This window comes from Oncorhynchus gorbuscha, unplaced genomic scaffold, assembly GCF_021184085.1.
Source record: "Oncorhynchus gorbuscha isolate QuinsamMale2020 ecotype Even-year unplaced genomic scaffold, OgorEven_v1.0 Un_scaffold_2529, whole genome shotgun sequence".
In the NCBI taxonomy this organism is placed as follows: Eukaryota; Metazoa; Chordata; class Actinopteri; order Salmoniformes; family Salmonidae; genus Oncorhynchus; species Oncorhynchus gorbuscha.
Genome location: NW_025747017.1, coordinates 133 through 72,221, shown reverse-complemented (window position 1 = coordinate 72,221; position 72,089 = coordinate 133). Strand labels below are relative to the sequence as shown.

The 72,089-nt window shown below is 43.8% G+C and overlaps 1 protein-coding gene, 3 long non-coding RNA genes and 2 pseudogenes across 5 annotated transcripts; 3 read left to right on the top strand and 3 right to left on the bottom strand.

The window, feature by feature from the left end:
• The first annotated feature begins 8,243 nt into the window (after positions 1-8,243).
• On the top strand, positions 8,244-13,163 carry LOC124026047 (myosin heavy chain, embryonic smooth muscle isoform-like). Its single transcript, XM_046339224.1, has 6 exons — positions 8,244-8,268; positions 10,080-10,257; positions 10,442-10,445; positions 10,545-10,649; positions 11,179-11,351; positions 11,455-13,163. The coding sequence occupies exons 1-6, from the start codon at positions 8,244-8,246 to the stop codon at positions 11,609-11,611; spliced, it is 642 nt and encodes a 213-aa protein (XP_046195180.1). The 3' UTR covers positions 11,612-13,163.
• A 14,960-nt stretch (positions 13,164-28,123) lies between these two features.
• Positions 28,124-28,677, bottom strand: LOC124026048. The gene is made up of 3 exons (XR_006837251.1): positions 28,635-28,677; positions 28,411-28,549; positions 28,124-28,239 (listed from the first exon to the last, which is right to left on the bottom strand). It is a non-coding gene; the product is annotated as an uncharacterized LOC124026048 (long non-coding RNA).
• A 665-nt stretch (positions 28,678-29,342) lies between these two features.
• Positions 29,343-31,504, top strand: LOC124026046 (annotated as a pseudogene).
• Positions 31,505-48,685: 17,181 nt separating this feature from the next.
• Positions 48,686-49,780, bottom strand: LOC124026045. 2 transcript variants are annotated; one of them, XR_006837250.1, is made up of 3 exons: positions 49,738-49,780; positions 49,514-49,652; positions 48,686-49,342 (listed from the first exon to the last, which is right to left on the bottom strand). It is a non-coding gene; the product is annotated as an uncharacterized LOC124026045 (long non-coding RNA). The 2 variants fall into 2 exon arrangements; XR_006837249.1 differs by having other exon boundaries at positions 48,686-49,297.
• A 1,117-nt stretch (positions 49,781-50,897) lies between these two features.
• LOC124026049 lies at positions 50,898-51,357 on the bottom strand. Its single transcript, XR_006837252.1, has 3 exons — positions 51,329-51,357; positions 51,064-51,157; positions 50,898-50,967 (listed from the first exon to the last, which is right to left on the bottom strand). It is a non-coding gene; the product is annotated as an uncharacterized LOC124026049 (long non-coding RNA).
• A 5,397-nt stretch (positions 51,358-56,754) lies between these two features.
• Positions 56,755-60,911, top strand: LOC124026050 (annotated as a pseudogene).
• Positions 60,912-72,089: the final 11,178 nt, after the last annotated feature.

Sequence of the window (72,089 nt, the reverse complement as noted above, 5' to 3'; positions counted from 1 at the left end):
TCATCATCATCAACAACATCGTCATCATATATCTGAATCTCTCATATATCTGAATCTCTAAGTGTGCAGTATGCATCAGAGATGTTTCCATGGTAATCTGCTGGTTTCTGCTGAGAAGGGGAAAAGAGAATGAATTCATCTTCCTGAGTAATAAAGGTACAGAAAAAAAGAGTATAAATAAAAAGCTCAGCGAAAATCTCCCAGTGTGATTTATTCCTGCTCGCTCTGTGTCACCACCTCCATTTGTCATGTCCACATCAGGAAAACACAGAGATGAGAACGGAAGGAGAGTTGTATGGTATTGAAGCTTGCCTGGAGGGTTGTTAACAGTGTCCAAAGAATGGCCAGAAGTATACAGAATGGTGTCGTCTGCGTAGAGGTGGATCAGAGACTCACCAGCAGCAAGAGCGACATCATTGATGTATACAAAGAAGAGAATCGGTCCAAGAATTGATTCCTGTGGCACCCCCATAGAGACTGCCAGAGGTCCGGACAGCAGACCCTCCGATTTGACACACTGAACTCTATCAGAGAAGTAGTTGGTGAACCAGCCGAGACAATCATTTGAGAAACCAAGGCTGTCGAGTCTGTCGTTGAGGATGTGGTGATTGACAGAATCGAAAGCCTTGGCCAGATCAATGAATACGGCTGCACAGTAATGTTTCTTATCGATGGCGGATGAGATATCGTTTAGGACCTTGAAGGTGGCTGAGGTGCACCCATGACCACCTCTGAAACCAGATTGCATAGCAGAGAAGGTATGGTGAGATTCGAAATGGTCGCTAATCTGTTTGTTGACTTGGCTTTCGAAGACCTTAGAAAGGCAGGGTAGGATAGATATAGGTCTGTAGCAGTTTGGGTCAAGAGTGTCCCCCCCTTTGAAGAGGGGGATGACCGCAGCTGCTTTCCAATCTTTGGGAATCTCAGACGACACGAAAGAGAGGTTGAACAGGCTAGTAATAGGGGTGGCAACAATTTCGGCAGATAATTTTAGAAAGAAGGGGTCCAGATAGTCTAGCCCAGCTGATTTGTAGGGGTCCAGATTTTGCAGCTCTTTTAGAACATCAGCTAACTGGATTTGGGAGAAGGAGAAATGGGGAAGGCTTGGGTGAAATGCTGTGGGGGGTACAGTGCTGTTGACCGGGGTAGGAGTAGCCAGGTGGAAAGCATGGCCAGCCGTAAAATTTAAAAAGCCAGCCGTAGAATTTAAAAAGCATTTAAAAAAAAAAACAGGCATCCTCTACTGACGGGATGAGATCAATATCCTTCCAGGATACCTCGGCCAGGTCGATTAGAAAGGCCTGTATAAGAAAGGTCTATATAAGGTCCCAGTTCACAGTGCATGTCAGAACAAAAACCAAACCATGAGGTCGAAGGAATTGTCCTCCATCATTCCTAAACGGAAGAAGTTTGGAACCCCAAAGACTTCAAGAGCTGGCCACCTGGCCAAACTGAGCTATCGGGAACCTGATGGTCACTATGACAGAGCTCCAGAATTCCTCTGTGGAGATTAGAGAAAACTCCAGAAGGACAACCATCTCTGCAGCACTCCACCAACCAGGTCTTTATGGTAGAGTGGTCAGAAGGAAGCCACTTCTCAGTAAAAGGCACATGACAGCATGCTTGGAGTTTGCCAAAAGCCACCAAAAGACTCTCAGATCATGAGAATCAAGATTCTCTGGTCTGATGAAACCAAGATTGAACTCTTTGGCCTGAATGCCAAGCGCCATGTCTGGAGGAAACCTGGCACCATTTCTAAGGTGAAACATGGTGGTGGCAGCGTCATGCTGTTGTTTTTCAGCAGCAGGGACTGGTAGACTAGTCAGAATCGAGGGAAAGATGAACGGCACAAAGTACAGAGAGATGCTTGATGAAAACCAGCTCCAGAGCGTTCAGGATCTCAGACTGGGGCGAAGGTTCACCTTCCAACAGGACAATGACCCTTAACACACAGCCAAGACAACGCAGAGGTGGCTTGGGGACAAGTCTCTGAATGTCCTTGAGTGGCCCAGCCAGAGCTCGGACTTGAACCTGATTGAACATCTCTGGAGACCTGAAAATAGCTGTGCAGCGATGCTCCCCATCCAACCCGACAGAGCTTGAGAGGATCTGCAGAGAAGAATGAGAGAAACTCCCCAAATACAGATGTGCTAAGCTTATAGCGTCATACCCAAGAAAACTTGAGGCTGTAATCGCTGCCAAAGGTGCTTCGACAAAGTACTAGGTAAAGGGTCTGAATACTTATGTAAATGTGATAGTTTAGCTTTATGTTTTCTTGATAAAATTGCAAAAAAATCTAAAAACCTGTTTTTGCTGTCATTATGGGGTAGATTGATGAGAAGAAGAAAAAGAATTGAATCCATTTCAGAATAAGGCTGTAACTTAACTAAATGTGGAAAAAGTCAAGGGATCTGAATACTTTCTGAATGCACTGCAGGCACATTTATTCACTACCATGTATAGCAAAATAACATTAATTGCACTCGGTCGGTGAGATGTTTTATATTTCTATAATTGTAAACATACAGTAGATGGCCTAGAGTGGGTACATGCTTTGTGGTGTAGGCTGTTTTTTCTGGTGGTCAAGGGCAGCCTGGTGGTCTAGGGCAGCCTGGTGTTCTGGTGGTCTAGGGCAGCCTGGTGTTCTGGTGGTCTAGGGCAGCCTGGTGTCTAGGTGGTTTAGGGCAGCGTGATGGTGGTGTAGGGCTGCTTGATGGTGGTGTAGGGCAGCTTGATGGTGGTCTAGGGCAGCTTGATGGTGGTCTAGGGCAGCTTGATGGTGGTGTAGGGCAGCTTGATGGTGGTGTAGGGCTGCTTGATGGTGGTGTAGGGCAGCTTGATGGTGGTCTAGGGCTGCTTGATGGTGGTCTAGGGCAGCTTGATGGTGGTGTAGGGCAGCTTGATGGTGGTCTAGGGCAGCTTGATGGTGGTCTAGGGCAGCTTGATGGTGGTCTAGGGCAGCTTGATGGTGGTGTAGGGCAGCTTGATGGTGGTGTAGGGCAGCTTGATGGTGGTCGAGGGCAGCTTTATGGTGGTCTAAGGCAGTTGATGGTGGTCTAGGGCAGCTTGATGGTGGTCTAGGGCAGCTTGATGGTGGTGTAGGGCAGCTTGATGGTGGTGTAGGGCAGCTTGATGGTGGTGTAGGGCAGCTTGATGGTGGTGTAGGGCAGCTTGATGTTGGTGTAGGGCAGCTTGATGGTGGTGTAGGGCAGCTTGATGGTGGTGTAGGGCAGCTTGATGGTGGTGTAGGGCAGCTTGATGGTGGTCTAGGGCAGCTTGATGGTGGTCTAGGGCAGATTGATGGTGGTCTAGGGCAGCTTTATGGTGGTCTAAGGCAGTTGATGGTGGTGTAGGGCAGCCTAATTCGATTAATCTGATGTTTCTTGGTGTGTGATACGTGCTATTCCAGGTGGTCCCTGAGCAGCTGTGCCTCTCCCTTAGTTTAATGATGGGTTCTCCTGGTAGTGAGGGGCCTGGTCTCCTTCACCTGCTCCACTTCAATGAGAAATGACAGGGAGATCTTACATGTACATACAATGTCTGGAAAACAACACATACAGAGGGATTACAGGTTAAAGGGATAACTCTTAATGTGTGGTCAATTAATCATCTTTCTAGCTTTGGTAAACACTTTTCCTTTTCTTGATGACTCATTGTCATCATTGACTCCATTTGTGAGATTTTTCTCAAATTTGTGGCCTAGAGCCTTACCTGCAGACATAGAACAGGATGTAGGCAGTCTGTGCAATTGCCTTCAGCACAGTGGCCTCATCTGTCCTCAAGACATGTGCGTCATCCAGGCAGAGCCACCCACTGCCACGGCTGTCCAAAACATCACTGATGTAGTGGCCTAGGGAACAAGGGAAACAAAATAGAGTGTACATTAAGCTTTCATAATTGTGTGTGCGTGCCTGCATACCTGCGTGCCTGCATACCTGTATACATGTTGTCTCCCAGATGTGAGATCACACTTGACAATCTGTAGATATTGTCTGGCTGGTGTCTCTGTAAGGAAACACATTTAATAATAGGATAGTTATCTTGTCTACAGGATAGGGGTGCCTTCTATAACTGCCTGCTTATCTTGATCCGCCCACTATCTCAACTGGATCTTATTATCTGTTAATTATTTTTCTCTCTCTCTCTATTTCTCTCTCCCTCTCTCTCTCTCTCACCACAGCGGCTGCCTGCTGCTTTTTCTCACTGTCAGCTGGTTTCTCTAGCTGCTCAGAGGAATTTGAAGCTGCTGGGGGTATATCAAATATAGTGTAAATACAAACCACAAATTGAAGTGGAAACCTATCAACAAATAAACTCTTAACTTCAGCTTCCGACTTGCTTTCCTCAACAGTCCTGTTTCATGAGAGGGTGTTCTGCATGATGTCAGTAACACAATGTCCTACCTGGTCTTTCAAGGGTGCCTTTCGGGGAGTTTGCAGATGTGTTGTCCATGTTGTTTCTCCCCAGGGAGCTTGCCCTGTGTAAATTGATGGCATTGAAAAGAAATATCTAGTGTGTGAAAATCAAGGTGTGTGTTGGCAACTCAATGTGCAATGTCCCCAAACAGAGTGTAAACCAACCTGGCTCCATACTGGACATGGGCTGTCTTCCCACATACAGCTGGGAGGGTTATTTCTGCAGGGATGGACATGGGATCATCCACCTTCTCTGGCTCCCAGTTGCCTGCAGTAAATCGCTTGATATGAAGCATTAGGACCCTGCTCAGAGACAGACAGGCAGGCAGGCAGACAGACAGACAGACAGACAGACAGACAGACAGACAGACAGACAGACAGACAGACAGACAGACAGACAGACAGACAGACAGACAGACAGACAGACAGACAGACAGACAGACAGACAGACAGACAGACAGACAGACAGACAGACAGACAGACAGACAGACAGACAGACAGACAGACAGACAGACAGACAGACAGACAGACAGACAGACAGACAGACAGAGGAATCAGTCTTGTACTCAAATCAATAACCCAGTTTGGTGAGTTAGATCAGGACTGTCAATTGTAATCTGAGATGATGATGGGGGACTCACCGGGGCAGCGTGAGGAAGTGCCTAGTCACAGATGCCGTGCTTCCTGAGCACACCCTGCATGCACACTCTAACGCAGATGGCTAGGTGACAAAGGATAGCAATACAATTATGAACATTATGACATTAATGTTAGTGTTCCTTGACATACTAACTCTTGGCTTAAGCTAAGTGCTGACCTTAAAGTAGAGGTCCAGGCTGTGTGGCAGGTCATGGCTCAGGCTCAGTGACAGGTGATTATAATCCTCCTGACCATAAACTATAACTCCACAGCTTCAGAAGTACGGAGATAAATGCATCAGCTATCCAACACAAACCTTTTGATCCCTCTTCACACTATCTTAATGCTTTACCTCTGTATCCTGCATGTTATGCTGACATTAAACCTCCTCACAAATGTGATGACGACATCAAGGTACACCGTATACAAATGACAGCTGTTACCTGGTGCAGGTACGGGAAGTCTTCAGCTTGAATTCTAACTGCTTCACGGGGCAGGTGTATGGCTCTGGTGAGCCCTTTAATGCCATACCCTCCTCCTTCAGCTGAAAGAGGAGGAGCAACACACATTCATGGGCATCCTAAGAGAAGAATGGGAAAGAAGCAGAAAATACATCAACAACTACAACTGAAACAGAGCTGAGGAAAAACACTGTCACGTGTCCCAGGTTTATTGTTAAGTGAGTCTTTTAGCAAATAGTATCTTACCTGTTCATAGTCTTCCTCATAGTCCTCATTGACAACGGAAAGACAGCGCTTGACTGTTTGAAGGATTTTCTTATTTTCCTTGTTCTTATCATTAACAGTGCCTCCAGAAAGCCTGGCCTGATGTAACTTGGCAAAGCAGCTGTGGAGGGAGACAAAGAGCATGCATTCAGGTTTCACTCTCTCACCTTGGCCACAGATTAGCTCTGTGCTTCTACTTTAGCTTCTGATCAAATATGATTCAACTTATTCCTGACTGTGACAGGAAATCATCTCTGGTGTTAATCAGAAGCTGAGTTGGGTGTGGTTTTATCTTGAAGATCATATGAGACACTAAGAGTGTACGAAGGACAATATCCATCCAGAGAGAGAGAGAGAGAGAGAGAGAGAGAGAGAGAGAGAGAGAGAGAGAGAGAGAGAGAGAGAGAGAGAGAGAGAGAGAGAGAGAGAGAGAGAGATAGAGAGAGAGAGAGAGAGAGAGATAGATAGAGAGAGAGACAGAGAGAGATAGATACATACATACGCACGCACATACATACACATACATACATACATACATACATACATACATACATACATACATACATACATACATACATACATACATACATACATACATACATACATACATACATACATACATACATACATACATACATACATACATACATACATACATACATACATACATACATACATACATACATACATACATACATACATACATACATACATACATACATACATACATACATACATACATACATACCACAGGAGGTTGATGGCACCTTAATTGGGGAGGACGGGTTCGTGGTAATGGCTGGAGCCGAATCAGTGGAATGCTATCAAATACATCAAACATATGGTTTCCATGTGTTTGATGCCATTCCATTTGCTCCGTTTCAGACATCATTACGAGCCGTCCTACCCTCAGCAGCCTCCACTGACACATACATTGAGGCGGAACTTGTGTACTGTAACTATAAGCGTCTAGGTGGGTGGGTCAGTGTGTGTACATGTGGGACAGGAGGGTGAGAGCGAGGCTGTATACCATAGCAGTTTAGAGGAGGGGAGGAACTCCAGATGTTCTGCTGTCTCAGGATGTCTCTGCAAAATGCTGGCAGCCCCAGCAGGCACTGCAGAGCAGAGTTCATGAAGCAGGTGTTGCCAATATTAGGCAACCTGTGGGAAAGAAGCCATCAGTTACACACTAATATCTGAACTGTGGACCAAAGGTAAACTAATGAATGGATTTGTAAGGCATGAACACAAGATAACTCTGAGTACCACACTGAATTATTTAAAACAAAAAGCAGAGCTCAGAGATAAGAGTAGGTTTGTGTGTGTGTGTGTGTAGATGTGTGTGTGTTTTACCCGAGGAGCTTGGTGTTGTCTTCGCCCTCGCCTGTGCAGCTCTGCTCCCCCAGCTGGATGCTACTCTTGCTGAACAGGTTGGGGAGGCGAGCCATGGCTTCCGGAGACCTGACCAATGGCCTGGAGGAAGAGAGACAGGGTAGAGGCCTCAGTAGCAGTAGCTCAACACCAATCGTTCTGTTTAAACACTGTTTTAATGTACAGGCATACAGATATTCCTTACCATGTCATGGTGTGAGGGACCACTCTTATGTAGAGTTGAGTGAGATGAAGGTGGCTATTGTCTACAGTACTTACCTCTCCAAGGAGACAGAGGAAGCCTTCATGTTAATGGAGGCCTCTGCAGAGAGAGACCGAGAGACGGAGAGCAGTAAGAGAGAAGCTTTGTCAAAGATTAATTGAGACAAATAGCACCAAAAAATGGCACCCGTTTACAGACCTGCGATGCCAGCAAATAGGGGTACCATTCTCTTTGTCTGTGGAACAACTGCCCCCACCTCTTTGACCTCAGAGCTCATAAGATCTCTGTAAAGACACACAGACATATGCATTATGTTAGCTATATTATATTGGCTTTTTCATTTCAATTTAATGGTGTTGGTTAGCATGAAATTTGATATCAGGCTGCAGTACCTAGCAGTCTCACTGTCTTTGTTGGTCTCTCCATGGTGGTCCAGGGGGTTTGGAGAGGAGGACTGGGGGGCAGGGGAGGAGGAGGAAAACTGAGTTGAGACAGCCAGGGAAACAGAAGAAGCACTAAAAGGGGAGGAGTTCTTTGATCCTTCCACTGAAGAAGAAGAAGAAGAAGAGAGAGATGACATGTGGAGAGAGGAGAGGGAAGAGAGGCCGAAGAACTTGAAGAGAGTGGAAGGGGATCTGACAGGGGATCCAGGGGGTGAGGGGGGTGAGGGAGTGCCGATTGGTGTTCGGCCAGACAAGGGGTCGAGGTGCGTCAGAGATGTTGTAGACGGTTTTAAATGGAAAGAAGAGACAAAGGAAGAATCAAGTTGGTGGTGATCCTTTACGTTCTTCTTCTCCCGGTTTTTCCAAACTGACGCAGTTACCATGCTGGCATCCAATGACGTCAGTTTGGGTGGGATTGGGAACGGCGATGGACAGCGGCTCCCAATCCCGAGGTGAACTCTGCACTTCTTTTTCTGTTTGGAGAAACATTATATATGTTATATTTGAACTAGCAGCAAATGTCACACCCAAACCACATGATCTGACCATAAAATAAAGAACTCGTCACCCAATCATATTGAATTCTGTATCATAGGCTAACAAATAGCAAAAATACATGTTTATAAAAATAAAACCATTGTAACCATACAGTTATACCCTCTGTCCCAAATCCTGCTATTTGGCACAAATAAATAGACAATGAAACAACTAGTAATAGCTGAAAAGAATAGAATATACTCTAAATTGTAACAGAATTAGACAAATTCTAGCCCAGAATTGACACATACCTTTTTACAGCAACACAAACATCCCATTTCAGTGTATTTGTAGACTGTGCCTTATTTTACAGAACTTCAAAATATGTTGCCCATGTCACATTGTGATGTCATAAACCAAATTATGATGCTCCTGTCTAAGCGTTACCAGCATAAATAGTAAACAAATCACACACACCAAAATGTTGAAAAATAATTGACAAAATTAATTGATCGTGTATTCAGAGTTATTCCTATTTCATAAAATATACAAAATAACTAGATTCTTGCCAGTACACCTGTTTTTTATTGAGAAAACATTGGGTTATCTTTCTCCCACGCTCCCTGGGCCACTGACGTGTGATTGTATGGGATATGGGAAGAGACTAGGAGATTCAAAGTAACGTTACTGTCTATCAGAATCAAAACAACTTTTATTGGCCAAGTGGCCTACATTCAAACATTCACAGAATTTGACTCGATTAATTGGTGCTGCCATTAATAGACAAACGTAAAGACACATTTACAGCCTATACAAGATACAGTAAACATAAAACATATTTATTAGCTTCTATCTTCTTAAGATACTTTAGAGTAACATTTTATTATTGTCACGTTCTGACCTTCCTTTGTTTTGTCTTTTGTTTTAGTATGGTCAGGGCGTGAGTTGGGTGGGTTGTCTGTGTTAGTTTTTCTATGATTTTCTATTTCTGTATTTGGCCTGATATTGTTCTCAATCAGAGGCAGCTGTCAATCGTTGTCCCTGATTGAGAACCATATTTAGGTAGCCTGTTTTCCTTTGTGTTTTATGGGTGGTTATTTTCAGTCTTTGTGTGTCTGCATCAGACAGAACTGTTTCAGTTTTCACTTAGTTGTTTTGTATTTTGAAGTGTTCTTTCATCATTAAATAAGATGAACACTTACCACGCTGTGCTTTGGTCCTCTCCTCCTTCCACCTACGAGGAGAATCATTACAATTATTGTCACGCCTTGGTCATTGTATTTTGTGTTTTTGTTATATGTTTGGGTAGGCCAGGGTGTGACATGGGTTTATATGTTGTGTTTCGTATTGGGGTTTGTAGTAATTGGGATTGTGTATGATTAGGGGTGTGTCTAGTTAGGCTTGGCTGCCTGAGGCGGTTCTCAATTGGAGTCAGGTGATTCTCGTTGTCTCGGATTGGGAACCGTATTTAGGTAGCCTGAGTTCGCTTTGTATTTTGTGGGTGTTTGTTCCTGTCTCTGTGTTGTTGTCACCAGATAGGCTGTAATTAGTTTCACGTTCCGTTCTGTTGTTTTTTTATTTAGTATTCAGTTATTTCATGTACCGCGATTTATTTCATTAAAGTCATGAGTAACCTACACGCTGCATTTCGGTCCGACTCTCTTCTTTCAACATACGAACGCCGTTACAATTATGGAATGTAAAATGCCTATTCCACTTCAGTTGACGCTGATCTGATACAAATCGAACATAGCTTTGCAATGGTTGACCCTGGAGCTTGTGGCAGGGCGCAGCATGGCCCAGAAGAGTGAAAATGCGCGCCAGCAGCTGGAGAGGCAGAACAAGGACTTTCGGGCCAAGCTGGGCGAGCTGGAGGGCTCCGTGAAGAGCCGGTTCAAGGCCTCCATCACTGCCCTGGAGGCCAAGATACTGCAGCTGGAGGAGCAGCTGGAGCAGGAGGCGAAGTGAGAAACACAGCAACTCTCTTATAACAACTCCATACCTTATTAGACAAGGTGAAATAGGAGACCAAGACTCAGGAGGAGTTCATGAGGGCCTTAGAACAAGCTCATCCCGTTGGAAGAGAGGTTCTTGAATGTGATCTAAATGTTAATGTGATCAATGTAATGAGTCAAAAGCAATCTTAAGAGATGTACTTGAAGATCTATGACTGACAGCCTTTGTTACAGTGCGGTTCCTGTGGTGCTCTAACTGTCCTATGACCTCATTCCTCTGTCCTCCTATCTGGGAGCAAGCAGCGGCCAATAAGCTTGTGAGACGGACAGAGAAGAAGCTGAAGGAGGTGTGCATGCAGGTGGAGGACGAGCGCCGCAATTCCGACCAGTACAAGGAACAGGTGAGGAGCTTGTCACGGAAGTTTGGACATCTCAGATATTAAAGCTACAATATGTAACTTTTTGGGAGACTTAACCAAATTAACATAGACATTTGAGTTATAGATATTTAATTCTCATTGAAAACAAGTCTAAGAAGCGATAGATCTGTTCTAAGTGCTCCATTTCTATGCTTTCCGTTCTTAAGTTTAGTTTTTGCGTCTTTTACTTTCGGTTTTGTACAACAGCTGAAAATATATATATATTTTTGGTTATGGATTCTCTACACAATGACTGCTTGTTTTGGCACAAACAGAAATTAGGTGAATTCTGCATAGTCCATTTTTAAGATGTTCCACAGCTAAAGAAGGATTTCTATCCAATTCAGTACAACTTGCAAAGGTGGGACAGGATTGGATAGGTGTGAAGATTTAGGATGATTCAGTAGGTTCTTTCCAGTAACCACTGGACCATAGGACTGCTGAGTATTGTAAGTATTAGTATTGACTGTTCATCATTGTTGATGTCTGTTGTGACACCTGGCTGGGTCAGATGGAGAAGGCCAACTCTCGCATGAAGCAGCTGAAGAGGCAGCTTGAGGAGGCTGAGAAGGAGGTCACACGTGCCAACGCCTACCGCAGGAAGCTGCAGAGGGAGCTGGACGATGCCACTGAGAGCAGCGAGGGTCTCAGCCGTGAGGTCAACACACTCAAGAGCTGCCTCAGGTATTTAGAGCCCCCCACACACGCACACAAACAGTTGTGTATATTGGCCAAATTGATGATCCTCGTTTCTAATACCTCTCCTGGCCCCCTCTGTCCCCTGCAGGCGTGGAGGCCCCATCAGTTTCTCCTCCAGCCGCTCGGGCAGGCGTCAGCTGCAGGTGGAGGGAACATCGCTCGACCTCCTATCCGACGATGAGGTGGAAAACAAGACCACGGACGCCAATGCCAACGAGACGCCAGCAGCTCCCCAACCAGAGTAGACGCGCTCCCTCCAGCCCACACGCAGCATGGCCTCCGCCCCACAAACCTTACCCCTGTCCTCCTAACCCCAAACACCAGCAGTGGACCCCACTACTCTGCCTTACCCCTCTATGACAAGCTGCAGGGCCAAGCAAATCCATCATCTCCTCCTTATGAATATACCGCACATCAAGCCTTGGATTCGTTTTTTAACATCAATTGCAGATAAAAGTGCATTTAAATTGCATAGGCATCTGAGTGTGCATCGGCACTCGAAAACAAATAGCAGGAGTTTACCGTAATGATTTTAAGCTACTTCCCAGGAAAAGCCATTAGAATCAAACAGCCCTCTAGCTAGAATTAACCACTGTCATTTCAGCTGGTTTACTGGCACACAGGTGGACGACTGCACACAAGTCGGTAAAAACACGTTTCTTTCATGATTGTACAGTATTGGACCAGGATATGTAAAACAAAGCACAGCATAAGAGAGGGAATTATTTTTAAATGGTAGCCTAAATGATGATCCCACCAAAATGTTTTCATCAAAACCACCACTGTCATAGAGATACTGCAATCCACTTAGTTTAGTATAAAAATAACTGTAGCAGGTTTGTAGGAAATTAGATTGTACCACGCCATGTTGCCTCAGCATTCCCCCTATATATATGACCAGCAAAAGACCCTGTTAACTTAACCAATATAACCTTGTCCAATAACCCACCATTTTATATTTGACATATCAATCTACTTTAAGTGGTGTACGATAATGTGTGGAATTAGGTTTGTCAGACTTGGAGCAAAGGCCTTTTTTTTAGACAGACAGCCCAAATGTGTGCTTGTCATACTATAATATTGCAATGTATAATTCTGGCTATCCAGTTATGTTTTCTGTACCATGTACAAAATACTTAAGTCAAAAAGGTCTCTTTGACATCTCGTGTCACCTTAATTTCAATGCATTACAAATGGCTGAATAATATTAGCATGATTTACAGAAGGGTAAATCAGATCACACCCTGACCAACCAAAACATAGAAACATACAAAGCAAACTATGGTCAGGGTGTGACAGGTTCAGGGAAGAGCAATCGATCAATTTGAATATGCACACTTGTTGATGTCTTGATTATTAAATGTTAAACATAAATGACCATTTTGTAAATGACTAATTACATATTTGAGGCATTTATTATTTTAAATCGTAAAAAGTTTGGGGAAAAAAGGTTTATCTGTTTCTCTTGAAAGACACTTCTCAATAAAGACATGAGGAGAAAACAAGTGTATAGTGTTTGAACCAGTTTCATAGCTTTAGTGTCATATTATACCATAAGCACCTCTCCCATCGTGTTGGTGTGAACCAGTGTTATAACAGAATGATTTATGGAGCCTTCTGTCTGCCAGGCAGAAAGTAGGATTTCATTGGGTTCAAAGCTTTAACATCCTGAAGGTTGTTATTATTAGTGGACTGGCTGTTGACGACCAGGTATTCATCATCTCCTTTTATTTCTTGTATTTCTAGACTTTTTTTGTTGTTGTAAAAGACCAATAAACATATCCATTATAAAAAGTATTTATTTTCTTCTATATTTCTTGTGCAACACATTGATGTCCTCTTAGTCTTTCCCACAGTAGTTGTGGGTCAAGACTGTCTCCAAACTGATATGTGATGTATGGTCTATGTTACATTGCCATTCATTGTTCCCTTACTTCATTGTATTTGTGGTTACATTAAAACCCTGAGGGAGTGTGTAGATAGACTGTGCACAGACACACAATATTGTTCTAATATTAACTTTTTCCTCTTTTTACCCAACATGAATGAATGATAGAGATGGCCTCTTATACTGTGCATTCAGAACATATTCACACCCCTTGACCTTTTCCACATTTTGTTACGTTACAGCCTTATTCAAAATGGATATAAAAAATCATCAATCTACACACAATACCCCATAATGACAAAGTGAAAACAGGTTTTTACTCATTGTAGCAAATTTATACAAAATAAAACAACAGAAATACTTGTACATGATTGTACATGGTTTGGAACGGCACACACCTGTCTATTTATTTGATTTATTTTTGATTTCACCTTCATTTAACCAGGTAGGCAAGTTGAGAACAAGTTCTCATTTACAATTGCGACCTGGCCAAGATAAAGCAAAGCAGTTCGACACATACAACAACACAGAGTTACACATGGAGTAAAACAAACATACAGTCAATAATACTGTCACGCCTTGGTCATTGTATTTTGTGTTTTTGTTATATGTTTGGGTAGGCCAGGGTGTGACATGGGTTTATATGTTGTGTTTCGTATTGGGGTTTGTAGTAATTGGGATTGTGTATGATTAGGGGTGTGTCTAGTTAGGCTTGGCTGCCTGGGGCGATACTCAATCAGAGTCAGGTGCTTGTCGTTGTCTCTGATTGAGAACCGTATTTAGACAGCCTGACTTTTGCGTTGTATTTTGTGGGTGTTTGTTCCTGTGTTAGTGTTGTCGTCACCAGATAGGCTGTAATAGGTTTCTCGTTTCGTTTGTTGTTTTCATATACAGTTATTTCATGTACTGCGATTATTTTCATTAAAGTCATGAGTAACCTACACGCTGCATTTCGGTCTGACTCTCTTCATACAACAGACGAACGTCGTTAAAATACAGTCTAAACAAGACTATATACGATGTGATCAAATGAGGTGAGTTAAGGGACGTAAAGGAAAAAAAGGCCATTGTGCCAAAGTAAATACAATATAGCAAGTAAAACACTGGAATGGTAGATTTGCAGTGGAAGAATGTGAAAAGTAGAAATTAAATAATGGGGTGCAAAGGAGCAAAATAAATAAATAACATAAATACAGTAGGGAAAGAGGTAGTTGTTTGGGCTAAATTATAGGTGGGCTATGTACAGGTGCAGTAATCTGTGAGCTGCTCTGACAGTTGGTGCTTAAAGCTAGTGAGGGAGATAAGTGTTTCCAGTTTCAGAGATTTTTGTAGTTCGTTCCAGTCATCGGCAGCAGAGAACTGGAAGGAGAGGCGGCCAAAGAAAGAATTGGTTTTGGGGGTGACCCTAGAGATATACCTGCTGGAGCGCGTGCTACAGGTGGGTGATGCTATGGTGACCAGCGAGCTGAGAGAAGGGGGGACTTTACCTAGCAGGGTCTTGTAGATGACATGGAGCCAGTGGGTTTGGCGACGAGTATGAAGAGAGGGCCAGCCAACGAGAGGGTACAGGTCGCAATGGTGGGTCGTATATGGGGCTTTGGTGACAAAACGGATTGCACTGTGATAGACTGCGTCCAATTTGTTGAGTAGGGTATTGGAGGCTAATTTGTAAATGACATCGCCGAAGTCGAGGATGGTAGGATGATCAGTTTTACAAGGGTATGTTTGGCAGCATGAGTGAAGAATGCTTTGTTGCGAAATAGGAAGCTAATTCTAGATTTAACATTGGATTGGAGATGTTTGATGTGGGTCTGGAGGGAGAGTTTACAGTCCAACCAGACACCTAGGTATTTGTAGTTGTCCACGTATTCTAAGTCAGAACCGTCCAGAGTAGTGATGTTGGACAGGCTGGCAGGTGCAGGCAGCGATCGGTTGAAGAGCATGCATTTAGTTTTACTTGTATACTTCTAACTCTCCCCACCTCCCTTCCCCAGCCACCCTCACCCTCCTCCCCTCTAGGAGAGCATCCAAACTGAACACAATGGGTCATCCAGTCATCCTCCATGCACCAGCTCCAGGCTGCAGCCAGCAGTCATTCAAAAAGTGTCATCCAGGGAGATCACATGACCCTTGAACGAGATGGCCGTGTGAACTAAGAGCTCCGCACAAGTAGATTCCAATTCCTAATCTTACCTCCACTTCAAGTTTAAACTCCTTTAGCTTTAGTAAAAAAGTAATGGCGGCTACAAAAGGCGACACTACAGGTGACATTTTTACCCGGACTCGAGCATTAGCGACTGAAAAAGCCTCCAAGAAGAAGCTAGCTTCAGAAAAAGCTAGCGCCATTAGCCAGGAGCAAGAGGACCCGCTCCCCCCCCCGAGGCCCAACGAATGCCAACCTCACACTCTGTCGAAGACATCCTTTCTGAGTTGAGATCCCAACGTACAGAACTCAACAATAAATTAGATGCCATTAACTCTCAGCTCAGTGCGATAGGGGGCAAGGTGACAATCCTGGAAAATGCTTTGCCTGACATCAACAACAAGATAAACGCGGGGCGCCTGGAGGAGGCAGAGGGACGAATCCTATCCATGCAAAACTTATTGACAGATGCCATGGAAACAATAGCATATGCTAAAAAGAAAATAGAGCATTTGGAAGAGAAAACAGAGGACCTGGAAAACAGGGGGCAAAGGAATAATTGTGTTCTATTAAATCTGGGCCGAAAAAAGAAAAGGGAAACATGCCACTGATCCCCTACCTGCAAGACAAACTTCCCGAGTGGCTCCACCTGTCCACCGACAGGCCCAAAGAGAGAGCTCACCGGGCAATGAGGCTCCCACCAGCAACCAGATAACCATCGCGCCCAATCACCATACGTTTCCTGAGATTCACCGACAAGGAACGAGTCCTACAGGCGGCGAAAATCAACACCATCACAGTGGGAAACGCCAAACTCACTTTACACCAGGACCTGTCAGCTGGAATACGCCGAAAGCGCCAAGAGTTTGACGAAGTGAAGAAATACTCCATTGACCGAGGTATCTTCAGGGGATTCAAGTACCCAAACGAGCTCAGGATTCTTCACCAAGGAGCCCTGCAACACTTCAAAACTCCCAAAGAGACAAAACGTTTTTTGAAAGATAATCCTGGTCAATGAGAAACGGACCAATGACTAAATGTGATTAATGCCATTACTAAAGGAGGTAAAACAACATATAGCCAATATCCAAAGAACCACCCGCCCCGCTAAATGTTATTATAGCCGTCCAATCTATATTTATGTTCCTTTAGCTGAGAGGGATAGGCTCTATAGCCTAACCTAGGCCTACTAACGTTTCAGCCTACTTTTATTTGCCCTTTTTGTTGCTATTATTACTTGTGGTTCCCTATGTCCCTTGCGGGCGGAGAGGAGAGGATGAGGCATTTCTTTGGTGGGGAGAGACTGAGCGGGGGGTAATAGATCCATCGGGATGTGTTGAGTTGTTTGGGAACTCGGCTGGGGTGTTCAGAGATTGTTATTTTATGTACACCATTTATTTTCCTTTTAAGTGATAGCAGCTGTAACTATTATCCACTTTTACCCAGAGATGACTTGCACTAAAGTTCGATGACTGTTTGATGATGATGACTAGTACCTTAAATCTATTGACATGGAACTGCCATGGTCTCGGTCATGCAGTAAAACGGAAAAAGATACTATGTGCTCTAAAAAAGTAAAAAGCAGACATTGCGCTATTACAAGAGACACACCTCTGTGATGCCAAACATGCCAAACTCCGCAGAGCTTGGGTGGGACAGGTGTATTTCTCATCTTTCAAATCAAACAGTAGAGGCACAGCCATACGTATCCATATGAATGTTCCATTCATAATTGACAAAAACATATCTGATCCGGAGGGGAGATTTATTTTGATAACTGGGTCACTGTATGGTCAACCAATTACTATCTTAAATATATACACCCCTAACACAGATACTCCTGCTTTCATGTCAAAAATGATAACCCTGTTCAATGAATATTGTGTTTCCTTTGGCGTGGTGGCCGGAGATTTTAATTGTACCCTTAAACCGACCCTAGACAAATCATCTCAAGTCCCCACCACAAATCCTAGATCTGCAAAGATGTTGAACTCTCTTACTAAAGAGATGGGACTGATAGATATCTAGAGAGAGAGCTCATCTATGGACTATACATACTACTCTAATGTCCATAACACCTACTCCCATATAGATTACATTTTTATCCCAAAGAGTTTCATAAATTCAGCCACTTGTACAATCGGACCCATAGCACATTCAGATCACGCCTTTGTCCACCTCCGCTTTGACCTCTGCAAAAACATCCCGAGGTCAAAGAGCTGGAAATTCAACACCTCCATGTTATCAAATGAAGCGTTCCATACATTGGTAACTACATGGATAGACAACTACACACAAGACAACAAAGATTCTCCTGTTTCTCTGGCCACAATGTGGGACGCTGCTAAAGCCACACTAAGAAGTCATCTAATTGCATATGCTTCCTCTAAGAAAAAGCAATGGAAGCACACATGCTAGATCTCGAGAGGGAGCTGGAATGCTGTGAAAAAGTACATAAACAATCCCCAGACAGCACCTCCTATAGCAATAGGCCTAGTAGATGACTTGCTTACCGATTTAAAAAGAGCAGTCACAGCGTACAATCATGGCTATCCGAACAGCAGAGGACGAGGTCACATATGACCCCAAAAATATAAATTTAACTTTTCATGATTCTTACTGCAAACTATATACCTCTGAGAGAAAACACACGGAGGCAGAACTCCACTCTTTCCTAGAGGGAATCTCACTACCTAAACTATCAGAGACTGACCAAGAGGATCTCAACTCCCCCTTCACTCCTGAAGTGATCCTGGAGGCAATTACCTCCATGCCACCTAATAAGTCCCCAGGCCCAGATGGATTCCCCAGAGAGTTCTACAAAGTTTTTTGGCCCCAGCTCAGCCCTATCTTCATGCCAATGCTGGAGGATTTTTGCAAAAACGGAGTTCTCCCAGACTCAATGCACACAGCTCGCATTACAGTGTTGCTCAAAGAAGACAAGCACCCTCTATCCTGCTCGTCCTTCCGGCCCATAAGCTTGTTGGATTTCGACTACAAAATAATTACCAAATTCCTCGGCAAAAGACAAAACACTCTTCTTCCCAAAATAATAAAAGCAGACCAAACTGGATTTATTAGAGACAGATACTCTTCTGATAACATTCGCCGTCTTTTTGATATTATTGATCAATTAAATGCACAGAAAACCCCTGTCCTGCTGGCTTCACTGGATGCTGAGAAGGTGTTTGACAGGATGGAGTGGAGCTTTCTGTTTTCAGTCAATATGGGCCCAAATTTGATTAAATGGATCAAACCACTATACTCTCATCCAAATGCCATGGTGACTACTAACGGGTGGAACTCTGACAGATTCCCCTGGAATGGGGCTCAAGACAAGGGTGCTCGCTGTCCCCCCTGCTCTACTTGTTGAGGGCGGAGCCTCTGGCAGAGTTGATAAGGAGCAATCCAAGTATTATGGGTGTCTCTGCAGGCGGCCTGCAGCACAAGATTTCGCTTTATGCTGATGATGTCTTGCTCTACATATCCAACCCGGAGAAGTCCCACCCTCCCATTTTAGACACAATTGCTCAGTATGGCAAGTTTTCAGGTCATAAGATCAATTTTACAAATCCACTGTCTGCCCTCTCAATATTACACTCACCAGCTCTATGAAGACACTATGTCCTTTCCAATGGAAGACACAGGGGTTTCAATACCTTGGGATCTTCATAACACCAGATCTGAATAGCCTTTTCAAGGAAAATGATCTCCCACTCCTGGATCGAATCAAGAATGATCTCCAAACCTGGATCTCCCTCCCAATTAGCTTAGTAGGAAGAATTAATGTCATCCGTATGAACATACTCCCTAGACTGAACTATTTATTTCAGATGATCCCATGCTATCTCCCAGTTTCCTTTTCAAAACAACTAACCAAAGCATTACCAAATCTATGTGGGGCAATAAAAAACCTAGGATCAAGTTCTCCACTCTATCAAAACATAATCTAAAGGTGGTCTTGCCCTTCCCTCCCATCAATTGTACCACTGGTCTGCCCAAATCCGCAACATGCTAACATGGATCACAAACAGACAAGAGTCAACATGTTATGCAGGTGAATGAGGACCCAAAAGCGACTTAACAGAAACAGAGTTTATTCCAGTCTTAACAAAAACGATTAAACCTGAATTCTTTCACAGGTAATGTCCAAACAGGAATAACTGAAATCCTCTAGTCAGTAGAGGGGAACAACAGGAGAAGCGGCCACAGACTGCAGGTCGCTTCGGGTTGGCGCAGGCCGTAGCTGATAGAGACACCTGCTCACACGCAGCATCTGAAGAAGGCAAAAACACGACAGGACGGAACAAGGACACAGTACAGCAAACATCAAACAAGGATCCGACAAGGACAGAAGCGGAAACAGAGGGAGAAATAGGGACTCTAATCAGAGGGCAAAATAGGGGACAGGTGTGAAAGAGTAAACGAGGTAGTTAGGGGAATGAGGAACAGCTGGGAGCAGGAACGGAACGATAGAGAGAGAGAGAGGGATAGAGAGAGAGGAAAAGAAACCTAATAAGACCAGCAGGGGGAAACGAATAGAAGAGAAAGCACAGGGACAAGACATGACAATATATGACAAAACATGACACAACATGGATTCAGATAGAAGCCCAATCCTGTGGTCCATTGCCCCTAAACTCAATTCTATTCATTAATCACTTTAGTGAAGTGGGAAACATAGCCAAAACCTTTGTGATTTACAGCACCCTACTAGCGTGGAGGGACTGTAAGAAATACCTGGGCATTTCCTCACAAATATGTTCTCACTCTCCTATAGTAGGCAACCCAGTCTTGCCAAAAGCCCCGAGGGATGCCAACTTTAATCTTTGACATACTCTAGGAATCAGGACCTTTTCAGACCTATTTCATCAGAAAACCACTACACTGAAATCCTTTCAAGAGCTCTGCAGTGAATCCAATGTGCCAAAATCCCCCCAAAATATCTTCAAATTACACATGTAATTTCCTCATTTACTTCCATTTAAACCCTTCTTGTCACAGCACAATCCATTAAAGGCAATATATCTTATATCTATAGACTTTCTGAGAAAGGCGGCTCCTCCTTTACTCCTTTGAAAATAATCTGGGAAAAGGACCTAGGTCAGTGATGAGTTATGGGTGTTATGGGCGGAGGTTTGCAACAGGGTATACTGCTCCTCTACTAATGTAAAAATTAAAGAATCTAATTTTATTACAGTCCTTTGAGACTCCATATAATGAAAACAGACATGTCTCCTAACTGTAAAAGATGTACCTCTGAAAGTGGAACCTATATGCATGTATTTTGGAGCTGTAGAGAGATTGCCAGATTTGGGCAAGCTATACATACTGCTGCACAGAAAATACTAGATGTACAGTTTGATATGACCCTGTGTATCTATCTTCTTAATGCCCAGCAGGACTTTGTTCTTGATCCTGACAGAGAAAAGTTTCTTATGACTATTACATACTTTGCTAAGAAATGTATTTTCTATTGTGGGCCTCTAATACCCCTCCTACATTTAAGATGTGGATTGACCAGATTGTTGACTTTCTCCCTCTTGAAAAGCTCACTTATGACCTCCACAAGAGACAGCCCAAGTTTGATCGACTCTGGTCTCCACTACTCAACTATATTTCAAATTGGACAGAGTGAATGGGGAGATTAGGGAAATGAGCAGATACATTGTGTAAAGTACTGTAAAATCTAAAAACTAATTATTTCCTCGTCGTCTCAGCGAAGGCTAGAAATAGCTAATAAGAACCTTGTTAGTGCTGCTGAAAACTTTATATATATGTTTATTTTTTAATTGTTCTTTGTGTGTATGTATGTATGTATGTATGTATGTATGTATGTATGTATGTATGTATGTATGTATGTATGTATGTATGTATGTATGTATGTATGTATGTATGTATGTATGTATGTATGTATGTATGTATGTATGTATGTATGTATGTATGTATGTATGTATGTATGTATGTATGTATGTATGTATGTATGTATGTATACACGTATAGGTGTCCAAATACTTATTTTCCACCATAATTTGCAAATAAATTCATAAAAAATCCTACAATGTGATTTTCTGGATTTTTTTTCTAATTTTGTCTTTCATAGTTGAAGTGTACCTATGATGAAAATTACAGGCCTCTCATCTTTTTAAGTGGGGAACTTGCACAATTGGTGGGTGACTAAATACTTTTTTTGCCACAATGTATATATATATATATGTAAAATAACTATTATTTATTATTATTATTATTATTATTAATGTTTTTTTAAGCCTGTCACATCTGTGAATGTGTTGTGGTGGTTGATTTGAAAAACAAGAACTTAATAAAACTTTAAATTGAAAACAAAGTGCCATCCAGAGAGATACTTATCCTGTCAAAACATTAGGGAGCTCCGGCCATTGAAGTGACTCATAGGTTGTAGCTCTATGTTGCAGATAATCATATGCATAATAAATGGATGGTCGTAACTAGGGATGCAAAGAGTCAGAAACTTTCCAGCAAATTTTCCATGGGAAGTAAAGCCGGGGATTTGGGGAATTTTGCTTAAATTCTTGGTCTTGTGGCATATTTTGGTTAAACTATTCCCGATTCAATGGAATTGCAACCCTTTGCATGCACAGTGCAGTCTTCCATCACATGTAGAGCTTATTCTCAAGATCTTGCACACTAATGAGATGCTATTGAGCCCACACTAGTATACTGTCTGAGCCAAGGACTGCATGCTTTCTGATAAGTTTTAATTACGATACTGGTTGGGGGGAATATATTTTATACGACATGATATTTTGTTATCTAGTAAATAGTAGCCTACAACAAAGTGTGTTTAAATCATTTCTAATTTGTTAACAAAATCTGCTAGTTCATTTTTGCTACCACATGGGTTTTAGCTTGCTTGAGCCTGCTGACTGTGAAGTGTTAATTCACCCATTTCCATATATGTTTCACTTTAAAACATTTATCTTTCAAAGGAGTTGTTTAATCTAACTGCTTAACTATTTATCTGTTCATGGAATTCTATTTGGGTATTTATTTACTCATTTTTTTCTAATCTTTACAGGAAAATGACACGGGCGCTATCTGATGTGTGGAGACATTTTACTGCAGCTAATGTAGAAGGAAAAGCTGTGTACATGTTCAAATACTGTGCCAAATCATATGTGAAGAACGTAACAAGGATGCAGAATTATCTGGCCAAGTGCATAAAGTTCCCTCAGCGCTCACAACAAGCAACCTCTGACAAAAGTCCCTCTACTTCTATTTGAGGTGAAAATGATGAATATGACACCTTATTGATAGCAAGAGCTCATGGTCCTTCTGGAATCAGAGTTTTTTTGACTCAATGGAGGAACATAGTCAGAGAAATGCTGAAGAATGTTTTGCTCGAGCTGTGTATGCAACTGGTTCACCTCTGATGCTCACAGGCAATGTGTATTGGAAGATACTTCTGAATGTTCTTCACCCAGCATACACCCCTCCAACCAGACATGCTTTATCTACTCATTTGCTGGATGAAGAGTTCAACAGAGTTCAAGTGAAGGTCAAGCAACTCATAGCGAAAGCAGACTGTATTGCAATCAACTCTGATGGGTGGTTGAATGTTCATGGGCAAGGAATAACCATCTCCAGTATTCCACAAGAGCATAAACACAAGGGACAACAGACCTTGCTTACATTTGTATAGGCTGCTTGGTCAAAAGTGGAGGAGTCCTACCCTCACATCACACCCATTGGCAGGCTGCTCATGCATTGCATCTGCTCCTCAATGACATATTGGCACTAACAAAATGGATACACTCTATAAGACAGCCAAGGAAAAAGTTAGGTATGTGAAGAGTCATCAAGTTATAGCAGCAATCTGCCTCATCAAGCAAAAGTGAGAAGAATAAGAGCACAACATTGAAGCTGCCCAGAAACACTCATTTGGGTGGTGTTGTCATCATGTTTGACGGTCTCCTGGAGGGGAAGGAGTCTCTCCAAGAAATGACCATATCACAGACTGCCGATATAGACAGCCCCATCAAGAGGATCTTCCTGGATTATGTATTTTGGGAGAGAGTGGTTAGCAGCCTGAAACTCCTGAAACCTATAGCAGTAGCCATTGCACGGATTTAGGGAGACAATGCCATCCTGTCGGATGTTCAGACTCTGCTTGCAGATGTAAGAGAAGAAATCCGTATTGCCCTGCCGACTTCACTGTTGCTTCAAGCAGAGGAAACTGCAGTTCTGAAATACATCAAAAAGCGTGAAGACTTCTGCCTGATGCCCATACATGCTGCAGTGTACATGTTGGACCCCAAGTATGCTGGGAAGAGCATCCTGTCTGGTGCAGAGCTCAACAAGGCCAATGGTGTCATCACTACTGTGTCTCACAACCTTAGCCTGAATGAGGGCAAGGTTCTTGGCAGTCTGGCAAAGTACACTTCCAAGTAAGGGCTTTGAGATAGAGATGCAATATGGCAGTCATGCCAACATATCTCATCAGCCACCTGGTGGAAATGACTTCGTGGATCTGAGGCTCTTTCTCCTGTTGCCTCCATCATCCTCCAAATCCCACCAACATCAGCTGCCTCAGAACGCAATTGGTCCTTGTTTTGGAACACACACACCAAAGTATGCAACAAGTGGACCAATACAAAGGTTGAAAAGTTGGTCGCCATCCAGGAAAATTTGAGCTTTTTGAGCCTGACAACGAGCCATCCTCAACAGGGTTGGAAAGTAACAGTTAAGATGAGGCCGTTTTTGGGAGATGCGATGGAACATTGGGGATCATTCAATAATTTATTTATTTTGTTGTTCAGTGAAATCATCCCATGTGAAGAGACATGAGCCAACTCATTTAATTAAGTCAACTCAATTCGTAACTAAATTGTTTTTTAAATTTATATTGGAAGAATTTAATCATTTTAATCATTTGAAATGGTAAATATATGGTAAATATATCCAATGCAAAAAACATCTACATTTAGATGTATTAATTTGCATATATTTACGTTAATTCCCATATATTCCCGTTAATTCCCAAATATTCCCGTTAATTCCCACGGAAAGTTTCCACCTGTGAATATTCCCCACAATGTGCAACCCTAGTTGTAACCACTGCATAACAATTTGAATCATTCCTGTAGAACAGAATGCCATCGGGGGTAGGCCAAATAAAGATGTGATTAAAATTTGTAAAAATAATTGTACAAAAAAATGTTGTTTTACTTTTCTTTTTAAACTAATTCTTCACATTTTCAAACAGTTGATTTATATTTTTTCCGACAGGAATATACATCTGGGTGAGTTTTTCTCTCTCGACTGAGTAGCCTAGTTTCTCTGCCAAAAATCTGGTGTTCAGCGAAATAACACAATGTCAAATACAGGAAGCCTAGTAAAATAATTAACATCCAAACACATTAACCGTTACTCTCGCGGGAATTTCACTAACAGTCCTTATGTAACCAAACGTAGCTGCTGCTCATTCCGTTTGCTTGAAAATGGTTAAATGGTTAAAAAAAATAAGGATTTATTCCTGCTCGCTCTGTGTCACCACCTCCATTTGTCATGTCCACATCAGGAAAACACAGAGATGAGAACGGAAGTAGAGTTGTATGGTATTGAAGCTTGCCTGGAGGGTTGTTAACAGTGTCCAAAGAAGGGCCAGAAGTATACAGAATGGTGTCGTCTGTGTAGAGGTGGATCAGAGACTCACCAGCAGCAAGAGCGACATCATTGATGTATACAAAGAAGAGAGTCGGTCCAAGAATTGATCCCTGTGGCACCCCCATAGAGACTGCCAGAGGTCCGGACAGCAGACCCTCCGATTTGACACACTGAACTCTATCAGAGAAGTAGTTGGTGAACCAGCTGAGACAATTATTTGAGAAACCAAGGCTGTCGAGTCTGTCGTTGAGGATGTGGTGATTGACAGAATCGAAAGCCTTGGCCAGATCAATGAATACGGCTGCACAGTAATGTTTCTTATCGATGGCGGTTAAGATATAGTTTAGGACCTTGAACGTGGCTGAGGTGCACCCATGACCAGCTCTGAAACCAGATTGCATAGCAGAGAAGGTATGGTGAGATTCGAAATGGTCGCTAATCTGTTTGTTGACTTGGCTTTCGAAGACCTTAGAAAGGCAGGGTAGGATAGATATCGGTCTGTAGCAGTTTGGGTCAAGAGTGTCCCCCCCTTTGAAGAGGGGGATGACCGCAGCTGCTTTCCAATCTTTGGGAATCTCAGACGACACGAAAGAGAGGTTGAACAGGCTAGTAATAGGGGTGGCAACAATTTCGGCAGATAATTTTAGAAAGAAGGGGTCCAGATTGTCTAGCCCGGCTGATTTGTAGGGGTCCAGATTTTGCAGCTCTTTTAGAACATCAGCTAACTGGATTTGGGAGAAGGAGAAATGGGGAAGGCTTGGGCGAAATGCTGTGGGGGGTGCAGTGCTGTTGACCGGGGTAGGAGTAGCCAGGTGGAAAGCATGGCCAGCCGTAAAATTTAAAAAGCCAGCCGTAGAATTTAAAAAGCATTAAAAAAAAAACAGGCATCCTCTACTGACGGGATGAGATCAATATCCTTCCAGGATACCTCGGCCAGGTCGATTAGAAAGGCCTGTATAAGAAAGGTCTATATAAGGTCCCAGTTCACAGTGCATGTCAGAACAAAAACCAAACCATGAGGTCGAAGGAATTGTCCTCTATCATTCCTAAACGGAAGAAGTTTGGAACCCCAAAGACTTCAAGAGCTGGCCACCTGGCCAAACTGAGCTATCGGGAACCTGATGGTCACTATGACAGAGCTCCAGAATTCCTCTGTGGAGATTAGAGAAAACTCCAGAAGGACAACCATCTCTGCAGCACTCCACCAACCAGGTCTTTATGGTAGAGTGGTCAGAAGGAAGCCACTTCTCAGTAAAAGGCACATGACAGCATGCTTGGAGTTTGCCAAAAGCCACCAAAAGACTCTCAGATCATGAGAATCAAGATTCTCTGGTCTGATGAAACCAAGATTGAACTCTTTGGCCTGAATGCCAAGCGCCATGTCTGGAGGAAACCTGGCACCATTTCTAAGGTGAAACATGGTGGTGGCAGCGTCATGCTGTGGGGATGTTTTTCAGCAGCAGGGACTGGTAGACTAGTCAGAATCGAGGGAAAGATGAACGGCACAAAGTACAGAGAGATGCTTGATGAAAACCAGCTCCAGAGCGTTCAGGATCTCAGACTGGGGCGAAGGTTCACCTTCCAACAGGACAATGACCCTTAACACACAGCCAAGACAACGCAGAGGTGGCTTGGGGACAAGTCTCTGAATGTCCTTGAGTGGCCCAGCCAGAGCTCGGACTTGAACCTGATTGAACATCTCTGGAGACCTGAAAATAGCTGTGCAGCGATGCTCCCCATCCAACCCGACAGAGCTTGAGAGGATCTGCAGAGAAGAATGAGAGAAACTCCCCAAATACAGATGTGCTAAGCTTATAGCGTCATACCCAAGAAAACTTGAGGCTGTAATCGCTGCCAAAGGTGCTTCGACAAAGTACTAGGTAAAGGGTCTGAATACTTATGTAAATGTGATAGTTTAGCTTTATGTTTTCTTGATAAAATTGCAAAAAAATCTAAAAACCTGTTTTTGCTGTCATTATGGGGTAGATTGATGAGAAGAAGAAAAAAGAATTGAATCCATTTCAGAATAAGGCTGTAACTTAACTAAATGTGGAAAAAGTCAAGGGATCTGAATACTTTCTGAATGCACTGCAGGCACATTTATTCACTACCATGTATAGCAAAATAACATTAATTGCACTCGGTCAGTGAGATGTTTTATATTTATATAATTGTAAACATACAGTAGATGGCCTAGAGTGGGTACATGCTTTGTGGTGTAGGCTGTTTTTTCTGGTGGTCAAGGGCAGCCTGGTGGTCTAGGGCAGCCTGGTGTTCTGGTGGTCTAGGGCAGCCTGGTGTTCTGGTGGTCTAGGGCAGCCTGGTGTCTAGGTGGTTTAGGGCAGCGTGATGGTGGTGTAGGGCTGCTTGATGGTGGTGTAGGGCAGCTTGATGGTGGTCTAGGGCAGCTTGATGGTGGTCTAGGGCAGCTTGATGGTGGTGTAGGGCAGCTTGATGGTGGTGTAGGGCTGCTTGATGGTGGTGTAGGGCAGCTTGATGGTGGTCTAGGGCTGCTTGATGGTGGTCTAGGGCAGCTTGATGGTGGTGTAGGGCACCTTGATGGTGGTCTAGGGCAGCTTGATGGTGGTCTAGGGCAGCTTGATGGTGGTCTAGGGCAGCTTGATGGTGGTGTAGGGCAGCTTGATGGTGGTGTAGGGCAGCTTGATGGTGGTCGAGGGCAGCTTTATGGTGGTCTAAGGCAGTTGATGGTGGTCTAGGGCAGCTTGATGGTGGTCTAGGGCAGCTTGATGGTGGTGTAGGGCAGCTTGATGGTGGTGTAGGGCAGCTTGATGGTGGTGTAGGGCAGCTTGATGGTGGTGTAGGGCAGCTTGATGTTGGTGTAGGGCAGCTTGATGGTGGTGTAGGGCAGCTTGATGGTGGTGTAGGGCAGCTTGATGGTGGTGTAGGGCAGCTTGATGGTGGTCTAGGGCAGCTTGATGGTGGTCTAGGGCAGATTGATGGTGGTCTAGGGCAGCTTTATGGTGGTCTAAGGCAGTTGATGGTGGTGTAGGGCAGCCTAATTCGATTAATCTGATGTTTCTTGGTGTGTGATACGTGCTACTCCAGGTGGTCCCTGAGCAGCTGTGCCTCTCCCTTAGTTTAATGATGGGTTCTCCTGGTAGTGAGGGGCCTGGTCTCCTTCACCTGCTCCACTTCAATGAGAAATGACAGGGAGATCTTACATGTACATACAATGTCTGAAAAACAACACATACAGAGGGATTACAGGTTAAAGGGATAACTCTTAATGTGTGGTCAATGAATCATCTTTCTAGCTTTGGTAAACACTTTTCCTTTTCTTGATGACTCATTGTCATCATTGACTCCATTTGTGAGATTTTTCTCAAATTTGTGGCCTAGAGCCTTACCTGCAGACATAGAACAGGATGTAGGCAGTCTGTGCAATCGCCTTCAGCACAGTGGCCTCATCTGTCCTCAAGACATGTGCGTCATCCAGGCAGAGCCACCCACTGCCACGGCTGTCCAAAACATCACTGATGTAGTGGCCTAGGGAACAAGGGAAACAAAATAGAGTGTACATTAAGCTTTCATAATTGTGTGTGCGTGCCTGCATACCTGCGTGCCTGCATACCTGTATACATGTTGTCTCCCAGATGTGAGATCACACTTGACAATCTGTAGATATTGTCTGGCTGGTGTCTCTGTAAGGAAACACATTTAATAATAGGATAGTTATCTTGTCTACAGGATAGGGGTGCCTTCTATAACTGCCTTATCTTGATCCGCCCACTATCTCAACTGGATCTTATTATCTGTTAATTATTTTTCTCTCTCTCTCTATTTCTCTCTCCCTCTCTCTCTCTCTCCTCACCACAGCGGCTGCCTGCTGCTTTTTCTCACTGTCAGCTGGTTTCTCTAGCTGCTCAGAGGAATTTGAAGCTGCTGGGGGTATATCAAATATAGTGTAAATACAAACCACAAATTGAAGTGGAAACCTATCAACAAATAAACTCTTAACTTCAGCTTCCGACTTGCTTTCCTCAACAGTCCTGTTTCATGAGAGGGTGTTCTGCATGATGTCAGTAACACAATGTCCTACCTGGTCTTTCAAGGGTGCCTTTCGGGGAGTTTGCAGGTGTGTTGTCCATGTTGTTTCTCCCCAGGGAGCTTGCCCTGTGTAAATTGATGGCATTGAAAAGAAATATCTAGTGTGTGAAAATCAAGGTGTGTGTTGGCAACTCAATGTGCAATGTCCCCAAACAGAGTGTAAACCAACCTGGCTCCATACTGGACATGGGCTGTCTTCCCACATACAGCTGGGAGGGTTATTTCTGCAGGGATGGACATGGGATCATCCACCTTCTCTGGCTCCCAGTTGCCTGCAGTAAATCGCTTGATATGAAGCATTAGGACCCTGCTCAGAGACAGACAGGCAGGCAGGCAGGCAGACAGACAGACAGACAGACAGACAGACAGACAGACAGACAGACAGACAGACAGACAGACAGACAGACAGACAGACAGACAGACAGACAGACAGACAGACAGACAGACAGACAGACAGACAGACAGACAGACAGACAGACAGACAGACAGACAGACAGACAGACAGACAGACAGACAGACAGACAGACAGACAGACAGACAGACAGACAGACAGACAGATGGATCTATTAATCTCTGACCGTACCTCATTGAAAAGGTGCCACTCTGCCTAGTGACTGTAAACTAAACAAAAATACTAACATTAGTAAATTTGTTGTATATTTGCAACAAATTTACTAATGTTAATATTTTAGTTTAGTTTACTGTAAACCCAGTTGGTCACTGCCACACCAGTCACAACTGTCAACAGATCATGACATAAATGCAAAGCATAATTTGCCATAAAAGTACCTACCATAAAAAGTACCCTCATCTCTCTCTCACTTTCCCCTCTCTCCTTCATTCCCTGTTTTCCTCTCTCCACCTCTCTCTTCCCCCTCTCCTCCCCCAGGTGGACACCCTGACCCTGGAGCTTGTGGCAGAGCGCAGCATGGCCCAGAAGAGTGAAAATGCGCGCCAGCAGCTGGAGAGGCAGAACAAGGACTTTCGGGCCAAGCTGGGCGAGCTGGAGGGCTCCGTGAAGAGCCGGTTCAAGGCCTCCATCACCGCCCTGGAGGCCAAGATACTGCAGCTGGAGGAGCAGCTGGAGCAGGAGGCTAAGTGAGAAACACAGCAACTCTCTTATAACAACTCCATACCTTATTAGACACGGTGAAATAGGAGACCAAGACTCAGGAGGAGTTCATGAGGGCCTTAGAACAAGCTCATCCCGTTGGAAGAGAGGTTATTGAATGTGATCTAAATGTTAATGTGATCAATGTAATGAGTCTGTCCTAACTGTCCTATGACCTCATTCCTCTGTCCTCCTATCAGGGAGCGAGCAGCGGCCAATTAGCTTGTGAGACGGACAGAGAAGAAGCTGAAGAAGGTGTGCATGCAGGTGGAGGACGAGCGCCGCCATTCCGACCAGTACAAGGAACAGGTGAAGAGCTTGTCACGGAAGTTTGGACATCTCAGATATTAAAGCTACAATATGTAACTTTTTGGGAGACTTAACCAAATTAACATAGACATTTGAGTTATAGATATTTAATTCTCATTGAAAACAAGTCTAAGAAGCGATATATCTGTTCTAAGTGCTCCATTTCTATGCTTTCCGTTCTTAAGTTTAGTTTTTGCGTCTTTTACTTTTGGTTTTGTACAACAGCTGAAAATATATATATATTTTTGATTATGGATTCTCTACACAATGACTGCTTGTTATGACACAAACAGAAATTAGGTGAATTCTGCATAGTCCATTTTTAAGATGTTCCACAGCTAAAGAAGGATTTCTATCCAATTCAGTACAACTTGCAAATGTGGGCCAGCATTGGATAGGTGTGAAGATTTAGGATTGGAGTCTTTCCTACAGTAGGTTCTTTCCAGTAACCACTGGACCATAGGACTGCTGAGTATTGTAAGTATTAGTATTGACTGTTCATCATTGTTGATGTCTGTTGTGACACCTGGCTGGGTCAGATGGAGAAGGCCAACTCTCGCATGAAGCAGCTGAAGAGGCAGCTTGAGGAGGCTGAGAAGGAGGCCACACGTGCCAACGCCTACCGCAGGAAGCTGCAGAGGGAGCTGGACGATGCCACTGAGAGCAGCGAGGGTCTCAGCCGTGAGGTTAACACACTCAAGAGCCGCCTCAGGTATTTAGAGCCCCCCACACACGCACACACAAACAGTTGTGTATATTGGCCAAATTGATGATCCTCGTTACTAATACCTCTCCTGGCTCCCTCTGTCCCCTGCAGGCGTGGAGTCCCCATCAGTTTCTCCTCCAGCCGCTCAGGCAGGCGTCAGCTGCAGGTGGAGGGAACATCGCTCGACCTCCTATCCGACGATGAGGTGGAAAACAAGACCACGGACGCCAATGCCAACAAGACGCCAGCAGCTCCCCAACCAGAGTAGACGCGCTCCCTCCAGCCCACACGCAGCAAGGCCTCCGCCCCACAAACCTTACCCCTGTCCTCCTAACCCCAGACACCAGCAGTGGACCCCACTACTCTGCCTTACCCCTCTATGACAAGCTGCAGGGCCAAGCAAATCCATCATCTCCTCCTTATGAATATACCGCACATCAAGCCTTGGATTCGTTTTTTAACATCAATTGCAGATAAAAGTGCATTTAAATTGTATTGGCGTCTGAGTGTGCATCGGAACTCGAAAACAAATAGCAGGAGTTTACCATAATGATGTTAAGCTACTTCCCTGGAACAGCCATTAGAATCAAACAGCCCTCTAGCTAGAATTAACCACTGTCATTTCAGCTGGTTTACTGACACACAGGTGGACGACTGCACACAAGTCGGTAAAAACATGTGTCTTTCATGATTGTACAGTATTGGACCAGGATATGTAAAACAAAGCACAGCATAAGAGAGGGAATTATTTTTAAATGGTAGCCTAAATGATGATCCCACCGAAATGTTTTCATCAAAACCACCACTGTCATAGAGATACTGCAATCCACTTAGTTTAGTATAAAAATAACTGTAGCAGGTTTGTAGGAAATTAGATTGTACCATGCCATGTTGCCTCAGCATTCCCCCTATATATATGACCAGCAAAAGACTATGTTAACTTAACCAATATAACCTTGTCCAATAACCCACCATTTTATATTTGACATATCAATCTACTTTAAGTGGTGTACGATAATGTGTGGAATTAGGTTTGTCAGACTTGGAGCAAAGGCCTTTTTGTTAGACAGACAGCCCAAATGTGTGCTTGTCATACTATAATATTGCAATGTATAATTCTGGCTATCCAGTTATGTTTTCTGTACCATGTACAAAATACTTAAGTCAAAAAGGTCTCTTTGACATCTCGTGTCACCTTAATTTCAATGCATTACAAATGGCTGAATAATATTAGCATGATTTACAGAAGGGTAAATCAGATCACACCCTGACCAACCAAAACATAGAAACATACAAGCAAACTATGGTCAGGGTGTGACAGGTTCAGGGAAGAGCAATCGATCAATTTGAATATGCACACTTGTTGATGTCTTGATTATTAAATGTTAAACATAAATGACCATTTTGTAAATGACTAATTACATATTTGAGGCATTTATTATTTTAAATCGTAAAAAGTTTGGGGAAAAAAGGTTTATCTGTTTCTCTTGAAAGACACTTCTCAATAAAGACATGAGGAGAAAACAAGTGTATAGTGTTTGAACCAGTTTCATAGCTTTAGTGTCATATTATACCATAAGCACCTCTCCCATGGTGTTGGTGTGAACCAGTGTTATAACAGAATGATTTATGGAGCCTTCTGTCTGCCAGGCAGAAAGTAGGATTTCATTGGGTTCAAAGCTTTAACATCCTGAAGGTTGTTATTATTAGTGGACTGGCTGTTGACGACCAGGTATTCATCATCTCCTTGTATTTCTAGACTTTTTTTGTTGTTGTTGTAAAAGACCAATAAACATATCCATTATAAAAATTATTTATTTTCTTCTATATTTCTTGTGCAACACATTGATGTCCTCTTAGTCTTTCCCACAGTAGTTGTGGGTCAAGACTGTCTCCAAACTGATATGTGATGTATGGTCTATGTTACATTGCCATTCATTGTTCCCTTACTTCATTGTATTTGTGGTTACATTAAAACCCTGAGGGAGTGTGTAGATAGACTGTGCACAGACACACAATATTGTTCTAATATTAACTTTTTCCTCTTTTTACCCAACATGAATGAATGATAGAGATGGCCTCTTATACAGTGCATTCAGAACGTATTCACACCCCTTGACCTTTTCCACATTTTGTTACGTTACAGCCTTATTCAAAATGGATATAAAAAATCATCAATCTACACACAAATACCCCATAATGACAAAGTAAAGACAGGTTTTTAGACATTGTAGCAAATTTATACAAAATAAAAAAACAGAAATACTAGTACATGATTGTACATTGTTTGGAACGGCACACACCTGTCTATTTATTTGATTTATTTTTGATTTCACCTTTATTTAACCAGGTAGGCAAGTTGAGAACAAATTCTCATTTACAATTGCGACCTGGCCAAGATAAAGCAAAGCAGTTCGACACATACAACAACACAGAGTTACACATGGAGTAAAACAAACATACAGTCAATAATACAGTCTAAACAAGACTATATACGATGTGATCAAATGAGGTGAGTTAAGGGACGTAAAGGAAAAAAAAGGCCATGGTGCCAAAGTAAATACAATATAGCAAGTAAAACACTGGAATGGTAGATTTGCAGTGGAAGAATGTGAAAAGTAGAAATAAAATAATGGGGTGCAAAGGAGCAAAATAAATAAATAACATAAATACAGTAGGGAAAGAGGTAGTTGTTTGGGCTAAATTATAGGTGGGCTATGTACTGGTGCAGTAATCTGTGAGCTGCTCTGACAGTTGGTGCTTAAAGCTAGTGAGGGAGATAAGTGTTTCCAGTTTCAGAGATTTTTGTAGTTCGTTCCAGTCATCGGCAGCAGAGAACTGGAAGGACAGGCGGCCAAAGAAAGAATTGGTTTTGGGGGTGACCCTAGAGATATACCTGCTGGAGCGCGTGCTACAGGTAGGTGATGCTATGGTGACCAGCGAGCTGAGATAAGGGGGGACTTTACCTAGCAGGGTCGTGTAGATGACATGGAGCCAGTGGGTTTGGCGACGAGTATGAAGAGAGGGCCAGCCAACGAGAGGGTACAGGTCGCAATGGTGGGTCGTATATGGGGCTTTGGTGACAAAACGGATTGCACTGTGATAGACTGCATCCAATTTGTTGAGTAGGGTATTGGAGGCTATTTTGTAAATGACATCGCAGTAGTCGGGGATGGTAGGATGGTCAGTTTTACAAGGGTATGTTTGGCAGCATGAGCGAAGAATGCTTTGTTGCGAAATAGGAAGCCAATTCTAGATTTAACTTTGGATTGGAGATGTTTGATGTGGGTCTGGAGGGAGAGTTTACAGTCCAACCAGACACCTAGGTATTTGTAGTTGTCCACGTATTCTAAGTCAGAACCGTCCAGAGTAGTGATGTTGGACAGGCTGGCAGGTGCAGGCAGCGATCGGTTGAAGAGCATGCATTTAGTTTTACTTGTATACTTCTAACTCTCCCCACCTCCCTTCCCCAGCCACCCTCACCCTCCTCCCCTCTAGGAGAGCATCCAAACTGAACACAATGGGTCATCCAGTCATCCTCCATGCACCAGCTCCAGGCTGCAGCCAGCAGTCATTCAAAAAGTGTCATCCAGGGGATCACATGACCCTTGAACGAGATGGCCGTGTGAACTAAGAGCTCCGCACAAGTAGATTCCAATTCCTAATCTTACCTCCACTTCAAGTTTAAACTCCTTTAGCTTTAGTAAAAAAGTAATGGCGGCTACAAAAGGCGACACTACAGGTGACATTTTTACCCGGACTCGAGCATTAGCGACTAAAAAAGCCTCCAAGAAGAAGCTAGCTTCAGAAAAAGCTAGCGCCATTAGCCAGGAGCAAGAGGACCCGCTCCCCCCCGAGGCCCAACGAATGCCAACCTCACACTCTGTCGAAGACATCCTTTCTGAGTTGAGATCCCAACGTACAGAACTCAACAATAAATTAGATGCCATTAACTCTCAGCTCAGTGCGATAGGGGGCAAGGTGACAATCCTGGAAAATGCTTTGCCTGACATCAACAACAAGATAAACGCGGGGCGCCTCGAAGAGGCAGAGGGGCGAATCCTATCCATGCAAAACTTATTGACAGATGCCATGGAAACAATAGCATATAGAGAAAACAGAGGACCTGGAAAACAGGGGGCAAAGGAATAATTGTGTTCTATTAAATCTGGGCCGAAAAAGAAGAGGGAAACATGCCACTGATCCCCTACCTGCAAGACAAACTTCCCGAGTGGCTCCACCTGTCCACCGACAGGCCCAAAGAGAGAGCTCACCGGGCAATGAGGCTCCCACCAGCAGCCAGACAACCATCGCGCCCAATCACCATACGTTTCCTGAGATTCACCGACAAGGAACGAGTCCTACAGGCGGCGAAAATCAACACCATCACAGTGGGAAACGCCAAACTCACTTTACACCAGGACCTGTCAGCTGGAATACGCCGAAAGCGCCAAGAGTTTGACGAAGTGAAGAAATACTCCATTGACCGAGGTATCTTCAGGGGATTCAAGTACCCAAACGAGCTCAGGATTCTTCACCAAGGAGCCCTGCAACACTTCAAAACTCCCAAAGAGACAAAACGTTTTTTGAAAGATAATCCTGGTCAATGAGAAACGGACCAATGACTAAATGTGATTAATGCCATTACTAAAGGAGGTAAGACAACATATAGCCAATATCCAAAGACCCACCCGCCCCGCTAAATGTTATTATAGCCGTCCAATCTATATTTATGTTCCTTTAGCTGAGAGGGATGGGCTCTATAGCCTAACCTAGGCCTACTAACGTTTCAGCCTACTTTTATTTGCCCTTTTTGTTGCTATTATTACTTGTGGTTCCCTATGTCCCTTGCGGGCGGAGAGGAGAGGATGAATCTGCAAAGATGTTGAACTCTCTTACTAAAGAGATGGGACTGATAGATATCTGGAGAGAGAGCTCATCTATGGACTATACATACTACTCTAATGTCCATAACACCTACTCCCATATAGATTACATTTTTATCCCAAAGAGTTTCATAAATTCAGCCACTTGTACAATCGGACCCATAGCACTTTCAGATCATGCCTTTGTCCACCTCCGCTTTGACCTCTGCAAAAACATCCCGAGGTCAAAGAGCTGGAAATTCAACACTTCCATGTTATCAAACGAAGCGTTCCATACATTGGTAACTACATGGATAGACAACTACACACAAGACAACAAAGATTCTCCTGTTTCTCTGGCCACAATGTGGGACACTGCTAAAGCCACACTAAGAAGTCATCTAATTGCATATGCTTCCTCTAATAAAAAAGCAATGGAAGCACACATGCTAGATCTCGAGAGGGAGCTGGAATGCTGTTAAAAAGTACATAAACAATCCCCAGACAGCACCTCCTATAGCAATAGGCCTAGTAGATTACTTGCTTACCGATTTAAAAAAGAGCAGTCAGAGCGTACAATCATATGACCCCAAAAATATAAATTTAACTTTTCATGATTCTTACTGCAAACTATATACCTCTGAGAGAAAACACACGGAGGCAAAACTCCACTCTTTCCTAGAGGGAATCTCACTACCTAAACTATCAGAGACTGACCAAGAAGATCTCAACTCCCCCTTCACTCCTGAGGTGATCCTGGAGGCAATTACCTCCATGCCACCTAATAAGTCCCCAGGCCCAGATGGATTCCCCAGAGAGTTCTACAAAGCTTTTTGGCCCCAGCTCAGCCCTATCTTCATGCCAATGCTGGAGGATTTTTGCAAAAACGGAGTTCTCCCAGACTCAATGCACACAGCTCGCATTACAGTGTTGCTCAAAGAAGACAAGCACCCTCTATCCTGCTCGTCCTTCCGGCCCATAAGCTTGTTGGATTTCGACTACAAAATAATTACCAAATTGCTCGCCAAAAGACAAAACACTCTTCTTCCCAAAATAATAAAATCAGACCAAACTGGATTTATTAGAGACAGATACTCTTCTGATAACATTCGCCGTCTTTTTGATATTATTGATCAATTAAATGCACAGAAGACCCCTGTCCTGCTGGCTTCACTGGATGCTGAGAAGGTGTTTGACAGGATGGAGTGGAGCTTTCTGTTTTCAGTCAATATGGGCCCAAATTTGATTAAATGGATCAAACCACTATACTCTCATCCAAATGCCATGGTGACTACTAACGGATGGAACTCTGACAGATTCCCCTGGAATGGGGCACAAGACAAGGGTGCTCGCTGTCCCCCCTGCTCTACTTGTTGGGGGCGGAGCTTCTGGCAGAGTTGATAAGGAGCAATCCAAGTATTATGGGTGTCTCTGCAGGCGGCCTGCAGCACAAGATTTCGCTTTATGCTGATGATGTCTTGCTCTACATATCCAACCCGGAGAAATCCCTCCCTCCCATTTTAGACACAATTGCTCAGTATGGCAAGTTTTCAGGTCATAAGATCAATTTTAACAAATCCACTGTCTGCCCTCTCAATATTACACTCACCAGCTCTATGAAGACACTATGTCCTTTCCAATGGAAGACACAGGGGTTTCAATACCTTGGGATCTTCATAACACCAGATCTGAATAGCCTTTTCAAGGAAAATTATCTCCCACTCCTGGATCGAATCAAGAATGATCTCCAAACCTGGATCTCCCTCCCAATTAGCTTAGTAGGAAGAATTAATGTCATCCGTATGAACATCCTCCCTAGACTGAACTATTTATTTCAGATGATCCCATGCTATCTCCCAGTTTCCTTTTCAAAACAACTAACCAAAGCATTACCAAATCTATGTGGGGCAATAAAAAACCTAGGATCAAGTTCTCCACTCTATCAAAACATAATCTAAAGGTGGTCTTGCCCTTCCCTCCCTTCAATTGTACCACTGGTCTGCCCAAATCCGCAACATGCTAACATGGATCACAAACAGACAAGAGTCAACATGGATTCAGATAGAAGCCCAATCCTGTGGTCCATTGCCCCTAAACTCAATTATACTCATTAATCACTTTAGTGAAGTGGGAAACATAGCCAAAACCTTTGTGATTTACAGCACCCTACTAGCGTGGAGGGACTGTAAGAAATACATGGGCATTTCCTCACAAATATGTTCTCACTCTCCTATAGTAGGCAACCCAGTCTTGCCAAAAGCCCCGAGGGATGCCAACTTTAATCTTTGACATACTCTAGGAATCAGGACCTTTTCAGACCTATTTCATCAGAAAACCACTACACTGAAATCCTTTCAAGAGCTCTGCAGTGAATCCAATATGCCAAAATCCCCCAAAAATATCTTCAAATTGGACATGTAATTTCCTCATTTACTTCCATTTAAACCCTTCTTGTCACAGCACAATCCATTAAAGGCAATATATCTTATATCTATAGACTTTCTGAGAAAGGCGGCTCCGCCTTTACTCCTTTGAAAATAATCTGGGAAAAGGACCTAGGTCAGTGATGAGTTATGGGTGTTATGGGCGGAGGTTTGCAACAGGGTATACTGCTCCTCTACTAATGTAAAAATTAAAGAATCTAATTTTATTACAATCCTTTGAGACTCCATATAATGAAAACAGACATGTCTCCTAACTGTAAAAGATGTACCTCTGAAAGTGGAACCTATATGCATGTATTTTGGAGCTGTAGAGAGATTGCCAGATTCTGGCAAGCTATACATACTGCTGCACATACAATACTAGATGTACAGTTTGATATGACCCTGTGTATTTATCTTCTTAATGCCCAGCAGGACTTTGTTCTTGATCCTGACAGAGAAAAGTTTCTTATGACTATTACATACTTTGCTAAGAAATGTATTTTTCTATTGTGGGCCTCTAATACCCCTCCTAGATGTGGATTGACCAGATTGTTGACTTTCTCCCTCTTGAAAAGCTCACTTATGACCTCCACAAGAGACAGCCCAAGTTTGATCGACTCTGGTCTCCCCTACTCAACTATATTTCAAATTGGACAGAGTGAATGGGGAGATTAGGGCAATGAGCAGATACATTGTGTAAAGTACTGTAAAATCTAAAAACTAATTATTTCCTCGTCGTCTCAGCGAAGGCTAGAAATAGCTAATAAGAACCTTGTTAGTGCTGCTGAAAACTTTATATATATGTTTATTTTTTAATTGTTCTTTGTATGTATGTATGTATGTATGTATGTATGTATGTATGTATGTATGTATGTATGTATGTATGTATGTATGTATGTATGTATGTATGTATGTATGTATGTATGTATGTATGTATGTATGTATGTATGTATGTATGTATGTATGTATGTATGTATGTATGTATGTATGTGTGTGTGTGTGTGTATGTGTGTGTGTGTGTGTGTGTGTGTGTGTGTGTGTGTGTGTGTGTGTGTGTGTGTGTGTGTGTGTGTGTGTGTGTATGTATGTATGTGTATGTATGTATGTATGTATGTATGTATGTATGTATGTATGTATGTATGTATGTATGTATGTATGTATGTATGTATGTATGTATGTATGTATGTATGTATGTGTGTGTGTGTGTGTGTGTGTGTGTGTGTGTGTGTGTGTGTGTGTGTATGTATGTATGTATGTATGTATGTATGTATGTATGTATGTATGTATGTATGTATGTATGTATGTATGTATGTATGTATGTATGTATGTATGTATGTATGTATGTATGTATGTATGTATGTATGTATGTATGTATGTATGTATGTACGTATGTATGTATGTATATACATATATATAATATAAATATATATATATATATATATATATATATATATATATATATATACGTGGGGAAAAAAAGTATTTAGTCAGCCACCAATTGTGCAAGTTTGTATACTGATAACAAGTTCAAACAGGTGCCATTAATACAGGTAACGAGTGGAGGACAGAGGAGCCTCTTAAAGAAGAAGTTACAGGTCTGTGAGAGCCAGAAATCTTGCTTGTTTGTAGGTGACCAAATACTTATTTTCCACCATAATTTGCAAATAAATTCATTAAAAATCCTACAATGTGATTTTCTGGATTTTTTTTCTAATTTTGTCTTTCATAGTTGAAGTGTACCTATGATGAAAATTACAGGCCTCTCATCTTTTTAAGTGGGGAACTTGCACAATTGGTGGGTGACTAAATACTTTTTTTGCCACAATGTATATATATATGTAAAATAACTATTATTTATTATTATTATTATTATTAATGTTTTTTTAAGCCTGTCACATCTGTGAATGTGTTGTGGTGGTTGATTTGAAAAACAAGAACTTAATAAAACTTGAAATTGAAAACAAAGTGCCATCCAGAGAGATACTTATCCTGTCAAAACATTAGGGAGCTCCGGCTATTGAAGTGACTCATAGGTTGTAGCTCTATGTTGCAGATAATCATATGCATAATAAATGGATGGTCGTAACTAGGGATGCAAAGAGTCAGAAACTTTCCAGCAAATTTTCCATGGGAAGTAAAGCCGGGGATTTGGGGAATTTTGCTTAAATTCTTGGTCTTGTGGCATATTTTGGTTAAACTATTCCCGATTCAATGGAATTGCAACCCTTTGCATGCACAGTGCAGTCTTCCATCACATGTAAAGCTTATTCTCAAGATCTTGCACACTAATGAGATGCTATTGAGCCCACACTAGTACACTGTCTGAGCCAAGGACTACATGCTTTCTGGTAAGTTTTAATTACGATACTGGTTGGGGGGAATATATTTTATACGACATGATATTTTGTTATCTAGTAAATAGTAGCCTACAACAAAGTGTATTTAAATCATTTCTAATTTGTTAACAAAATCTGCTAGTTTGTTTTTGCTACCATGTGGGTTTTAGCTTGCTTGAGCCTGCTGACTGTGGAGTGTTAATTCACCCATTTCCATATATGTTTCACTTTAAAACATTTATCTTACAAAGGATTTGTTTAATCTAACTGCTTAACTATTTATCTGTTCATGGAATTCTATTTGGGTATTTATTTACTCATTTTTTTCTAATCTTTACAGGAAAATGACACGGGCGCTATCTGATGTGTGGAGACATTTTACTGCAGCTAATGTAGAAGGAAAAGCTGTGTACATGTTCAAATACTGTGCCAAATCATATGTGAAGAACGTAACAAGGATGCAGAATTATCTGGCCAAGTGCATAAAGTTCCCTCAGCGCTCACAACATGCAACCTCTGACAAAAGTCCCTCTACTTCTATTCGAGGTGAAAATGATGAATATGACACCTTATTGATAGCAAGAGCTCATGGTCCTTCTGGAATCAGAGTTTTTTTTTACTTAATGGAGGAACATAGTCAGAGAAATGCTGATGAATGTTTTGCTCGAGCTGTGTATGCAACTGGTTCACCTCTGATGCTCACAGGCAATGTGTATTGGAAGATACTTCTGAATGTTCTTCACCCAGCATACACGCCTCCAACCAGACATGCTTTATCTACTAATTTGCTGGATGAAGAGTTCAACAGAGTTCAAGTGAAGGTCAAGCAACTCATAGCGAAAGCAGACTGTATTGCAATCAACAAAATGGATACACTCTATAAGACAGCCAAGGAAAAAGTTAGGTATGTGAAGAGTCATCAAGTTATAGCAGCAATCTGCCTCATCAAGCAAAAGTGAGTAGAATAAGAGCACAACATTGAAGTTGCCCAGAAACACTCATTGGGGTGGTGTTGTCATCATGTTTGACAGTCTCCTGGAGGGGAAGGAGTCTCTCCAAGAAATGTCCATATCACAGGCTGCCAATATAGACAGCCCCATCAAGAGGATCTTCCTGGATTATGTATTTTGGGAGAGAGTGGTTAGCAGCCTGAAACTCCTGAAACCTATACCAGTAGCCATTGCACGGATTTAGGGAGACAATGCCATCCTGTCGGATGTTCAGACTCTGCTTGCAGATGTAAGAGAAGAAATCCGTATTGCCCTGCCGACTTCACTGTTGCTTCAAGCAGAGGAAACTGCAGTTCTGAAATACATCAATACATGCTGCAGTGTACATGTTGGACCCCAAGTATGCTGGGAAGAGCATCCTGTCTGGTGCAGAGCTCAACAAGGCCAATGGTGTCATCACTACTGTGTCTCACAACCTTAGCCTGAATGAGGGCAAGGTTCTTGGCAGTCTGGCAAAGTACACTTCCAAGTAAGGGCTTTGGGATAGAGATGCAATATGGCAGTCATGCCAACATATCTCATCAGCCACCTGGTGGAAATGACTTTGTGGATCTGAGGCTCTTTCTCCTGTTGCCTCCATCATCCTCCAAATCCCACCAACATCAGCTGCCTCAGAGCGCAACTGGTCCTTGTTTTGGAACACACACACCAGAGTATGCAACAAGTGGACCAATACAAGGGTTGCAAAATTGGTCGCCATCCGGGAACATTTGAGCTTTTTGAGCCTGACAACGAGCCATCCTCAACAGGGTTGGTAAGTAACAGTGAAGATGAGGCCTCAGAGTCTGATGTTCAAGAGTTGAGCATTTAGGAGGTCCAGAAAGAAGACATGGAGGCCTGAGAGGAAGACAACCAAAGTTTTAGTTTCTAAACTATCATTTTACACATGTATGTTGAAAACGTTTTTGGGAGATGCGATGGAACATTGGGGATCATTCAATAATTTATTTATTTTGTTGTTCAGTGAAATCATCCCATGTGAAGAGACAAGAGCCAACTCATTTAATTAAGTCAACTCAATTCGTAACTAAATTGTTTTTTAAATTTCTATTGGAAGAATTTAATCACTTGAAATTATGTCTACTTATGATAAGGTAAAAGGTTTATGTTTCTGTCTCCATATGATATGGTAAATATATCCAATGCAAAAAACATCTACATTTAGATGTATTAATTTGCATATATTTACGTTAATTCCCATATATTCCCGTTAATTCCCAAATATTCCCGTTAATTCCCACGGAAAGTTTCCACCTGTGAATATTCCCCACAATGTGCAACCCTAGTTGTAACCACTGCATAACAGTTTGAATCATTCCTGTAGAACAGAATGCCATCGGGGGTACGCCAAATAAAGATGTGATTAAAATTTGTAAAAAGAATTGTACAAAAAATGTTGTTTTACTTTTCTTTTTAAACTAATTCTTCACATTTTCAAACAGTTGATTTATATTTTTTCCAACAGGAATATACATCTGGGTGAGTTTTTCTCTCTCGACTGAGTAGCCTCGTTTCTCTGCCAAAAATCTGGTGTTCAGCGAAATAACACAATGTCAAATACAGGTAGCCTAGTCAAATAATTAACATCCAAACACATTAACCGTTACTCTCTTGCGGGAATTTCACTAACAGTCCTTATGTAACCAAATGTAGCTACTGCTCATTCCGTTTGCTCGAAAATGGTTAAATGGTTAAAAAAAGTAAGGCCCATAGAGACACATGCTACTACCAGCAGTACTACACCTGCACCTGTCGACTACACAAGTTGTTCTGCTTCCACAAGCACATCCAATGCCAGCATCAGTAATTCTACATTTGTTTTGACATTGCAGGAGATGTTTTGAAACAATTACTGCATGGCATACAAGCCAGTGAATTCTGTGCTACAGCTGGATGAGTCAAGAGACGTGGCGGGCCTGGCACAGCTCCTGGTAAATGTCCATTACTTTTTTGGGGGGTCGATTAAGGAAGACTTCCTCTTCTGCAAACTACTGGAAACCAGGACAACAGGAGAGGATATGTTTTAAGTACTGGGCAGCTTTGTGACATCAAATGGACTTTGGTGGTCAAGATGTGTTGGTATCTGTACTGATGGCGCAAAAATCATATGACAGGGAGACATAGTGGAGTGGTAACGCGCGTGAAGCACTGCTCCCGACGCCACTTGGGTACACTGCAGCATCCACCAAGAGGCTCTTGCTGCCAAGTGAATGCCTGACAGCTTGAAAGACGTTTAGGATACTGCAGTGAAAATGGTTAACTTTGTTAAAGCAAGGCCCCTGAACTCTTGTGTATTTTCTGCACTATGCAATGATATGGGCAGCAACCATGTAACGCTTTTTCAACATACAGAAGTGCACTGGTTATCAAGGGGCAAAGTATTGACGCATTTTTTTTTTTAATTGAGAGACGAGCTTAAAGTTTTCTTTACCGAAAATAATTTTCACTTGTCTGACCGCTTGCATGACGAGGAGTTTCTCACACGACTGGCCTATCTGGGTGATGTTTTTTCTCACCTGAATGATATGAATCTCGGATCACAGGGACTCTCCACAAGAGCGTCTGCTAAATGACTTAAATGTAAATGTAAATGTAAACTACAAAAACTCACAATCATTCTTATGTTTCATAAATGTATCATATAGTGTGTGTGTGGCAGGCTTACAATGATGGCAAAACACAACATTTGAGAGTGCGCTGACCTTTGCTTGAGGAGGTGCGCAGCTGGATGATGAATGTTTGAAGAGGTACGGGACTATAAAAAGTTTGGGAGCCACTGCTGTAGAAGACACTTGTCAGAAAGGAGAATACACGGTATAGTAGGCTGGTAGATAGTATAGATGTTTGATTTTGATGCCAGGTTGTATTGGACCCAAGTAATGAACCACCACTCTCCAAGGCTCTCACTTCCACTTTTTTTACCACCAACACAGTGCGAGTGTGTGTGTGTGTGTGTGTGTGTGTGTGTGTGTGTGTGTGTGTGTGTGTGTGTGTGTGTGTGTGTGTGTGTGTGTGTGTGTGTGTGTGTGTGTGTGTGTGTGTGTGTGTGTGTGTGTGTGTGTGTGTGTGTGTGTGTGTGTGTGTGTGTGTGTGTGTGTGTGTACACAGGTGCATGTGTGTGCATATGTTTCTTTGGGAGTCATGGTGATGATCAGCAGTCCTAGTCAATACCTCTCTTAAAGAAAGGGGAGGATAAGCAAGACAATTACCAAGCAAATCAATAATTCATGTTTTGGGAATGACTGTGCACAGCAGTCACTGTGGAGTGTGCATGCCATCAGTTAATCTCTGGCAGTTAGCACTGTGTATCTATCTGTAGGCTGTTGTGTAATTGGACAACTGGGTGCTTTTAAAAGTTGCTGAGTCCTGGTATCAACATCAACATCATCCCCACCACCACTACAACCATCATCATCATCATAACCATCATCATCAACACAGCCATCATCACCATCCCCACCACCACAACCATCATCATCATCACCACCACCATCACTATCATCATCACCACCACAGCCATCATCATCATTATCACCACCCCAACCATCAATATCATCATCACCACCACAACCATCATCATCATCACCACCACCATCATCACATCCTCATCACCACCACCATAACCATCATCATCATCACCACCAACACCACAATTATCATCATCATCAACAACATCGTCATCATATCTGAATCTCTAAGTGTGCAGTATGCATCAGAGATGTTTCCATGGTAATCTGCTGGTTTCTGCTGAGAAGGGGAAAAGAGAATGAATTCATCTTCCTGAGTAATAAAGGTACAGAAAAAAAGAGTATAAATAAAAAGCTCAGCGAAAATCTCCCAGTGTGATTTATTCCTGCTCGCTCTGTGTCACCACCTCCATTTGTCATGTCCACATCAGGAAAACACAGAGATGAGAACGGAAGGAGAGTTGTATGGTATTGAAGCTTGCCTGGAGGGTTGTTAACAGTGTCCAAAGAAGGGCCAGAAGTATACAGAAGTATACAGAATGGTGTCATCTGCGTAGAGGTGGATCAGAGACTCACCAGCAGCAAGAGCGACATCATTGATGTATACAAAGAAGAGAGTCGGTCCAAGAATTGATCCCTGTGGCACCCCCATAGAGACTGCCAGAGGTCCGGACAGCAGACCCTCCGATTTGACACACTGAACTCTATCAGAGAAGTAGTTGGTGAACCAGCCGAGACAATCATTTGAGAAACCAAGGCTGTCGAGTCTGTCGTTGAGGATGTGGTGATTGACAGAATCGAAAGCCTTGGCCAGATCAATGAATACAGCTGCACAGTAATGTTTCTTATCGATGGCGGTTAAGATATCGTTTAGGACCTTGAAGGTGGCTGAGGTGCACCCATGACCAGCTCTGAAACCAGATTGCATAGCAGAGAAGGTATGGTGAGATTCGAAATGGTCGCTAATCTGTTTGTTGACTTGGCTTTCGAAGACCTTAGAAAGGCAGGGTAGGATAGATATAGGTCTGGAGCAGTTTGGGTCAAGAGTGTCCCCCCCTTTGAAGAGGGGGATGACCGCAGCTGCTTTCCAATCTTTGGGAATCTCAGACGACACGAAAGAGAGGTTGAACAGGCTAGTAATAGGGGTGGCAACAATTTCGGCAGATAATTTTAGAAAGAAGGGGTCCAGATTGTCTAGCCCGGCTGATTTGTAGGGGTCCAGATTTTGCAGCTCTTTTAGAACATCAGCTAACTGGATTTGGGAGAAGGAGAAATGGGGAAGGATTGGGCGAAATGCTGTGGGGGGTGCAGTGCTGTTGACCGGGGTAGGAGTAGCCAGGTGGAAAGCATGGCCAGCCGTAGAAAAATGCTTATTGAAATTCTCAATTATAGTGGATTTATCAGTGGTGACAGTATTTCCTATCTTCAGTGCAGTGGGCAGCTGGGAGGAGGTGTTCTTATTCTCCATGGACTATACAGTGTCCCAGAACATTTTTGAGTTAGTGTTGCAGGAAGCAAATTTCTGCTTGAAAAAGCTAGCCTTGGCTTTTCTAACTGCCTGTGTATACTGGTTTCTAGCTTCCCTGAACAGCTGCATATCACAGAGGCTGTCTGATGCTAATGCAGAATGCCATAGGATGTTCTTGTGTTGGTTAAGGGCAGTCAGGTCTGGGGAGAACCAAAGGCAATATCTGTTCCTGGTTCTAAATCTCTTGAATGGGGCATACTTATTTAAGATGGGTAGGAAGGCATTTAAAAAAATAAAACAGGCATCCTCTACTGACGGGATGAGATCAATATCCTTCCAAGATACCTCGGCCAGGTCGATTAGAAAGGCCTGTATAAGAAAGGTCTATATAAGGTCCCAGTTCACAGTGCATGTCAGAACAAAAACCAAACCATGAGGTCGAAGGAATTGTCCTCCATCATTCATAAATGTAAGAAGTTTGGAACCCCAAAGACTCCTAGAGCTGGCCGCCTGGCCAAACTGAGCTATCAGGAACCTGATGGTCACTATGACAGAGCTCCAGAGTTCCTCTGTGGAGATTAGAGAAAACTTCAGAAGGACAACCATCTCTGCAGCACTCCACCAACCAGATCGTTATGGTAGAGTGGTCAGAAGGAAGCAACTTCTCAGTAAAAGGCACATGACAGCACGCTTGGAGTTTGCCAAAAGTCACCAAAAGAATCTCAGATCATGAGAATCAAGATTTTCTGGTCTGATGAAACCAAGATTGAACTCTTTGGCCTGAATGCCAAGCGCCATGTCTGGAGGAAACCTGGCACCATTTCTAAGGTGAAGCATGGTGGTGGCAGCGTCATGCTGTGGGGATGTTTCTCAGCAGCAGGGACTGGTAGACTAGTCAGAATCGAGGGAAAGATGAACGGCACAAAGTACAGAGAGATGCTTGATGAAAACCAGCTCCAGAGCGTTCAGGATCTCAGACTGGGGCGAAGGTTCACCTTCCAACAGGACAACGACCCTTAGCACACAGCCAAGACAACGCAGAGGTGGCTTGGGGACAAGTCTCTGAATGTCCTTGAGTGGCCCAGCCAGAGCCCGGACTTGAACCTGATTGAACATCTCTGGAGACCTGAAAATAGCTGTGCAGCGATGCTCCCCATCCAACCCGACAGAGCTTGAGAGGATCTGCAGAGAAGAATGAGAGAAACTCCCCAAATACAGATGTGCTAAGCTTATAGCGTCATACCCAAGAAAACTTGAGGCTGTAATTGCTGCCAAAGGTGCTTCGACAAAGTACTAGGTAAAGGGTCTGAATACTTATGTAAATGTGATAGTTTAGCTTTATGTTTTCTTGATAAAATTGCAAAAAAATCTAAAAACCTGTTTTTGCTGTCATTATGGGGTAGATTGATGAGAAGAAGAAAAAAGAATTGAATCCATTTCAGAATAAGGCTGTAACTTAACTAAATGTGGAAAAAGTCAAGGGATCTGAATACTTTCTGAATGCACTGCAGGCACATTTATTCACTACCATGTATAGCAAAATAACATTAATTGCACTCGGTCGGTGAGATGTTTTATATTTATATAATTGTAAACATACAGTAGATGGCCTAGAGAGGGTACATGCTTTGTGGTGTAGGCTGTTTCTTCTGGTGGTCAAGGGCAGCCTGGTGGTCTAGGGCAACCTGGTGTTCTGGTGGTCTAGGGCAGCCTGGTGTTCTGGTGGTCTAGGGCAGCCTGGTGTCTAGGTGGTTTAGGGCAGCGTGATGTCCTAATGGTGTAGGGCAGCTTGATGGTGGTCTAGGGCAGCTTGATGGTGGTCCAGGGCAGCTTGATGGTGGTGTAGGGCAGCTTGATGGTGGTGTAGGGCAGCTTGATGGTGGTGTAGGGCAGCTTGATGGTGGTCTAGGGCAGCTTGATGGTAGTCTAGGGCAGCTTGATGGTGGTGTAGGGCAGCTTGATGTTGGTGTAGGGCAGCTTGATGGTGGTCGAGGGCAGTTTTATGGTGGTCTAAGGCAGTTGATGGTGGTGTAGGGCAGCTTGATGGTGGTCTAGGGCAGCTTGATGGTGGTGTAGGGGAGCTTGATGGTGGTGTAGGGCAGCTTGATGGTGGTGTAGGGCAGCTTGATGTTGGTGTAGGGCAGCTTGATGGTGGTGTAGGGAGGCTTGATGGTGGTGTAGGGCAGCTTGATGATGGTCTAGGGCAGATAGATGGTGGTCTAGGGCAGATAGATGGTGGTGTAGGGCAGCTTGATGGTGGTCTAGGGCAGCTTGATGGTGGTGTAGGGCAGCTTGATGGTGGTCTAGGGCAGCTTTATGGTGGTCTAAGGCAGTTGATGGTGGTGTAGGGCAGCCTAATTCGATTAATCTGATGTTTCTTGGTGTGTGATACGTGCTACTCCAGGTGGTCCCTGAGCGCTGTGCCTCTCCCTTAGTTTAATGATGGGTTCTCCTGGTAGTGAGGGGCCTGGTCTCCTTCACCTGCTCCACTTCAATGAGAAATGACAGGGAGATCTTACATGTACATACAATGTCTGAAAAACAACACATACAGAGGGATTACAGGTTAAAGGGATAACTCTTAATGTGTGGTCAATGAATCATCTTTCTAGCTTTGGTAAACACTTTTCCTTTTCTTGATGACTCATTGTCATCATTGACTCCATTTGTGAGATTTTTCTCAAATTTGTGACCTAGAGCCTTACCTGCAGACATAGAACAGGATGTAGGCAGTCTGTGCAATCGCCTTCAGCACAGTGGCCTCATCTGTCCTCAAGACATGTGCGTCATCCAGGCAGAGCCACCCACTGCCACGGCTGTCCAAAACATCACTGATGTAGTGGCCTAGGGAACAAGGGAAACAAAATAGAGTGTACATTAAGCTTTCATAATTGTGTGTGCGTGCCTGCATACCTGCGTGCCTGCATACCTGTATACATGTTGTCTCCCAGATGTGAGATCACACTTGACAATCTGTAGATATTGTCTGGCTGGTGTCTCTGTAAGGAAACACATTTAATAATAGGATAGTTATCTTGTCTACAGGATAGGGGTGCCTTCTATAACTGCCTTATCTTGATCCGCCCACTATCTCAACTGGATCTTATTATCTGTTAATTATTTTTCTCTCTCTCTCTATTTCTCTCTCCCTCTCTCTCTCTCTCCTCACCACAGCGGCTGCCTGCTGCTTTTTCTCACTGTCAGCTGGTTTCTCTAGCTGCTCAGAGGAATTTGAAGCTGGTGGGGGTATATCAAATATAGTGTAAATACAAACCACAAATTGAAGTGGAAACCTATCAACAAATAAACTCTAAACTTCAGCTTCCGACTTGCTTTCCTCAACAGTCCTGTTTCATGAGAGGGTGTTCTGCATGATGTCAGTAACACAATGTCCTACCTGGTCTTTCAAGGGTGCCTTTCGGGGAGTTTGCAGGTGTGTTGTCCATGTTGTTTCTCCCCAGGGAGCTTGCCCTGTGTAAATTGATGGCATTGAAAATAAATATCTAGTGTGTGAAAATCAAGGTGTGTGTTGGCAACTCAATGTGCAATGTCCCCAAACAGAGTGTAAACCAACCTGGCTCCATACTGGACATGGGCTGTCTTCCCACATTCGGCTGGGAGGGTTATTTCTGCAGGGATGGACATGGGATCATCCACCTTCTCTGGCTCCCAGTTGCCTGCAGTAAATCGCTTGATATGAAGCATTAGGACCCTGCTCAGAGACAGACAGGCCGGCAGACAGGCATTCACATAGACAGACAGACAGACAGACAGACAGACAGACAGACAGACAGACAGACAGACAGACAGACAGACAGACAGACAGACAGACAGACAGACAGACAGACAGACAGACAGACAGACAGACAGACAGACAGACAGACAGACAGACAGACAGACAGACAGACAGACAGACAGACAGACAGACAGACAGACAGACAGACAGACAGACAGACAGACAGACAGACAGACAGACAGACAGACAGAGGAATCAGTCTTGTACTCAAATCAATAACCCAGTTTGGTGAGTTAGATCAGGACTGTCAATTGCAATCTGAGATGATGATGGGGGGACTCACCGGGGCAGTGTGAGGAAGTGCCTAGTCACAGATGCCGTGCTTCCTGAGCACACCCTGCATGCACACTCTAACGCAGATGGCTAGGTGACAAAGGATAGCAATACAATTATGAACATTATGACATTAATGTTAGTGTTCCTTGACATACTAACTCTTGGTTTAAGCTAAGTGCTGACCTTAAAGTAGAGGTCCAGGCTGTGTGGCAGGTCATGGCTCAGGCTCAGTGACAGGTGATTATAATCCTCCTGACCATAAACTATAACTCCACAGCTTCAGAAGTACGGAGAGAAATGCATCAGCTATCCAACACAAACCTTTTGATCCCTCTTCACACTATCTTAATGCTTTACTTCTGTATCCTGCATGTTATGCTGACATTAAACCTCCTCACAAATGTGATGACGACATCAAGGTACACCGTATACAAATGACAGCTGTTACCTGGTGCAGGTACGGGAAGTCTTCAGCTTGAATTCTAACTGCTTCACGGGGCAGGTGTATGGCTCTGGTGAGCCCTTTAATGCCATACCCTCCTCCTTCAGCTGAAAGAGGAGGAGCAACACACATTCATGGGCATCCTAAGAGAAGAATGGGAAAGAAGCAGAAAATACATCAACAACTACAACTGAAACAGAGCTGAGGAAAAACACTGTCACGTGTCCCAGGTTTATTGTTAAGTAAGTCTTTTAGCAAATAATATCTTACCTGTTCATAGTCTTCCTCATAGTCCTCATTGACAACGGAAAGACAGCGCTTGACTGTTTGAAGGATTTTCTTATTTTCCTTGTTCTTATCATTAACAGTGCCTCCAGAAAGCCTGGCCTGATGTAACTTGGCAAAGCAGCTGTGGAGGGAGACAAAGAGCATGCATTCAGGTTTCACTCTCTCACCTTGGCCACAGATTAGCTCTGTGCTTCTACTTTAGCTTCTGATCAAATATGATTCAACTGATTCCTGACTGTGACAGGAAATCATCTCTGGTGTTAATCAGAAGCTGAGTTGGGTGTGGTTTTATCTTAAAAATCATATGAGACACTAAGAGTGTACGAAGGACAATATATATCCATCCATCCATCCATACATCCATACATACCTACATACCTACATAGATAGATAGATAGATAGATAGATAGATAGATAGATAGATAGATAGATAGATAGACCCGGAAAACCTGAGTCTATGCCTTCACTATGGTGAATCACTAAAACAATACAGAAATACACTTCGGAAAAAGAAGGAACAGCATGTCAGAAATCAGCTCAATGCAATTGAAGAATCCATAGACTCTAACCACTTCTGGGAAAATTGGAAAACACTAAACAAACAACAACACGAAGAATTATCTATCCAAAATGGAGATGTATGGGTAAACCACTTCTCCAATCTTTTTGGTTCTATAACAAAGAACAAAGAGCAAAAACATATACATGATCAAATACAGATCTTAGAATCAACTATTAAAGACTACCAGAATCCACTGGATTCTCCAATTACATTGAATGAGTTACAGGACAAAATAAAAACCCTTCAACCCAAAAAGGCCTGTGGTGTCGATGGTATCCTCAATGAAATGATCAAATATACAGACAACAAATTCCAATTGGCTATACTAAAACTCTTTAACATCATACTTAGCTCTGGCATCTTCCACAATATTTGGAACCAAGGACTGATCACCCCAATCCACAAAAGTGGAGACAAATTTGACCCCAATAACTACCGTGGAATATGTGTCAACAGTAACCTTGGGAAAATCCTCTGCATTATTATTAACAGCAGACTCGTACATTTCCTCAATGAAAACAATGTACTGAGCAAATGTCAAATTGGCTTTTTACCAAATTACCGTATAACAGACCATGTATTCACCCTGCACACCCTAATTAACAACCAAACAAACCAAAACAAAGGCAAAGTCTTCTCATGCTTTGTTGATTTCAAAAAAGCCTTTGACTCAATCTGGCATGAGGGTCTGCTATACAAACTGATGGAAAGTGGTGTTGGGGGTAAAACATACGACATTATAAAATCCATGTACACAAACAACAAGTGTGCGGTTAAAATTGGCAAAAAACACACACATGTCTTCACACAGGGTCGTGGGGTTAGACAGGGATGCAGCTTAAGCCCCACCCTCTTCAACATATATATCAACGAATTGGCGCGGGCACTAGAAAAGTCTGCAGCACCCGGCCTCCCCCTGCTAGAATCCGTCAAATGTCTGCTGTTTGCTGATGATCTGGTGCTTCTGTCATCAACCAAGGAGGGCCTACAGCAGCACCTAGATCTTATGCACAGATTCTGTCAGACCTGGGCCCTGACAGTAAATCTCAGTAAGACCAAAATAATGGTGTTCCAAAAAAGGTCCAGTCACCAGGACCACAAATACAAATTCCATCTAGACACTGTTGCCCTAGAGCACACAAAAAACTATACATACCTTGGCCTAAACATCAGCGCCACAGGTAACTTCCACAAAGCTGTGAACGATCTGAGAGACAAGGCAAGAAGGGCATTCTATGCCATCAAAAGAAACATACATTTCAACATACCAATTAGGATTTGGCTAAAAATACTTGAATCAGTCATAGAGCCTATTGCCCTTTGTGGTTGTGAGGTCTGGGGTCCGCTCACCAACCAAGACTTCACAAAATGGGACAAACACCAAATTGAGACTCTGCACGGAGAATTCTGCAAACATATCCTCCGTGTACAACGTAAAACACCAAATAATGCATACAGAGCAGAATTAGGCCGATACCCACTAATTATCAAAATCCAGAAAAGAGCCTTTAAATTCTACAACCACCTAAAAGGAAGCGATTCACAAACCTTCCATAACAAAGCCATCACCTACAGAGAGATGAACCTGGAGAAGAGTCCCCTAAGCAAGCTGGTCCTGGGGCTCTGTTCACAAACACAAACACACCCTACAGAGCCCCAGGACAACAGCACAATTAGACCCAACCAAATCATGAGAAAACAAAAAGATAATTACTTAACACATTGGAAAGAATTAACAAAAAAACAGAGCAAACTAGATTGCTATTTGGCCCTACACAGAGAGTACACAGCGGCAGAATACCTGACCACTGTGACTGACCACAAAATTAAGGAAAGCTTTGACTATGTACAGACTCAGTGAGCATAGCCTTGCTATTGAGAAAGGCCGCCGTAGGCAGACATGGCTCTCAAGAGAAGACAGGCTATGTGCTCACTGCCCACAAAATGAGGTGGAAACTGAGCTGCACTTCCTAACCTCCTGCCCAATGTATCACCATATTAGAGAGACATATTTCTCCCAGATTACACAGATCCACAAAGAATTCGAAAACAAATCCAATTTTGAAAAACTCCCATATCTTTTGGGTGAAATTCCACAGTGTGCCATCACAGCAGCAAGATTTGTGACCTGTTGCCACGAGAAAAGGGCAACCAGTGAAGAACAAACACCATTGTAAATACAACCCATATTTATGCTTATTCATTTTATCTTGTGTCCTTTAACTATTTGTACATTGTATATATATATATATATATATATATATAATATGACATTTGTAATGTCTTTACTGTTTTTTAACTTCTGTATGTGTAATGTTTACTGTTAATTTTTGATGTTTTTCACTTTATATATTCACTTTGTATATTGTCTACCTCACTTGCTTTGGCAATGTTAACACATGTTTCCCATGCCAATAAAGCCCTTGAATTGAATTGAATTGAATTGAATAGATAGATAGATAGATAGATAGATAGATAGATAGATAGATAGATAGATAGATAGATAGATGGATAGATGGATAGATAGATAGATAGATAGATAGATAGATAGATGGATAGATAGATGGATAGATAGATAGAATGATATGCCTACAAATACGTCACAATGCTGCAGACACCTGGGGGAAACGATAGGAAGTGTCCGTTCATTCCTGTCGCATTCACAGCCATATAAGGAGATCATGGAAAACGTGCCTCCAGAAATCCTGTTGATTTCCTGGTCACTCAAACATCTTGGTTATGCCTGTAGATTCTGTTCTATGGCACTCACAGTGAAAATCTTTACAGTTCTGGAAACGTCAGAGTGTCTTCTTTCCAAAACTATCAATTCCAAGCATAGTCGAGCATCTTTTCGTGACAAAATATTGCGCTTAAAACGGGCATGTCTTTTTATCCAAAAATGAAATACTGCCCCTAGAGTCTTAACAGGTTAATTGGGGAGGACGGGTTCGTGGTAATGGCTGGAGCCGAATCAGTGGAATGCTATCAAATACATCAAACATATGGTTTCCATGTGTTTGATGCCATTCCATTTGCTCCGTTTCAGACATCATTACGAGCCGTCCTCCCCTCAGCAGCCTCCACTGACACATACATTGAGGCGGAACTTGTGTACTGTAACTATAAGCGTCTAGGTGGGTGGGTCAGTGTGTGTACAGGTGGGACAGGAGGGTGAGAGCGAGGCTGTATACCATAGCAGTTTAGAGGAGGGGAGGAACTCCAGATGTTCTGCTGTCTCAGGATGTCTCTGCAAAATGCTGGCAGCCCCAGCAGGCACTGCAGAGCAGAGTTCATGAAGCAGGTGTTGCCAATATTAGGCAACCTGTGGGAAAGAAGCCATCAGTTACACACTAATATCTGAACTGTGGACCAAAGGTAAACTAATGAATGGATTTGTAAGGCATGAACACAAGATAACTCTGAGTACCACACTGAATTATTTAAAACAAAAAGCAGAGCTCAGAGATAAGAGTAGGTTTGTGTGTGTGTGTGTGTAGATGTGTGTGTGTTTTACCCGAGGAGCTTGGTGTTGTCTTCGCCCTCGCCTGTGCAGCTCTGCTCCCCCAGCTGGATGCTACTCTTGCTGAACAGGTTGGGGAGGCGAGCCATGGCTTCCCGAGACCTGACCAATGGCCTGGAGGAAGAGAGACAGGGTAGAGGCCTCAGTAGCAGCAGCTCAACACCAATCGGTCTGTTTGAACACTGTTTTAATGTACAGGCATACAGATATTCCTTACCATGTCATGGTGTGAGGGACCACTCGTATGTAGAGTTGAGTGAGATGAAGGTGGCTATTGTCTACAGTACTTACCTCTCCAAGGAGACAGAGGAAGCCTTCAGGTCAATGGAGGCCTCTGCAGAGAGAGACCGAGAGACGGAGAGCAGTAAGAGAGAAGCTTTGTCAAAGATTAATTGAGACAAATAGCACCAAAAAATGGCACCCATTTACAGACCTGCGATGTCAGCAAATAGGGGTACCATTCTCTTTGTCTGTGGAACAACTGCCCCCACCTCTTTGACCTCAGAGCTCATAAGATCTCTGTAAAGACACACAGACATATGCATTATGTTAGCTATATTATATTGGCTTTTTCATTTCAATTTAATGGTGTTGGTTGGCATGAAATTTGATATCAGGCTGCAGTACCTGGCAGTCTCACTGTCTTTGTTGGTCTCTCCATGGTGGTCCAGGGGGTTTGGAGAGGAGGACTGGGGGGCAGGGGAGGAGGAGGAAAACTGAGTTGAGACAGCCAGGGAAACAGAAGAAGCACTAAAAGGGGAGGAGTTCTTTGATCCTTCCACTGAAGAAGAAGAAGAAGAAGAAGAGAGAGATGACATGTGGAGAGAGGAGAGGGAAGAGAGGCCGAAGAACTTGAAGAGAGTGGAAGGGGATCTGACAGGGGATCCAGGGGGTGAGGGGGGTGAGGGAGTGCCGATTGGTGTTCGGCCAGACAAGGGGTCGAGGGGCGTCAGAGATGTTGTAGACGGTTTCAAATGGAACAAAGAGACAAAGGAAGAATCAATTTGGTGGTGATCCTTTACGTTCTTCTTCTCCCGGTTTTTCCAAACTGACGCAGTTACCATGCTGGCATCCAATGACGTCAGTTTGGGTGGGATTGGGAACGGCGATGGACAGCGGCTCCCAATCCCGAGGCGAACTCTGCACTTCTTTTTCTGTTTGGAGAAACATTATATATGTTATATTTGAACTAGCAGCAAATGTCACACCCAAACCACATGATCTGACCATAAAATAAAGAACTCGTCACCCAATCATATTGAATTCTGTATCATAGGCTAACAAATAGCAAAAATACATGTTTATAAAAATAAAACCATTGTAACCATACAGTTATACCCTCTGTCCCAAATCCTGCTATTTGGCACAAATAAATAGACAATGAAACAACTAGTAATAGCTGAAAAGAATAGAATATACTATAAATTGTAACAGAATTAGACAAATTCTAGCCCAGAATTGACACATACCTTTTTACAGCAACACAAACATCCCATTTCAGTGTATTTGTAGACTGTGCCTTATTTTACAGAACTTCAAAATATGTTGCCCATGTCACATTGTGATGTCATAAACCAAATTATGATGCACCTGTCTACGCGTTACCAGCATAAATAGTAAACAAATCACACACACCAAAATGTTGAAAAATAATTGACAAAATTAATTGATTGTGTATTCAGAGTTATTCCTATTTCATAAAATATACAAAATAACTAGATTCTTGCCAGTACACCTGTTTTTTATTGAGACAACATTGGGTTATCTTTCTCCCACGCTCCCTGGGCCACTGACGTGTGATTGTATGGGATATGGGAAGAGACTAGGAGATTCAAAGTAACGTTACTGTCTATCAGAATCAAAACAACTTTTATTGGCCAAGTGGCCTACATTCAAACATTCACAGAATTTGACTCGATGAATTGGTGCTGCCATTAAGAGACAAACGTAAAGACACATTTACAGCCTATACAAGATACAGTAAACATAAAACATATTTATTAGCTTCTATCTTCTTAAGATACTTTAGAGTAACATTTTATTATTGTCACGTTCTGACCTTCCTTTGTTTTGTCTTTTGTTTTAGTATGGTCAGGGCGTGAGTTGGGTGGGTTGTCTGTGTTAGTTTTTCTATGATTTTCTATTTCTGTATTTGGCCTGATATTGTTCTCAATCAGAGGCAGCTGTCAATCGTTGTCCCTGATTGAGAACCATATTTAGGTAGCCTGTTTTCCTTTGTGTTTTATGGGTGGTTATTTTCAGTCTGTGTGTCTGCATCAGACAGAACTGTTTCAGTTTTCACTTAGTTGTTTTGTATTTTGAAGTGTTCTTTCATCATTAAATAAGATGAACACTTACCACGCTGTGCTTTGGTCCTCTCCTCCTTCCACCTACGAGGAGAATCATTACAATTATGGAATGTAAAATGCCTATTCCACTTCAGTTGACGCTGATCTGATACAGATCGAACATAGCTTTGCAATGGTTGTTAGGAGGACCTTTGAAAAGGAGAGCTGCACACTCTAGCACAGACTCAATAATTTAATAACCTAATATCCAACCTTAACGACCGACAAGCTGTCATCATCAGCGTATACTGTTAGGAGCACCTTAACACAGATGGATCTATTAATCTCTGACCGTACCTCATTGAAAAGGTGCCACTCTGCCTAGTGACTGTAAACTAAACAAAAATACTAACATTAGTAAATTTGTTGTATATTTGCTGTTCTGTAAACCCAGTTGGTCACTGCCACACCAGTCACAACTGTCAACAGATCATGACATAAATGCAAAGCATAATTTGTTCTCGCAGAGTAGATTGTAGATCCTACTACCACCAGGGAACAATCCATTATTCAGCCCTACCATAAAAAGTACCCTTATCTCTCTCTCACTTTCCCCTCTCTCCTTCATTCCATGTTTTCCTCTCTCCACCTCTCTCTTCCCCCTCTCCTCCCCCAGGTGGACACCCTGACCCTGGAGCTTGTGGCAGAGCGCCGCATGGCCCAGAAGAGTGAAAATGCGCGCCAGCAGCTGGAGAGGCAGAACAAGGACTTTCGGGCCAAGCTGGGCAAGCTGGAGGGCTCCGTGAAGAGCCGGTTCAAGGCCTCCATCACCGCCCTGGAGGCCAAGATACTGCAGCTGGAGGAGCAGCTGGAGCAGGAGGCTAAGTGAGAAACACAGCAACTCTCTTATAACAACTCCATACCTTATTAGACAAGGTGAAATAGGAGACCAAGACTCAGGAGGAGTTCATGAGGGCCTTAGAACAAGCTCATCCCGTTGGAAGAGAGGTTATTGAATGTGATCTAAATGTTAATGTGATCAATGTAATGAGTCAAAAGCAATCTTAAGAGATGTACTTGAAGATCTATGACTGACAGCCTTTGTTACAGTGCGGTTCCTGTGGTGCTCTAACTGTCCTATGACCTCATTCCTCTGTCCTCCTATCAGGGAGCGAGCAGCGGCCAATTAGCTTGTGAGACGGACAGAGAAGAAGCTGAAGGAGGTGTGCATGCAGGTGGAGGACGAGCGCCGCCATTCCGACCAGTACAAGGAACAGGTGAGGAGCTTGTCACGGAAGTTTGGACATCTCAGATATTAAAGCTACAATATGTAACTTTTTGGGAGACTTAACCAAATTAACAAAGACATTTGAGTTATAGATATTTAATTCTCATTGAAAACAAGTCTAAGAAGCGATAGATCTGTTCTAAGTGCTCCATTTCTATGCTTCTATCCATTTCTATGCTTTCCGTTCTTAAGTTTTTTTTTTTTTTGCGTCTTTTACTTTCGGTTTTGTACAACAGCTGAAAATATATATATATATTTGATTATGGATTCTCTACACAATGACTGCTTGTTATGACACAAACAGAAATTAGGTGAATTCTGCATAGTCCATTTTTAAGATGTTCCACAGCTAAAGAAGGATTTCTATCCAATTCAGTACAACTTGCAAAGGTGGGCCAGGATTGGATAGGTGTGAAGATTTAGGATTGGAGTCTTTCCTACAGTAGGTTCTTTCCAGTAACCACTAGACCATAGGACTGCTGAGTATTGTAAGTATTAGTATTGACTGTTCATCATTGTTGATGTCTGTTGTGACACCTGGCTGGGTCAGATGGAGAAGGCCAACTCTCGCATGAAGCAGCTGAAGAGGCAGCTTGAGGAGGCTGAGAAGGAGGCCACACGTGCCAACGCCTACCGCAGGAAGCTGCAGAGGGAGCTGGACGATGCCACTGAGAGCAGCGAGGGTCTCAGCCGTGAGGTCAACACACTCAAGAGCCGCCTCAGGTATTTAGTGCCCCCCACACACGCACACACAAACAGTTGTGTATATTGGCCAAATTGATGATCCTCGTTACTAATACCTCTCCTGGCCCCCTCTGTCCCCTGCAGGCGTGGAGGCCCCATCAGTTTCTCCTCCAGCCGCTCAGGCAGGCGTCAGCTGCAGGTGGAGGGAACATCGCTCGACCTCCTATCCGACGATGAGGTGGAAAACAAGACCACGGACGCCAATGCCAACGAGACGCCAGCAGCTCCCCAACCAGAGTAGACGCGCTCCCTCCAGCCCACACGCAGCAAGGCCTCCGCCCCACAAACCTTACCCCTGTCCTCCTAACCCCAGACACCAGCAGTGGACCCCACTACTCTGCCTTACCCCTCTATGACAAGCTGCAGGGCCAAGCAAATCCATCATCTCCTCCTTATGAATATACCGCACATCAAGCCTTGGATTCGTTTTTTAACATCAATTGCAGATAAAAGTGCATTTAAATTGTATAGGCGTCTGAGTGTGCATCGGCACTCGAAAACAAATAGCAGGAGTTTACCATAATGATGTTAAGCTACTTCCCTGGAACAGCCATTAGAATCAAACAGCCCTCTAGCTAGAATTAACCACTGTCATTTCAGCTGGTTTACTGACACACAGGTGGACGACTGCACACAAGTCGGTAAAAACATGTGTCTTTCATGATTGTACAGTATTGGACCAGGATATGTAAAACAAAGCACAGCATAAGAGAGGGAATTATTTTTAAATGGTAGCCTAAATGATGATCCCACCGAAATGTTTTCATCAAAACCACCACTGTCATAGAGATACTGCAATCCACTTAATTTAGTATAAAAATAACTGTAGCAGGTTTGTAGGAAATTAGATTGTACCACGCCATGTTGCCTCAGCATTCCCCCTATATATATGACCAGCAAAAGACCCTGTTAACCTGTTAACCAATATAACCTTGTCCAATAACCCACCATTTTATATTTGACATATCAATCTACTTTAAGTGGTGTACGATAATGTGTGGAATTAGGTTTGTCAGACTTGGAGCAAAGACCTTTTTGTTAGACAGACAGCCCAAATGTGTGCTTGTCATACTATAATATTGCAATGTATAATTCTGGCTATCTAGTTATGTTTTCTGTACCATGTACAAAATACTTAAGTCAAAAAGGTCTCTTTGACATCTCGTGTCACCTTAATTTCAATGCATTACAAATGGCTGAATAATATTAGCATGATTTACAGAAGGGTAAATCAGATCACACCCTGACCAACCAAAACATAGAAACATACAAAGCAAACTATGGTCAGGGTGTGACAGGTTCAGGGAAGAGCAATCGATCAATTTGAATATGCACACTTGTTGATGTCTTGATTATTAAATGTTAAACATAAATGACCATTTTGTAAATGACTAATTACATATTTGAGGCATTTATTATTTTAAATCGTAAAAAGTTTGGGGAAAAAGGTTTATCTGTTTCTCTTGAAAGACACTTCTCAATAAAGACATGAGGAGAAAACAAGTGTATAGTGTTTGAACCAGTTTCATAGCTTTAGTGTCATATTATACCATTAGCACCTCTCCCATCGTGTTGGTGTGAACCAGTGTTATAACAGAATGATTTATGGAGCCTTCTGTCTGCCAGGCAGAAAGTAGGATTTCATTGGGTTCAAAGCTTTAACATCCTGAAGGTTGTTATTATTAGTGGACTGGCTGTTGACGACCAGGTATTCATCATCTCCTTTTATTTCTTGTATTTCTAGACTTTTTTGTTGTTGTTGTAAAAGACCAATAAACATATCCATTATAAAAAGTATTTATTTTCTTCTATATTTCTTGTGCAACACATTGATGTCCTCTTAGTCTTTCCCACAGTAGTTGTGGGTCAAGACTATCTCCAAACTGATATGTGATGTATGGTCTATGTTACATTGCCATTCATTGTTCCCTTACTTCATTGTATTTGTGGTTACATTAAAACCCTGAGGGAGTGTGTAGATAGACTGTGCACAGACACACAATATTGTTGTAATATGAACTTTTTCCTCTTTTTACCCAACATGAATGAATGATAGAGATGGCCTCTTATACAGTGCATTCAGAACGTATTCACACCCCTTGACCTTTTCCACATTTTGTTACGTTACAGCCTTATTCAAAATGGATATAAAAAATCATCAATCTACACACAATACCCCATAATGACAAAGTGAAGACAGGTTTTTAGACATTGTAGCAAATTTATACAAAATAAAAAAACAGAAATACTTGTACATGATTGTACATGGTTTGGAACGGCACACACCTGTCTATTTATTTGATTCATTTTTGATTTCACCTTTATTTAACCAGGTAGGCAAGTTGAGAACAAGTTCTCATTTACAATTGCGACCTGGCCAAGATAAAGCAAAGCAGTTCGACACATACATCAACACAGAGTTACACATGGAGTAAAACAAACATACAGTCAATAATACAGTCTAAACAAGACTATACGATGTGATCAAATGAGGTGAGATAAGGGACGTAAAGGAAAAAAAGGCCATGGTGCCAAAGTAAATACAATATAGCAAGTAAAACACTGGAATGGTAGATTTGCAGTGGAAGAATGTGAAAAGTATAAATAAAATAATGGGGTGCAAAGGAGCAAAATAAATAAATAACATAAATACAGTAGGGAAAGAGGTAGTTGTTTGGGCTAAATTATAGGTGGGCTATGTACAGGTGCAGTAATCTGTGAGCTGCTCTGACAGTTGGTGCTTAAAGCTAGTGAGGGAGATAAGTGTTTCCAGTTTCAGAGATTTTTGTAGTTCGTTCCAGTCATCGGCAGTAGAGAACTGGAAGGAGAGGCGGCCAAAGAAATAATTGGTTTTGGGGGTGACCCTAGAGATATACCTGCTGGAGCGCGTGCTACAGGTGGGTGATGCTATGGTGACCAGCGAGCTGAGAGAAGGGGGGACTTTACCTAGCAGGGTCTTGTAGATGACATGGAGCCAGTGGGTTTGGCGACGAGTATGAAGAGAGGGCCAGCCAACGAGAGGGTACAGGTCGCAATGGTGGGTCGTATATGGGGCTTTGGTGACAAAACGGATTGCACTGTGATAGACTGTGTCCAATTTGTTGAGTAGGGTATTGGAGGCTATTTTGTAAATGACATCGCCGAAGTCGAGGATGGTAGGATGGTAAGTTTTACAAGGGTATGTTTGGCAGCATGAGTGAAGAATGCTTTGTTGCGAAATAGGAAGCAAATTCTAGATTTAACTTTGGATTGGAGATGTTTGATGTGGGTCTGGAGGGAGAGTTTACAGTCCAACCAGACACCTAGGTATTTGTAGTTGTCCACGTATTCTAAGTCAGAACCGTCCAGAGTAGTGATGTTGGACAGGCTGGCAGGTGCAGGCAGCGATCGGTTGAAGAGCATGCATTTAGTTTTACTTGTATACTTCTAACTCTCCCCACCTCCCTTCCCCAGCCACCCTCACCCTCCCTCTAGGAGAGCATCCAAACTGAACACAATGGGTCATCCAGTCATCCTCCATGCACCAGCTCCAGGCTGCAGCCAGCAGTCATTCAAAAAGTGTCATCCAGGGGGATCACATGACCCTTGAACGAGATGGCCGTGTGAACTAAGAGCTCCGCACAAGTAGATTCCAATTCCTAATCTTACCTCCACTTCAAGTTTAAACTCCTTTAGCTTTAGTAAAAAAGTAATGGCGGCTACAAAAGGCGACACTACAGGTGACATTTTTACCCGGACTCGAGCATTAGCGACTGAAAAAGCCTCAAGAAGAAGCTAGCTTCAGAAAAAGCTAGCGCCATTAGCCAGGAGCAAGAGGATCCGCTCCCCCCCGAGGCCCAACGAATGCCAACCTCACACTCTGTCGAAGACATCCTTTCTGAGTTGAGATCCCAACGTACAGAACTCAACAATAAATTAGATGCCATTAACTCTCAGCTCAGTGCGATAGGGGGCAAGGTGACAATCCTGGAAAATGATTTGCCTGACATCAACAACAAGATAAACGCGGGGGCGCCTGGAGGAGGCAGAGGGGCGAATCCTATCCATGCAAAACTTATTGACAGATGCCATGGAAACAATTGCATATAGAGAAAACAGAGGACCTGGAAAACAGGGGGCAAAGGAATAATTGTGTTCTATTAAATCTGTGTCATGTTTTGTCATAGATTGTCATGTCTTGTCCCTGTGCTTCCTCTTCTATTCGTTTCCCCCTGCTGGTCTTATTAGGTTCTTTCCCTCTCTCTATCCCTCTCTCTCCCCCTCCCTCTCTCTCTCTCTCTCTCTCTCTCTCTCTCTCTCTATCGTTCCGTTCCTGCTCCCAGCTGTTCCTCATTCTCCTAACTACCTCATTTACTCTTTCACACCTGTCCCCTATTTTGCCCTCTGATTAAGTCCCTATTTCTCTCTCTGTTTTCGCTTCTGTCCTTGTCGGATCCTTGTTTGCTGTACTGTGTCCTTGTTCCATCCTGTCGTGTTTTTGCCTTCTTCAGATGCTGCGTGTGAGCAGGTGTCTCTATCAGCTACGGCCTGCGCCAACCCGAAGCGACCTGCAGTCTGTGGTCGCATCTCCTGTTGTTCCCCTCTACTGACTAGAGGATTTCAGTTATTCCTGTTTGGACATTGCCAGTGAAAGAGTTCAGGATTAATCGTTTTTTGTTAAGACTGGAATAAACTCTGTTTCTGTTAAGTCGCTTTTGGGTCCTCATTCACCTACATAACAGAAGGATCCGACCCAGAATGGACCCAGCGACTACGGATCCTCGCAACTCAGCCGTTGAGATCCAGGGAGCGATGCTCGGCAGACACGAGCAGGAATTGTCTGCTGCTCGCCATGCCGTTGAGACCCTGGCCGCTCAGGTCTCCGACCTCTCAAGACAGTTTCAGAATCTCCGTCTCGAGCCACCAACTACTTCCTGGTCTTCCGAGTCTCCGGAACCAAGAGTTAATAACCCACCGTGTTACTCTGGGCAGCCCACTGAGTGCCGCTCCTTTCTCACCCAGTGTGATATTGTGTTCTCTCTCCAGCCCAACACATACTCAAGAGAGAGAGCTCGGATTGCCTACGTCATATCACTCCTTACTGGACGGGCTCGGGAGTGAGGCACAGCTATCTGGGAGGCAAGGGCTGAGTGTACTAACGAGTATCAGAACTTTAAAGAGGAGATGATACGGGTTTTTGATCGTTCAGTTTTTGGGAAGGAGGCTTCCAGGGCCCTGGCTTCCCTATGTCAAGGTGATCGATCCATAACGGATTACTCTATAGAGTTTCGCACTCTTGCTGCCTCCAGTGACTGGAACGAGCCGGCGTTGCTCGCTCGTTTTCTGGAGGGACTCCACGCTGAGGTTAAGGATGAGATTCTCTCCCGGGAGGTTCCTTCCAGCGTGGATTCTTTGATTGCACTCGCCATCCGCATAGAACAACGGGTAGATCTTCGTCACCGAGCTCGTGGAAGAGAGCTCGCGTTAATGGTGTTCCCCCTCTCCGCATCTCAACCATCTCCTCCCACTGGCTCAGGTATTGAGCCCATGCAGCTGGGAGGTATTCGCATCTCGACTAAGGAGAGGGAACGGAGAATCACCAACCGCCTCTGCTTCTATTGCGGTTCTGCTGGACATTTTGTCATTTCATGTCCAGTAAAAGCCAGAGCTCATCAGTAAGCGGAGGGCTACTGGTGAGCGCTACTACTCAGGTCTCTCCATCAAGGTCCTGTACTACCTTGTCGGTCCATCTACGCTGGACCGGTTCGGCAGCTTCCTGCAGTGCCTTGATAGACTCTGGGGCTGAGGGTTGTTTTATGGACGAAGCATGGGCTCGGAAACATGACATTCCTCTCAGACAGTTAGGGGAGCCCACGCCCATGTTCACCTTGGATGGTAGTCTCCTCCCCAGTATCATATGTGAGACACTACCTTTAACCCTCACAGTATCTGGTAACCACAGTGAGACCATTTCCTTTTTGATTTTTCGTTCACCTTTTACACCTGTTGTTTTGGGTCATCCCTGGCTAGTATGTCATAATCCTTCTATTAATTGGTCTAGTAATTCTATCCTATCCTGGAACATTTCTTGTCATGTGAAGTGTTTAATGTCTGCTATCCCTCCTGTTTCTTCTGTCCCCTCTTCTCAGGAGGAATCTGGTGATTTGACAGGAGTGCCGGAGGAATATCATGATCTGCGCACGGTCTTCAGTCGGTCCAGAGCCACCTCCCTTCCTCCTCACCGGTCGTATGATTGTTGTATTGATCTCCTTCCGGGGACCACTCCCCCCAGGGGTAGACTATACTCTCTGTCGGCTCCAGAACGTAAGGCTCTCGAAGATTATCTGTCTGTTTCTCTCGACGCCGGTACCGTTGTGCCTTCTTCCTCTCCCGCCGGAGCGGGGGTTTTTTTTGTTAAGAAGAAGGACGGTACCCTGCGCCCCTGCGTGGATTATCGAGGGCTGAATGACATAACGGTTAAGAATCGTTATCCGCTTCCCCTTATGTCGTCAGCCTTCGAGATTCTGCAGGGAGCCAGGTTCTTTACTAAGTTGGACCTTCGTAACGCTTACCATCTTGTGCGCATCAGGGAGGGGGATGAGTGGAAAACGGCGTTTAACACTCCGTTAGGGCATTTTGAATACCGGGTTCTGCCGTTCGGTCTCGCTAATGCTCCAGCTGTCTTTCAGGCATTAGTGAATGATGTACTGAGAGCCATTGAATCTCAATTCAATGGCTCAGACACAAGAGGCATGTGGCAGGGTCTACAGTCAATCACGGACTACAAGATGAAATCCAGCCCAGTCACGGACCAGGATGTCTTGCTCCCAGGCAGACTAAATAACTTTTTTGCCCGCTTTGAGGACAATACAGTGCCACTGACATGGCCTGCAACGGAAACATGCGGTCTCTCCTTCACTGCAGCCGAGGTGAGTAAGACATTTAAACGTGTTAACCCTCGCAAGGCTGCAGGCCCAGACGGCATCCCCAGCCGCGCCCTCAGAGCATGCGCAGACCAGCTGGCCGGTGTGTTTACGGACATATTCAATCAATCCCTATCACCGTCTGCTGTTCCCACATGCTTCAAGAGGGCCACCATTGTTCCTGTTCCCAAGAAAGCTAAGGTAACTGAGCTAAACGACTACCGCCCCGTAGCACTCACTTCCGTCATCATGAAGTGCTTTGAGAGACTAGTCAAGGACCATATCACCTCCACCCTACCTGACACCCTAGACCCACTCCAATTTGCTTACCGCCCAAATAGGTCCACAGACGATGCAATCTCAACCACACTGCACACTGCCCTAACCCACCTGGACAAGAGGAATACCTATGTGAGAATGCTGTTCATCGACTACAGCTCGGCATTCAACACCATAGTACCCTCCAAGCTCGTCATCAAGCTCGAGACCCTGGGTCTCGACCCCGCCCTGTGCAACTGGGTACTGGACTTCCTGACGGGCCGCCCCCAGGTGGTGAGGGTAGGCAATAACATCTCCTCCCCGCTGATCCTCAACACGGGGGCCCCACAAGGGTTCGTTCTGAGCCCTCTCCTGTACTCCCTGTTCACCCACGACTGCGTGGCCACGCACGCCTCCAACTCAATCATCAAGTTTGCGGACGACACAACAGTGGTAGGCTTGATTACCAACAACGACGAGACGGCCTACAGGGAGGAGGTGAGGGCCCTCGGAGTGTGGTGTCAGGAAAATAACCTCACACTCAACGTCAACAAAACTAAGGAGATGATTGTGGACTTCAGGAAACAGCAGAGGGAACACCCCTATCCACATCGATGGAACAGTAGTGGAGAGGGTAGCTAGTTTTAAGTTCCTCGGCATACACATCACAGACAAACTGAATTGGTCCACTCACACTGACAGCGTCGTGAAGAAGGCGCAGCAGCGCCTATTCAACCTCAGGAGGCTGAAGAAGTTCGGCTTGTCACCAAAAGCACTCACAAACTTCTACAGATGCACAATCGAGAGCATCCTGGCGGGCTGTATCACCGCCTGGTACGGCAACTGCTCCGCCCTCAACCGTAAGGCTCTCCAGAGGGTAGTGAGGACTGCACAACGCATCACCGGGGGCAAACTACCTGCCCTCCAGGACACCTACACCACCCTTTGTTACAGGAAGGCCATAAAGATCATCAAGGACATCAACCACCCGAACCACTGCCTGTTCACCCCGCTATCATCCAGAAGGCGAGGTCAGTACAGGTGCATCAAAGCTGCGACCGAGAGACTGAAAAACAGCTTCTATCTCAAGGCCATCAGACTGTTAAACAGCCACCACTAACATTGAGTGGCTGCTGCCAACACACTGTCATTGACACTGACCCAACTCCAGCCATTTTAATAATGGGAATTGATGGGAAATGATGTAAATATATCACTAGCCACTTTAAACAATGCTACCTTATATAATGTTACTTACCCTACATTATTCATCTCATATGCATATGTATATACTGTACTCTACATCATCGACTGCATCCTTATGTAACACATGTATCACTAGCCACTTTAACTATGCCACTTTGTTTACTTTGTCTACACACTCATCTCATATGTATATACTGTACTCGATACCATCTACTGTATGCTGCTCTGTACCATCACTCATTCATATATCCTTATGTACATGTTCCTTATCCCCTTACACTGTGTATAAGACAGTAGTTTTGGAATTGTTAGTTAGATTACTTGTTGGTTATCACTGCATTGTCGGAACTAGAAGCACAAGCATTTCGCTACACTCGCATTTAACATCTGCTAACCATGTGTATGTGACAAATACAATTTGATTTGATTTGATTTGACATGCTGAACATCTTTGTTTTCGTTTACCTTGACGATATCCTGATTTTTTCACCGTCACTCCAGATTCATGTTCAGCACGTTCGACGTGTCCTCCAGCGTCTTTTAGAGAATTGTCTCTATGTGAAGGCTGAGAAGTGCGCCTTTCATGTCTCCTCCGTCACATTTCTCGGTTCTGTTATTTCCGCTGAAGGCATTCAGATGGATCCCGCTAAGGTCCATGCTGTCAGCGATTGGCCCGTCCCTAAGTCACGTGTCGAGTTGCAGCGCTTTCTCGGTTTCGCGAATTTCTATCGGCGTTTCATTCGTAATTTCGGTCAAGTGGCAGCCCCTCTCACAGCCCTTACTTCTGTCAAGACGTGCTTTAAGTGGTCCGGTTCCGCCCAGGGAGCTTTTGATCTCCTCAAGAGGCGTTTTACATCCGCTCCTATCCTTGTTACTCCTGACGTCACTAAACAATTCATTGTCGAGGTTGACGCTTCAGAGGTGGGCGTCGGAGCCATTCTGTCCCAGCGCTCCCATTCTGACGATAAGGTCCATCCTTGCGCGTATTTTTCTCATCGCCTGTCGCCGTCGGAACGCAACTATGATGTGGGTAACCGCGAACTGCTCGCCATCCGCTTAGCCCTAGGCGAATGGCGACAGTGGTTGGAGGGGGCGACCGTTCCTTTGTCGTTTGGACTGACCATAAGAACCTTGAGTACATCCGTTCTGCCAAACGACTCAATGCGCGTCAAGCTCGTTGGGCGTTGTTTTTCGCTCGTTTCGAGTTCGTGATTTCTTATCGCCCGGGTACTAAGAACACCAAGCCTGATGCCTTATCCCGTCTCTTCAGTTCTTCTGTAGCTTCTACCGACCCCGAGGGGATTCTCCCTGAAGGGCGTGTTGTCGGGTTGACTGTCTGGGGAATTGAGAGACAGGTAAAGCAAGCACTCACTCACACTGCGTCGCCGCGCGCTTGTCCTAGTAACCTTCTTTTCGTTCCTGTCTCTACTCGTCTGGCTGTTCTTCAGTGGGCTCACTCTGCCAAGTTAGCTGGCCACCCCGGCGTTCTGGGTACGCTTGCTTCTATTCGCCAGCGGTTTTGGTGGCCTACTCAGGAGCGTGACACGCGCCGTTTCGTGGCTGCATGTTCGGACTGCGCGCAGACTAAGTCAGGTAACTCTCCTCCTGCCGGTCGTCTCAGACCGCTTCCCATTCCTTCTCGACCATGGTCTCACATCGCCTTAGACTTTATTACCGGTCTGCCTTCGTCAGCGGGGAAGACTGTGATTCTAACGGTTGTCGATAGGTTCTCTAAGGCGGCTCATTTTATTCCCCTCGCTAAGCTTCCTTCTGCTAAGGAGACGGCACAAATCATCATTGAGAATGTGTTCAGAATTCATGGCCTCCCGTTAGACGCCGTTTCGGACAGAGGTCCGCAATTCACGTCACAGTTTTGGAGGGAGTTCTGTCGTTTGATTGGTGCTTCCGTCAGTTTCTCTTCCGGTTTTCATCCCCAGTCTAACGGTCAAGCAGAACGGGCCAATCAGACGATTGGTCGCATATTACGCAGTCTTTCTTTTCGAAACCCTGCGTCTTGGGCAGAACAGCTCCCCTGGGAAGAATACGCTCACAACTCGCTTCCTTTGTCTGCTACCGGGCTATCTCCTTTTCAGAGTAGTCTTGGGTACCAGCCTCCTCTGTTCTCGTCCCAGCTCGCCGAGTCCAGCGTTCCCTCCGCTCAGGCTTTTGTCCAACGTTGTGAGCGCACCTGGAGGAGGGTCAGGTCTGCACTTTGCCGTTATAGGGCGCAGACTGTGAGAGCCGCCAATAAACGTAGGATTAAGAGTCCTAGGTATTGTCGCGGTCAGAGAGTGTGGCTTTCCACTCGTAACCTTCCCCTTACGACAGCTTCTCACAAGTTGACTCCGCGGTTCATTGGTCCGTTCCGTATTTCTCAGGTCGTTAATCCTGTCGCAGTGCGATTTCTTCTTCCGCGACATCTTCGTCGCATCCACCCAGTCTTCCATGTCTCCTGTGTCAAGCCTTTTCTTCGCGCCCCCGTTCGTCTCCCCCTCCCCCCCCCCCGTCCTTGTCGAGGGCGCACCTATTTACAGGGTACAGGAAGATCATTTACATGCTTTCTCGGGGACGTCGTCACCAGTACTTAGTGGATTGGGAGGGGTACGGTCCTGAGGAGAGGAGTTGGGTTCCATCTCTGGACGTGCTGGACCGTTCGTTGATTGATGATTTCCTCCGTTGCCGCCAGGATTCCTCCTCGAGTGCGCCAGGAGGCGCTCGGTGAGTGGGGGGGGTACTGTCATGTTTTGTCATAGATTGTCATGTCTTGTCCCTGTGCTTCCTCTTCTATTCGTTTCCCCCTGCTGGTCTTATTAGGTTCTTTCCCTCTCTCTATCCCTCTCTCTCCCCCTCCCTCTCTCTCTCTCTCTCTCTCTATCGTTCCGTTCCTGCTCCCAGCTGTTCCTCATTCTCCTAACTACCTCATTTACTCTTTCACACCTGTCCCCTATTTTGCCCTCTGATTAAGTCCCTATTTCTCTCTCTGTTTTCGCTTCTGTCCTTGTCGGATCCTTGTTTGCTGTACTGTGTCCTTGTTCCGTCCTGTCTGTCATGTTTTGTCATTGATTATCATGTCTTGTCCCTGTGCTTCCCCTTCTATTCGTTTCCCTCTGCTGGTCTTATTAGGTTCTTTCCCTCTTTCTATCCCTCTCTCTCCCCCTCCCTCTCTCACTCTCTCGCTCTCTCTTCTCTCTATTGTTCCGTTCCTGCTCCCAGCTGTTCCTATTCCCCTAATCAATCATTTAGTCTTCCCACACCTGTTCCCGATCCTTTTCCCTGATTAGAGTCCCTATTTCTCTCCTTGTTTTCCGTTCCTGCCCTGTCGGATCCTTATCTATAATTCACCGTGCTGTGTCTATGTTTTGCCCTGTCGTGTCGTGTTTCCCTCAGATGCTGCGTGGTGAGCAGGTGTCTGAGTCTGCTAGGTTCAAGTGCCTTCCCGAGGCAACCTGCAGTTCTTGATCAAGTCTCCAGTCTGTTCTCGTCTTTACGAGTAGTATTATGCCTTTTGTTTTGTAAAGTTTCTTTACTGGATTAAAAACTCTGTTTTCGCCAAGTCGCTTTTGGGTCCTCATTCACCCGCATAACACTGTCGTGTTTTTGCCTTCTTCAGATGCTGCGTGTGAGCAGGTGTCTCTATCAGCTACGGCCTGCGCCAACCCGAAGCGACCTGCAGTCTGTGGTCGCATCTCCTGTTGTTCCCCTCTACTGACT

Coding starts and splice junctions, on each gene's coding strand:
- LOC124026047 (XM_046339224.1), top strand. CDS start 8,244: ATGGACAGCGGCTCCCAATCCCGAG. Junction 8,269..10,079: donor CAGCGGCTCCCAATCCCGAG/GTGAACTCTGCA, acceptor AGCTTGTGGCAG/GGCGCAGCATGGCCCAGAAG. Junction 10,650..11,178: donor CCGACCAGTACAAGGAACAG/GTGAGGAGCTTG, acceptor TGGCTGGGTCAG/ATGGAGAAGGCCAACTCTCG.